Source organism: Labeo rohita, chromosome 8 (genome assembly GCF_022985175.1).
Source record: "Labeo rohita strain BAU-BD-2019 chromosome 8, IGBB_LRoh.1.0, whole genome shotgun sequence".
Taxonomy (NCBI): Eukaryota; Metazoa; Chordata; class Actinopteri; order Cypriniformes; family Cyprinidae; genus Labeo; species Labeo rohita.
Window position 1 is genome coordinate 22,922,960 of NC_066876.1, and position 72,089 is coordinate 22,995,048.

The 72,089-nt window shown below is 35.2% G+C and overlaps 3 protein-coding genes across 5 annotated transcripts in view; all 3 read right to left on the minus strand.

Annotated features, from left to right (window-relative positions):
* Positions 1 to 3,151: 3,151 nt before the first annotated feature.
* Positions 3,152 to 44,347, minus strand: csnk1g2b (casein kinase 1, gamma 2b). 2 transcript variants are annotated; one of them, XM_051117668.1, is made up of 13 exons: positions 44,197 to 44,347; positions 39,458 to 39,869; positions 39,088 to 39,352; positions 24,991 to 25,060; positions 16,761 to 16,909; positions 16,343 to 16,577; positions 15,956 to 16,041; positions 13,454 to 13,538; positions 13,220 to 13,368; positions 12,994 to 13,074; positions 8,550 to 8,651; positions 7,295 to 7,401; positions 3,152 to 4,242 (listed from the first exon to the last, which is right to left on the minus strand). In XM_051117668.1, the coding sequence occupies exons 3-13, from the start codon at positions 39,313 to 39,315 to the stop codon at positions 4,188 to 4,190; spliced, it is 1,347 nt and encodes a 448-aa protein (XP_050973625.1). In that variant the 5' UTR covers positions 39,316 to 39,352; positions 39,458 to 39,869; positions 44,197 to 44,347; the 3' UTR covers positions 3,152 to 4,187. The 2 variants fall into 2 exon arrangements, with proteins under 2 accessions (XP_050973625.1, XP_050973626.1); XM_051117669.1 differs by lacking the exon at positions 8,550 to 8,651 and having other exon boundaries at positions 39,088 to 39,869.
* Positions 44,348 to 47,590: 3,243 nt separating this feature from the next.
* On the minus strand, positions 47,591 to 50,565 carry zgc:101100 (uncharacterized protein LOC445169 homolog). Of its 2 annotated transcripts, none has more exons than XM_051117971.1 (4): positions 50,372 to 50,565; positions 50,089 to 50,268; positions 48,452 to 48,627; positions 47,591 to 48,333 (listed from the first exon to the last, which is right to left on the minus strand). In XM_051117971.1, the coding sequence occupies exons 2-4, from the start codon at positions 50,258 to 50,260 to the stop codon at positions 47,893 to 47,895; spliced, it is 789 nt and encodes a 262-aa protein (XP_050973928.1). In that variant the 5' UTR covers positions 50,261 to 50,268; positions 50,372 to 50,565; the 3' UTR covers positions 47,591 to 47,892. The 2 variants fall into 2 exon arrangements, with proteins under 2 accessions (XP_050973928.1, XP_050973927.1); XM_051117970.1 differs by having other exon boundaries at positions 50,368 to 50,565.
* Positions 50,566 to 61,369: 10,804 nt separating this feature from the next.
* The window catches only part of rexo1 (REX1, RNA exonuclease 1 homolog), a 12,912-nt gene continuing 2,192 nt past the window's right edge, over positions 61,370 to 72,089 (minus strand). The window contains exons 2-16 of the mRNA XM_051117841.1: positions 71,782 to 72,089; positions 71,506 to 71,613; positions 69,878 to 70,112; positions 69,641 to 69,789; positions 69,423 to 69,560; positions 69,038 to 69,158; positions 67,150 to 67,275; positions 66,739 to 66,876; positions 66,386 to 66,499; positions 66,197 to 66,270; positions 65,455 to 65,565; positions 65,163 to 65,278; positions 64,930 to 65,068; positions 64,611 to 64,731; positions 61,370 to 62,592 (exon numbers count right to left, since the gene is read on the minus strand). The exon at positions 71,782 to 72,089 is cut by the window's right edge and continues 1,419 nt beyond it. Coding sequence (XP_050973798.1) covers positions 62,504 to 62,592; positions 64,611 to 64,731; positions 64,930 to 65,068; positions 65,163 to 65,278; positions 65,455 to 65,565; positions 66,197 to 66,270; positions 66,386 to 66,499; positions 66,739 to 66,876; positions 67,150 to 67,275; positions 69,038 to 69,158; positions 69,423 to 69,560; positions 69,641 to 69,789; positions 69,878 to 70,112; positions 71,506 to 71,613; positions 71,782 to 72,089 — 2,087 coding nt within the window. The 3' untranslated portion in view covers positions 61,370 to 62,503. The remainder of the gene's footprint in view (positions 62,593 to 64,610; positions 64,732 to 64,929; positions 65,069 to 65,162; positions 65,279 to 65,454; positions 65,566 to 66,196; positions 66,271 to 66,385; positions 66,500 to 66,738; positions 66,877 to 67,149; positions 67,276 to 69,037; positions 69,159 to 69,422; positions 69,561 to 69,640; positions 69,790 to 69,877; positions 70,113 to 71,505; positions 71,614 to 71,781) is intronic.

Here is a 72,089-nt window from a genome sequence, read left to right on the forward strand (position 1 = left end):
TCATGTTATTTGGAATCAGTCATGGATTACAATTCGTACGTATTCTACCCAGCTCTGAATACAGATGCAGAATCTATTAACCCTCATGGGTTAATAAATGACTAAATCAATCGCCCAAGAACTATTCCTTTTTTAAACCTCACAAGATCTGATGCACAACGATGACTCTGAACATCATCTTGCGGTCATATGACAAGTGACAGTTCCACTGATGCTTGGCCATAAGACATTCATCACAAACTAATAATGATGTCACACTTAGCATTTGAAAAATACACCAAGTACTAAATGGGTCTAATATGCATGACCTGCAGATAAATTAATGATTCAGCAGCTTATGAATTGCAAATACTAATTAAATCCTAATTACTTTTGTTTTATAAACACTTGGATGCACACACACTATATACACAGAAGTATCTGGGACACATCTCATAATTATAAAATTCATGTGTTTCAATCAGAGCTATCGCCACGGGTATATAAAATTAGCACCTAGCCATGCAGTCTACATTTACAAACATGGGGCTTTCTGAAGAGATCATCCCTACTAGGTATATCATGGTCAACTGTAAGAGGTATTATTGGAAAGCAGAAGCATTAAAGAACAACAACTCAGCCACAAAGCATGAGACCACATTAAGTCACAGAGCGGGATCACTGAGTGCTGAGGCACAGGGTGTGTAAAAGTCACCAACACTTGGCTGATTCCATAGCGGAAGTTACAAACAGTACAAAAACTTGTGGTGGAAGCTTCATGTAATGGGTTTTTTTACGAGTGAGCAGATGCATTATACATCAAGTATAATGATAAATGTCGGATAGAGTGGTGTAAAGCACACCGACAATGGACTCTGGAGCAGTGGAAACCTGTTCTGAGTCATGAATCACACTTCTCTGTTAGGCAGTCTGATAAACAGGTGGGGTTTGATTTTAAGAGACTTGTAGATACTAGGAGAATGTCACCTGAATGCTTTGTGCCAAGGAGGGATGGAGGAGGGATGATGGGCTAGGCCTTTTACATCCAGTGAAGAAAAATCTTAAAGCTTTAGCATACATTTGGACATTTTGATGTGCTTTCAACTTTGTGGGAACAGATTGGGGAAAGCTCCAAAGCACAATGTAAGATGCTTAAAGACATGTTTGGATGTGTTTGTGTGGAAGAACTTGATTGTCCCGCACAGAGCCCTGACCTTAACCACATCCAATGCATTTGGGATGAACTGGAACGGAGACTGCGAGCTAGGCCTTCGCATCCAACATCAGTACCGGATCTCACAAATGATCTACTGGACAAAAGGGCACAACACAGAAACACTCCAAAATCTTGTGAAAAGCAGTTATTGCCAGAAAATGGCACCTATGTACACTGCCCTCCAAAAGTTTGGAAACACCCCTGGCAAAGTGTGGTTTTGGACAATATCAGCATAAATCCTTATCATTTTTTTGGTGAAAATACATTAAAGTAACAACATTATCATTGAAGACCAGCAATAATAATTTTCATTTTGATTACATAATAATGGTAATATATACATGTCAGACATGCCCCTTTACAAGCTGTGATGCCTGGTTACTGGTTTAAACTTGGCTGAGGTTTTTAAAAGATTTTTGGGTCAGCACATCTTAATAGCTTCAACAATTGATTGCCAATTAAGTTTAGAATACAATGAATTTAGGCCCAGATTATGCAGAGCTGTAATAGCTGCTAATGCTGGATATTTTGATTAATTGAAAATATACGTTTTTTGTATGTATAAACTGTTTATGTAATAAAATGTTTTCGTGGTTTGTGTTGTCCCTTATCAATGCAAAATTATCACAAATTAAAAAGGATTCATGCCAATATTGTCCAAAACCACACTTTGCCAGGGGTGTTTCCAAACTTTTGGAGGGCAGTGTACATAGGTGCCATTTTGTAGGTGTATTTATATGATCCCAATATATATATATATTTATATATTTATATATATATATATATATATATATATATATATATATATATATATATATATATATGATCCCAGGCTCTCTGTGTGTGCGTGTATATATATATATATATATATGTATGTGTGTGTGTGTGTGTGTGTGTGTGTGTGTTTCTTATGCTCATCAAGGTTTTATTTATTTGATCAAAAATACAGAAAAACTAATATAATAAAATATTACTGCAATTAAATGATCTAATTGAATATACTATAAAAATAATTTAAATAAAAATATAATATTAATATAACATATTATATTGTTTATATATTATATTTATAAATCATTTTAATCAATATATATTGTTTATATATTATATTTATAAATCATTTTAATCAGCCATTACTTCAGTCTTCAGTGTCAAAAGATCCTTGAGAAATCATTCTAATACGCTGATTTATTACCAATATTGGAAACAGTTAATACTTTTTTGGAATCTGTGATTCTTTTTTCAGGATTCTTTGATGAAAAAAAAGAAAGAACAGCATTTATTCAAAATAGAAATCTTTTAAGTCTTTAATATTACGTTTTATCAATTTAACACATCCTTGCTGAATAAATGTATTCATTTCATTCAAAGAAAGAAAGAAAGAAAAATTACTGACCCCAAACTTTGAACAGTAGTGGTCACTGTTACATAAGATTTCTATTTTAAATAAATTATGTTCTTTTTAACGTTTAATTAAAAAAAAAAAAACCTTAAAAAAGAATCACATGTTCCCAAAAAAAAAAAAAAAAAAAAAAAAAAATAAGCAGCAGAACTGTTTCAACACTGATAATAAATTAGAATGATTTCTGAAGAATCATGTGACACTGAAGACTGGAGTGATGATACTGAAAATTCAGCTTTGCATCACAGGAATAAATTATATTTTAAAGTATATTAAAGTAAAAAAAAAAAAAAAAAACTTTTAAAAATAATAGCAATAATATTTCACAATAGTACTGTTTTTTTTTCTGTATTTTTAATAAAATAAACATACCCTTGATGAGCAGACGTCTTTAAAAACATTAAAAATCTATTCAGAACTTTTGAACGGCAGTGTATACACACACACGCGCACAGGAACTGTCCAAAACACATATCTACAACACCATTCATAACCATCATGTCACAAAAATAATGCAATCACCCCCCCAAAAAAAGTCAGTGCAGGACACTTGCTTAAATTTTAAACATTTTACTTGGAAAGGCACAAACTATGATTTCCTGGTAAATAAATTTTGATGTGAGAAATAAAACAAGTACATATTTTTCTTCTTTTCCTTAAACGGTCCTTGAACAGATATCAGCCCTGTGTGGGAGCGCTCCCACATCAGTTTATATAGTCTGTCATTTGTCTCGTCATTTCATTTCAAGCCCACTGTGTTGTCTTCTCTTTTTTTTTTTTTCTCCAAAAGTGCAATAACAACAATGACAAGAGAATAATATCCATTTGTCTCTCCATCCTCCACAGTACCTGAGGCCAGTAACTGTGCTACAGAGTCCACAATGACAAAAAAAAGGAAGAATTTATATTTAAAAAAAAAAGACAAAAGGACAAAAAGAAAACATTTTCAGGACACTACAACTGCTTTACAACCCCAAGGATTCCTCTCAATCAAAAAGAAAAAAAAAAAAAAAATCAAAAAATTAAATTACAGGGAAAAAAAAAAAAGACTCCAGAGTCTGGTTGAGATGAAATGTGTCCTGTTATTTTGTAATTTGGTGGGTGTCATTCCCAGTGCAGAGACTCCTGCCCTCACGTTTTTAATCACAAATAAGATCTATTTCTAAGAAAACTGAAATCATCCGTTCACAGATGTAACGTCCCCTGATCAATGAACAATAAACGCTCTGCATGGAAACTAGAATACACCAACTGTTTCAAACAGCATCACTGTGGTCTTATATCATCAATTAATCTCATATCTTTTTTGAGTGTTTATGCATGATTTCTTTTTTTCTTTTTTTTTTTTACACTTCTTATGTATCTTCATTATTCTCTTTTTTTTTTGAAGGAACCAGAGTCTGTTGGACAGTCAACATCATTCCTTTGCACTCCATTAAGTGGTGAAGCATCTATGAAAGAAAGTGTGATGGGGACAGAGAGAGAGATAGAGAGAAAGAAAGACAGAGAGAGAGAGAGATCTGTGTATTTGCTTGCATTTCAAACTTAACAGTGACCAGAATGTTTCAAGTTCTTTTCAAAGAGCGCGCTTCACTTGTGTCTCTGAAGAGCTTTCCTCTTTCTTCTCTTAAAAAAACAACAGCACCTGAAAAAACACAGAGAAAGAAAACTACATTGAGGAACATTAAAGCAGTAAAGGGACATATATATAGCAGCTTGCAACTTGACGAAATTAGTAATTCATAAATAATTCATTTTCAATTGAATTGATGAACGATGCAAAGTTGGCATATTCAGCATTGTAACATTTATGCAAATGAGCAGTGACAACCAATGGGAATAAAGATGGCAAAAATTATTTTACAGTGATTAATTTGTCTGTTATGACTTACTACCACCCACATACAAGGATAACATAAAACACTAAATAATGAATGAAAAAGTGTCATTAATATAAGACATTATCCTCTGTGTATACAATAGTCACGATATCAGAATTTTGACTTCGATACGATACTTGACTAAAATATCACGACACCACTACTGAACCGATACTACGAAAAATAACATAGAACAACAGGAAAAGTAATTAAATAATAGATGATCCAAATAGAAATCATAGTTATTTATCTATTGAAACAAAGCATTTCATTTCCCCTTTAAAAAAAAATAATAAGTCAGCTTAAAGTATAAAGCCAAATATAGTACATTTATTTCACAACAACAATTTATATCATGACATAGTCATTTTTTGTTATTTTATCTTTGTTATTAATAATAAGAACCTAGATGCAAGTAACAAACTAAAGGACAACTACAATAAAACAAAGACACAAATGAGACCTATGAAATCTGTTTTTAAAATTAAAATTCCATTTTCATTTTAATGGTTACATTAAAAAAAAAAAAAAAGATTTAAACAAAAAAAACATGTCAAATTAATTGAAATCATGAAACTTGCAGAATTTAAAGGAGAAGTTCACTTCCAGAACACAATTTACAAATACTTTACTCACCCCCTTGTCATCCAAGATGTTCATGTCTTTTTGTCTTCAGTCATAAAGAAATTATGGTTTTTGAGGAAAACATTTCAGGATTTTTCTCCATATAATGGACTTCATTGGTGCCCCGATTTTGAACTTCCAAAATGTAGTTTAAATGCAGCTTTAAAAAGCTCTAAACAATCCCAGCCGAGGAAGAAGGGTCTTATCTAGTGAAACGATCTGTCATTTTTTTTTTAAAAATAAAAATTTGTATACTTTTATAAGCACAAAAGGTCGTGTACCACAGGCTCTGAGATGCGTGTTCTATTGAATCACGTCGAAAGGTCACGCAGAACTACAGACCCAGTGTTTACAAAGCAAGCGTGCAAAGACTAAGAAAGTGCAAGTAAGTCAAACACTGTTTACAAACAAAAAGCTACAACGATGTCTGACAATTCTGAAGTTGTAGGAGAAAATAAGATGGAGTTTTTCGCCATTCTCTACCTTTTTGAGTCGGAGTACACAGACGATGAACTTAGACGTGATTTGTAGTAGTGATGGGAAGTTCGGATCATTTTACCGACTTGGACCTTTGAGTCTCGTTCAACAAAATGAACAAATCTTTCTTCCAGTCATTTCGTTCATTTTAGCAAAATATAATTAAAATGTTACGTGTTACTTCCCTAACACATCTACTGCTTACACAAACGTTGATTACACTACAAACAAGACAATACTGTAATTCTATAAGAAACAAAAGATTAATTCATTGTTTACCTGGGTCTTTAGTCTATGATTAGCTCACCTCACTTCTTATCTGACTTTTTCGGGTTTGAGTCATTCATTCATCACGTGACAGCACCATAAGATGAACGAATGACTCGAAAAACCCGATGACTCGAAACAGGTGAACTAATTCCAGTACAGAACCTAACAGGATGTTGTGCATGCACCACTGAACGAATCACTCCCCGAGACGACTCGTTCTTCCCAAGTCACATTGAAGATCCATTCAAAATGAACAAATTATATAACAACACGCATCCAAGAGCCTGTGCTACACAAGCTTTTGTGCTTAAAAAGTACACAAATTTTTATTTTTTGAAAAAAATGACCCATCGTTTCGCTAGATAAGACCCTTCTTCCTCGGCTGGGATCGTTCAGAGCCCGCTGAAACCACATTTAAACTACATTGTGGAAGTTCAAAATCAGGGGCAGAATTGAAGTCCATTAAATGAAGAAAAATCCTGAAATGTTCTCTTCAAAAACATGTCTTTACGACTGAAGACAGAAAGACATGAACATCTTGGATGACAAGGGGGTGAGTAAATTATTTGTGAATTGTTGTTCTGGAAGTGGACTTTTTTTCCTTTAACAGCAATTTATTAAAGGTTTAACAAAAATTAAGTTTGTAAGGCCCTGTGAAATACGTTTTTTTTTTTTTTTCCTCAAATTCAGTTTTGTTTGTGAATCTGTTTTCCATTACATTTCTGGATTCTATTTTAATTGTTTCATTACATTTGAATAATCAAAAGCATGTCTAATGAATTTATAAAGGATAATTAGATTTGATGAATTAATTTAATATAGGCTATTTATTTCTTTTTTTCAGAAATACTGTGTTGTGTATTTACAATTTTCTGGTAAATAAATTCTGGTAAATAATTTTTCTGGTAAATATTCCTTAAACATTGTTTTAATAATATTTTTATTAGCAGTAGTACTACTACTACTTTCTTTACATTAAGTAATATATTAATATATTTCTGACTGTCAAGTTAAACCGAACTTCTATTTTGACGGGTTGCTGCGAAAACCTTTAGGGTCTTCATTATATGATGGTTTTCCACAAAAGAAACGGTAAACTGCTCATTAAGTGAGTGTCAGAGCAGTTCTAGAGATTATGGGCATGTGTTCATGTACTCGTATATTGAGGCGGCAGAGGCTGAAAACACCGCTAGCGCCATGCGTATGTAAACAAAACAGAAATACGGCTTTTATTTAAATGCATTCTTAAAGTACCGGTAGTAGTAAAATGCGGAATCGTACTGTTTTTAAAAGCAGAGTATCGTGATACTTTTTAAGTACCGGTATATCGTGCAACACTAGTATACAAATGCTTTTACATGCAAAATTTAATTTTTTTTGCAAAATAAAAAGTGATTTGTTATTTTCAAGACACCATTGGGAGATTTTCAGTGATGTAAAACTTACTTTGTGTCGTCTGCCACCTCTACCTCAGCGGGCGCAGTGATGGGAGCGTTGGAGTGTCCTGCGGTTGGGTCGTCTGTGTTCAGCTCTCCATTCGTGGAGCTCATGACCTGAAGATCACACAGACAGAAACAATAAAAACATGTCACGCAATCACAAGAATTATTTTCTTCCAGTGTGCCATTAGAAAGACACATTTCACACTATAGAGAAACATACACATCCTATAATAGGTAATTAAAAACTGTGGATTGTAAATATTAAAGATTTGTGAACAAAAGAGCACACTTTTTCAGAGTGTGTTAAATAATCTAATAAACACATGGACTGACTTGCTATTTAACCAAAATAACACTGTATACGGATGAATCACAACATGACTTCCTAAAAAACTTTGCAACCACAACAATCACACTTAACGATTATACACATATATGGAAAAGGAGAGGAAGAACAGAATACAATGAATATTTGATCATCCAAATTAGTCATTATGACTTATATTTTTAGGTAGTAAACATGTGACTACACTGCAAGATTCCTGTTTCAAAAAGAGATTGTTTGGGCCTTTCTCATATTCAACTGCTGTTTATAGTTTCACAAAAGATTTCAGTTAATCAAATGCAGTTCTTTTGAATTTTCTAATCAAAGAATCCTGGAGAAAAATCAGCTTCCACAAAAATATCTAGCAGTAAAATGTTTCTTGAGCACCAAAACTCAGCATATTAGAATCATTTCTGGAAAAAAATTTGGAGAACTGGAGTAATGGCTGATTCAGATGTGCATAAATTAATAAAACTACATTTGACTTTAGTTCCAGAACTGAAATAAAATCAAATCTAAAAAAATGTATTTTAATTTGAATAAACTTGGCATTAAAACAAAAACAGACTAAACACAAAAAAAAAAAAAAAAAAAAAAAATAGACCACGGACCATGGTATATCATTCCAAAACCCAACACTAGGTGGCACATGTGTCTCATCAAGTGCCTTTCAAAACACCCCACATAAGATTTTCTCTTTTGAAACCTATTAGCATCCATTAGATCCTATCACACCGTGAGCTGCTCTCCAACTAAAATGCTTGATGGCTGCTATTTAAAACACATGGTATCTCCAAGGAATGGCACCGCCGCCATCTGTAGTGCATTCAGAGCCTAAAGGAGCCAAGCTGAGCATCACAGATGAATGAGTGTGCGAAAGACAGACAGAAGCAGCCACGCTCACTCAAAAAGCAACACCACGAGCAAGCAGTACCTGCACTGAGCCCCCCAGCCTCTCGGCCGTGAGATGCGACCCCAGAGTCTCCTTATTGGTCACTGGAGTGGGCTGACACTCACTTCCTTTGGGCTCGGGCGACTGATCGACAGTGGAAGAGCATTTTGGGTGGGGAAGCATGGAGGGTGGGACAGGGTGAGACGGATGGAGATTTTGAGGTTTTGATGGGAAAGGGCCGGTGGGTAAGTAAAAACAAACAAACGAAAAATAAAGCATTAAAAGAAGACATCTCACATGCAGAAGCTTGCTTAGTTACCAAGATTGTAAACGAATGACACAAACTAATGGAAAAACAGAGCGAGAAAAAATAAACAAATGAACAACGTAGCAAACATGCAGAATTAAGACTGCTATTGGAAATCAATGCGAGTTTTCACAAATAATGACATGAACACTAACATTACATCTCAAGCACAGGCAGAGGGCCACATACACATACAAAAATCTTCCACCAGATCCAAGCTTATTTCATGCTCATGTAACATAAAATGAATGCAGAGATACTCATCGTCAGGGGTTAAACTGGGATTTTAGAGTTAAGGCTACCTTAGGTTTGTTAGTGGTTGTACATCAAAACACATTTGATAGATTATGTTTAAAGATGTCACAGAAATGGAGAGATGAGCCATAATGAAATCATTATTTCCAGGGTGGCATTATGTGCCGCACGGAAGAACACTGTCTGTTTGTTAGTGGATGTATATTGGGAACAAAAGCACATTTTGGCTACATTTATTTTGTAATTTCACTGGAACACGGATAAACAACATAAATGGTGTGTGCGCCAGAGTTGCATAATGACAGCAAGTACACAAAGTCCAGACAAAGGCTAATTTAAAATGTACACTCCTGCTCCAAAGTTTTTGGAGTAGTAAAAGAAAAATGAAAAGGGTCATGAACTGCCTTTTTTTTTTTTATTTTGTTCTGTGTAGGTCCAGCTATAATGTTATCAAGATTTTTACATCATAATTTAGATAGACATAATTTAACAGGCTATCTTCTGTCTAGTTTTTTGCGCCTTCTAATCAGAACACTCTGTTTGAATAGGCATGGTGGATTGTAGACTCATAAGTAAACGTCCAGTGCTACGATTGGCTAACAGTTGTGTATGTTTGACAGCCTACATCCTTCGCAGCTGCTGTGATTTAGGCTAAAAACCCATAAAAACTCAGTACATAATAAACTAATCTGTAATAACAGACAAAGCAATAGTGACCACGTAATAAAAACAGTTACTCACACTTGTGTGCTGCGACATCACTGTCGGATTCAATATAGTCGGCACAGCATCGTTTTTTAGTTTCAATCTTTCTGAAATTCCTGTGCCGAACTGGCGCCTTGTTTATCAACAAATCCGTGGTAAAGTAAAGTGAACAAAGGACCAAGTTCTTACTGGCCACATACACACAAGTTTCAGGAGTGACAACCACATTTAAATGCTGGAGTGAGTCCTGTAAATTATTGTTCCGTGTGTACAGAACAGCAGGCAATCCCACGTTTGTAATCACACCAACATTTTGTTGTTTTGCAAGACTGAATAAGAATTTAGCAGTTTGGTATCTGCCATTTTTTGGCTAAAGACTCTTTTTGTCCGTCGATTTTTAACTAAACCAACACTGATAGACGTGCTGTGTTTTGTTTATGCTCGGGGGGGGCTGCTAGAGAACGCTGTCTTGCAGTGTTGCCATGTCCTCATATTTACAAGCGCTTTTAGGCATGTTGTTTGGTCTTAGCTCATAAAGCTAGGCACTTTATGGAGTTATCCATAAAGTGATCTGTTCCGGATATGATATAAATGATTTTTTTTTGGTATTATAGAACATAAGCATTTGTGTTTTTTGTGCTAGCCCTTATTTGTTGTTGTTTTTTATGAAGATCTGGCAACACTGACACTTTACCACAGGGTTCGTGGATGCAACTAGCCTCATGTCAAAATGTGCTAAGGTTAAGACTTCTTTAACTGTTATTTTATTGCATCTCACATACAGACGAAAACACATTTCTGATGTGCGTTTAAATACGTCATTAACAACTAGTTGTTCAGTTCAGATGAGTACACACTGCGTAGAATTTCTGTAAATGCTGTAGTCACTACCTGTATTTTTTTGGCGGTTGTCAAATGCAGTTGTCTCTCCCGTATTTTAGTGAATTATGTGTGTACAGAATGCAATTAAGGAGTAAAAGGTGAACTGACAACTGAATTTAGCTGCAACGTGTACGTGGCCACTGATGCGTTCTGGAATTTCATTAAAAATAAAGTTCATCCACTCTTTCCTAATGTTGGGACTAAAAGGAAGGCAATGTTTTTCCACAACTTGGCACTGCATAGCCTCTTGTTGTCTTCAGACTTAAACTAGAAACACTGTGTGTATTGACCTCTTTCTGCAGTTCATTGAACTATTAAAGGAGAAGTCCACTTCCACAACAAAAATTTACAGATAATGTAGTCACCCCATTGTCATCCAAAATGTTGATGTCTTTCTTTCTTCAGTCCTAAAGAAATTATGTTTTTTGAAGAAAACATTTCAGGATTTCTCTCCATGTAGTGGACTTCAATGGTGCCCCGAGTTTGAGCTTCCAAAGTGCAGTTTAAATGTGGCTTCAAACGATCCCAGCCAAGGAAGAAGGGTCTTATCTAGCGAAACGATCAGTAATTTTCATAAAAATAATACAATTTATATACTTTTTAACATCTGACCTTTTTTCCGGCTCATGACAGTTAAGGTATGTCAAAAAACTCCTATCTCATGTTCTCCCTCAACTTCAAAATCATCCTATATGGCTGTTTTACCTTTGTTAAGGGTGTCTGATCTTCTTTGCATGTTCACTTTGCAAAGACTGGGTCGGTACTTCTGCAGTGATGTAGGATGATTTTGAAATTATTTTTGAAGTTGAGGGAGAAAATACGATTGGAGTTTTTCAACATACCCTAACTGTCTTGAGCCAGAATACACAGAGTTCAGACAGAGTAAGACAAGATGAGCATTTGAGAATAAAAAGTATTTAAATTATACTTTTTAATGAAAATAACCAATAGTTTCGCTACATAAGACCCTTCTTCCTTGGTTGGGATCATTTACAACCACATTTGGGATTGTTTGAAGCCACATTTAAACTGCATTTTGGAAGTTCAAAATTGGGGCACTATTGCAGTCCATTATGTGGAGAAAAATCCTGAAATGTTTTCCTCAAAAAAAAAAAAATTTATTTACGACTGAAGAAAGAAAGACATGAACATCTTCGATGACAAAGGGGCGAGTACATTATTTGTAAATTTTTGTTCTGGAAGTGGACTTCTTTAAGCCAACACACTGATCTGTCACGACACATTAAAGAGCCACAAAACAGTATTTATTGTCTGAATTTCTGAAACGACAGCATTTTAAAGCTGAGACGTTGTTTTATACCAGAAGTAACCTGCTCTGTCTTATCTGCCGATGTGTTGTCAGTTTCCTCTTTGTGCCGCGATGTATTTTTCACTGCATTAGAACATGACGTGTAGTGCGAGAAAGGCATTGTTTTGTCAGACACAGCAACAGTAACAAAGAAGAGCGGGTTTTTGCGAAGGGTCAACTGTTTTCAGTGCTGATGACAATAAAATTTTCTTGAGCACCACATCAAAATAATAGAACGATTTATTAAGGATCATTTGACTGAAGACTGAAGTAAAAGCTGCTGAAAATTCAGCTATGACATTACAGTATTTCACAATGACTTTTGTTTTACTGTATTTTTGATCAAATAAATGCAGCCTTGGCCAGCATATTTCTTTCGAAATATTTAAAAATCGTACACACAAACTTTTTAAAGATACAGTATCTAGATTAAAAAAAAATGTATAGAGGAATTTTTGTCCTGTCCATGTTGTCATAATTATCAAGATAACAGAACAACAGGAACATGATGTTCATGGACTTTCACCATATGGCCCTCATCTCCATTCAGAACATTTTTGAGACACAGAAAGTGAAGACAATGCTGATACCGCCACTGAACCGAAAGCATTTTGATTCAGCAGCAGGGAACTTTGTCTCCAAGCAACTGGCCACTAAAACAGATTTGTTTACACCCAGCAATGCACAACTAACCAGCCTTCCATCCCACTAATTAATCACACGAATGATGATGAGAAACTGCATTGCACAACTGTAACATCACGCAAAACTTGAACAACTCCTCTAACAACTTTTGCTCTGACATCAAAGTGTATGGCTAAAAGCATCAAGGCTTTTTCTAATTGGTTACATACTTAAAGAGGAAAAAGTGGGCGGAACCCTCATCTAGAGTGGATATACTATAACTGGTTTGAGTGTGTGAGACACGTCCTACACCGCACTGAAACGAATGAGATGTACACTACGACCACCTATGGTGATTAAAATGTATAGTGTACACTCGAAGATAAATTGCGCACCCAACTCACCTGGTTTTTGGTCTGTGGTTGTGCTTTGTCTCTGCTGCTTGGCTGGGGTGTGTCTGTGGGGATGGGGCCTATAGGTGTTGGCTGTAAAAACAAAAAAAAACAAAAAAAAACAATGATCTTACCGTTGAGATAAAAATAAAGCCAGTGCAGCATGACAAAGGCATTTGACAGTTGAAGTAGCAAGAAAAGCATTGAGGAAGTGTCTGAGGAGGAAACAAACACTCACGAGAGGCTTGCCGACCCAGTCATACTCGTAATCAAAGACGTAGCCATTTCTGTCGAAGAGGTCTGTAAAGAGCTTCCTCAGGTAGTCATAATCTGGTTTCTCGAAGAAGTCCAGTCTTCTCACGTATCTCAGATAGGTGGCCATTTCCTCTGCAGTGTGTAAACACAGGAATGGAATTAGTTCAGAGAAACGCTTTACGCGCTTGGTTGACATAATCGAATCTATAGCACTAACCTGGGAAACTTTCACATAGTACTTCGATCGGCGTGGCTCGCTTGGTGTCGCCGATTTTCTGGTAACGTTCTTTCAGTGTGTCCGCCTGTATGGGAAACACAAATGATTTCCTACAAACTGCTTATGAAAGACATAAACCTGTCTGAAATGTAATAAAACATATGCAACACACAAATCCAGGGCAAGATTTTGCCTCTGGCTAGTTTTTATTGAATACACAATGACTCGCACAACAAAAGAAGATTGTTTTACTAGTTTTTTCATTTACTTTTTCATTCTCACCCTACTGTTATGTGCCTTCCGTGTAATCCCTTTAAGTGATGAATTAACAATGGTGTGAGAAAGAGCACTTCAGCAGGCGAGCGCTGAGGTGATTCTAACACCTGTGTGCGTTCAGAAGCAACCGCAACTGCTACGGCCATGTGACTCCTCTTTGACACATGGCTGAGCAACTGAAGCACAACACGAACAACTGATATCTGCATTTGTTGCCATGTCGTCACACTTCTCAGTTACACTACTGTTCAAAAATTTGGGGTCAGCAAGATTAAAAAAAAAAAAGAAAAAAAAAAAAAGAATAATAATAACAATAGTTTTAATCAGCAAGGATGCATTAAATTGATAAAAAGTGACAGTAAAGACATTTGGAATGTTAAAAAATAAATACTCTTTTTTATTTAAGAGTATCATGTTTCCACAAAGTCTGCAAATCCATTTTCTACACTGATAATAATAAGAAATGTTTCTTAAGCAGCAAATTTGCAAATTATGACATCTGAAGGATTATATGACACTAAAGACTGGAGTGTTACAATAATAAAAAAAATTACTGTAATAATTTCATATTTATATTGCTTTTACTGTAGGGCTGGGTTCTGACACAAATTTCATGATTCAATCTGATTCTGATTCACAAGTTTGCGATTTGATTCGATTTCACAATCAAGCGCTGTATAAATAAATAAATAAACATATTCTATTTAATATTAATTATTTTGAATATATAGCAGGTACATGTCAATAATACTAAAATTACAATAATACTAAAAATAATAATAAAATTACAATTACATAATTATTTCTACTCCAATTAGTATTTTTATATAAACATTTAAATGATGGCCATCATAAAATCTTGAAAAAACAAATTTAAAACAAATTAAACATCAAAGAACAGTAAAAAGCTCACCACCACCCGGTGGCTTTAAGAAAACAGCGAACTGTGGGCAATATGCATTTAAAGTGGTAAAAATAGAAGAAGTACGTCAAAGTTACTTATATGTGCCAAACTTCCTGCTACCTGGTGGTGCTATGACTAAACTGGATATTGGCATGTAGATGTCTTCAGGCCAGCACTTTTATAAAACATACGAAGTTTGGCGCAGATAGTAGATAGTATGTTTGAAATAGTGCAAAGTAAGACGTAACCTGTTGCCAAGAGTTGGCACTATGATTATAGCTGAACATTGGCCTTTAGATGTGTTCAGGCCACAATTCTTATCGAATGTGTGAAGTTTGAAAGAAGTTTGGCTGAGCTACAACACTTATTCCCATAGTGAAACTCAAGATCTTCGCAATTTAACATAGAATAGACTGACCAAATATAATATTGATGGCATTAAATCTCTGAGGAGTTTGTTACAGTGTAAAACATGGCACTTCCTGTTGCCAGCAGGTGGCGCTATGACTATAACTGAATATGGTCATGGGCATGTGTTCAGGACAGGACCCTTATCAAACTTGTGAATTTTGATGCAGATCAGACATTGTATGCCTGAATAACTTCCTTTTTCATGGTGAAACATCAAAGTTTGTCAGGCTGCCACGGACACGCCCTTCAACGAAAACTCAAGATCTTCACAATATATAACGTCACAAAGGGCTTTAGATAAGAGTACATTTGGTGTTGATCTGTTTAAAAACTCCAGGAGGAGTTTGTTTTAAATAAAATGCCCGAAAATTCAAAATAACATACTTCCTGTTGGGTTTCGGACTTCATAGGTTTTTTTGGAAGGTATTGGTGTGTTATTTCGTACATGTATGTGAAACACAGCTCAAGGGGCACTTTGTTGAAATTTATAGGTGGTGCTATCGAGCCATTTTCCCAAACCCACTTCTGAAACCCATATCAGATGTAAATGTTCACCACTTTTGGCATGTGTGCAAAGCTTCATGAGTTTGAGCATGTTTAGATCATCAAAAATGCGATTCACTTTGGAAAAGAAGAAAAAAAAAAAAAAACAATATTTTTAACCCAACCCTATTTTACTGTATTTTTGATCAAATAAATGCATCCTTGGGAAACATAAATGACTTACCAACCCTAAAATTTTCAGCAGTATTATGTGCATTGCAAACCCCCCCACCAAAAAAAAAACAAAACATGAAACCTGCAGATCATTTTAATAATACTACACAAATATCAAAAAAACACTCCTACATGAGGTGAAGAAATGAAAACAAAAAAATCATTTTAAGAATGGGAGGTAGAAAAGTTCAAACCTTCAAGCCCTGCCAGGGCAAACTGCCTCTCAGAAAGTACATAAACATATGGCCCAGTGCTTCTAGATCGTCCCTTCTGCTTTGTTCTGAGGGGGGAAAAAACAACAACTGTTACATATCATATTGACGGACGCAACAGGTACATTTTCGCTGTAAAATGAGACGGATTTATTTAAAACTACATGATTAAATGGGTTACATAAATATGAGTCACTCAGGAAAATGAAAGTATGTAATTTAAGGTGGGTTGCTGATTTGATTATTTTTCCCCTTTCACCCAAGAAATCTTTCTTGTTTAAAAAAATAAATTCAGAAAACTAACATTTTGGAAACACAAGGCTGGTTTTCATAGGAAAATGAATGGAGATGCGTGTTCGCAGTACACACCTTTTCCCAAATGTGTGTTGATACTCATATACCGGGCTGTGCCAGTCAGGCTCTTATGCTCTCGGTACGGGATGTGTTTTTTGGTCTCGGGGTCTATGTATTCTTTGGCAAGCCCGAAGTCAATGATATGAATGGTGTGCTGCCTCTTAGACCCCGGCCGCCCCACCAAAAAATTCTCTGGCTTGACGTCTCGATATATCAAGCTCCGTGTATGAACGTACTCCATCCGTGTTATCTGAGAAAACAAGGAAGATGCTGTTAAGGACACTGCGGACCAAAAATGTCCCACAAAAACATGCCAGAGCTGAACGATTCCTAGAAATCATTTAGAAAACAGCCAAAAGAAATCTTAAATGTGTAATGAGACAAACCAAAATTGCTGAAAAAAAGCTAACAGGCTCTCTGACCGGAGGCTTACCAGTTGAATAGCTATCATTAGGACGGTCTTGAGGGAGAAAGTGCGGTCGCAGAGGTCAAACAGGTCCTCCAGACTGGGCCCGAGCAGTTCCAATACCATAGCATTGTACTTCCCACAAGGCCCGAAGTAGAAGACCTGAGGAACTCCCTCTGCAAAGACAAAACAGCCATTTAACAACAGTGAAATACAACCATAGAATCTTGAATCTCAAACTATGTTTTTGTCCTTCAGAGAAACGCCACCAAATGTTTAGCATCCTGTTCACAGCCAGTACAGGCCACTGTCTCCGACAGGACCCATAATGACAACACCTTGAACAAAACATTACTAACAAGCCCTTGGAGAGAGAGCACAGCATGCAATTTATTAAAACAGCGACTATCCTCACGCTCACAGAGTTTACAGAGGGCTGTAAAACAGCTGATCTATCCCACGCACCACACGTTCTCTCCCACAATAAGTACTCAGTCCACAGTCTCTGGGCATGATTCTAAAAGGTTAATGAAGGCGGGCTGATGACATTAACATCATTCAACAGACTTGCCACTGAAACTATATAGCATAGCAGGGGTGGGTGATATACAAAATGAAACTACATAGACCGGTATAAATTTTCTACTGCAATTATGTAAAACAGTGCTTTATGGTGGGGAATGGACGTTCGATTAAAGAGCAAAAAGAGCTTGTACGTTTAAAAAAAAAAAACCTTTGTCCCCTTAGATATTGCTGCTAAAACGACATTTATCAAACAAAAACAGAGAAGCTTATTTAAAAAAAAAAAGCAATGACCAGCAGATAATTTTTAATAAATATAAAAATTAAAATTAAAATGAATAGGCCTATTCATTAACTGTAGAAATAGGGGGGGGGAAAATTGTTCAAATGTGTCAATGTACATAAAATAATTTATATGAATAAAACAGTAGTAATAGTGCTGTCAAACGATTAATCGTGATTAATCGCATCCAAAATAAAAGTTTTTGTTTACATTAAATATATATGTGTGTGTGCTGTGTATATTTATTATGTATGTATAAGTACATACAGACACACAGTATATATTTCAAAAATATTTACATGTGTATATTTTTATTCATATAATTAATATTATATATATAAATATATTTAATATGTAAACAATATGTTTTTCTTAAATATATCCATGCATGTGTGTGTATTTATATATGCATAATTATATATACATAATAAATATACACAGCACACACACATACATTATGTAAACAAAAACTTTTATTTTGGATGCGATTAATCGCGATTGACAGCACTAAATAAAATATGTATAAAAATGTTTTAATATTTTTATTTTTAAGAATATTGTGCTATAAATTTTAGCTTATATCACCCACCTATAGAAGTCAGTTTTCTGCCACTTTTTTTTTCGTGATTGCAAGTCAAAGTAAGAACTGCAAGATATAAACTTGCAATTTTGACTTTATACTCAGAATTGCGGGAAATAAACCTAATTGTTAGAAAGTAAGAATTGCAAAATATAAACTTGTAATTTTGACTTTTCTCAGAATTGCATGACATAAACTCTCAATTGTGAGTTATAAAGTAAGAATTGCAAGATATAAACTTGCAATTTTGATTTTTTTTCTCAAAACTGTGGGACATAAACTCGCAATTAAGGAAAAAAATGTGAGAATTCCAAGTTTATCTCTCACAGTTCTGACTTTTTCATACCCACCCCTAGCACCATAGTACAGCTTAGTCTAGTGCAAATCGCAGGTGTTGAGCAGAATTACTTTTTTTTTGCCGTCTAAAAAAAAACAAAAAACAAGAGCACGCTTTGCTGTGACTCCACAAAACAAGACCTCTAGGACACACAGTTCTTAACTGCTGCCCACTGCCAGTGTTTCCAATTCAATTTCAGGTCGCCTGGGCCAAATCCCGCTTGTGTGTGTGTTCTTCGCTTCAATGGTCAGATGCAGAGGCACATGAGACACACTGAGACAGCCAGCCTAGGAAAACCCAGCTCCAGGGAGGATTACACAAGGATTTACCTGATCTGGCAAACGTCATTCCCACGGGTGGGGGTGCCGAACACGCGCACACACCTGCCTGCACTTTAGCCAGCCGGATCCATTTGGAAACCTCAACGATGATGGATGTGCCCACGGCAAGAGTGCAGCCAGGAAGCTGACTCATCAAAGCACCAGATCCGAGGTTTAAACCCAACGCCAACTCGGCAATCAGAAGTAGGAAAATTACAACCATGCGCAGCTGGATCACTCCGGTGAATTGTAAACAAGGCCATCGCAGGTTTTAAAGCGTTTCAAATCATACCAAAATATTTTAATTATTACATAGACAGAAAAGAGGACTATGAGAGGAAGCACAGTCCAACTTATTCATGCAGTATGCAAAAAAACCTGGACAACAGAGAGGCATGTGATGAGCAGTAATTGCAGAGACCACAAAAAGTACGACAGCTTGAACCAATAATAACATTTTGACTGATACAGAACATTTTATATTTTTTATTTTATGTTCTGGCAGATATCAATGGAAGCCCTTTTCTACCACTGAATAAAAAATAAATAAAGGTAATTGTGAGTTTACATCTCACAATTCTGACTTTTGTTCTCAGAATTGTTAAATATAAGCTTTTTTTTTATAGTTGTGAAGTAAGAATTTCGAGATTTAAAAAAAAGGTCAAATTTGCAAGATATAAGCACACAATTCTGAGAAATAATGTCGCAATTAGAAGAAACAAAGTCACAGTTGTGAAATATAAACTCACAATTCTGACTTTTTCTCGTAATTGTGAGATATTAACTCGCTCAGAATTGCGAAATTTAAACTCAGAATTCGGAGAAAAAAAGTCACAATTGCGAGATATAAACAATTCTGGGAAATAAAGTCGTAATTAGGAGAAATAGTCACACTTGCGAAATATAAACTCACAATTCTAACTTTTTCTCAGAATTGAGAGATATAAACTCGCAACTGCATGAAAAAACTCAATTGCGAGATATAAACTCAATTCTGTCTTTTTTTCCTCAATTATGAGATATAAACTCGCAATTCTGAGAAAACGTAGAAATTCTGAGAAATAAAGTAACAACTGCGAAATATAAACTCACAATTCTGACTTTCTGTCTCTGACTTGCGAATTTATATAGCAAGTTATTTGGTCAGAATTGTGAGATATAAACTCAAACATATCAGTGTCTTTTTTTCTTCTCAGAACTGGATTTTATAACTCACAGCTGCAAGTTTATATCTCAGAATTCTGAGAAAAAAGTCAGAATTGCGAGATATAAAGTTGCCATTGTAAGAAAAAAGATAACTCACAATTTTGACTTTATTTCTCGCAATTGAGTTTATATCCTACTATTTTGACTTTGTAACTTGCAACTCAGTTTATATCATATAATTCTAAGGAAAAAAAAGTCAGAATTACGCGTTCATATCTCGCATTTTTGACTTTATTTCTCAGAATTGCAAGTTTATATCTACCAACTCTGACTATAATTCACAATTGTTTATCTCACAATTCTGAGAAAAAAAGTCCAAATTGTGAGTTTGTATTATGCAATTCTGGGGAAAAAAAAGAGATCGTAAGATAAAAAGTCGCAATTACCTTTTTCAATTTTTTTTATTTAGTGGCAGAAATTGCTCTCCATATCTGATAAAGTGTTAAAGATAATAATAATATAAAAATTAATTAATTAATTGAAATACATTAAAAACACAAAAAACTCAAATCAATAATTTTTACAATAAGTAATCTAAAAAAAAAGGCAGACACATCCAACCACGATTAAATATCCATTATTAACCGATAAATATCAATGTCACCTGATACTGATAAATAAAAATAAAATATAAAAAAAAATGCATAAATAACAACAAAAAATACAAACTAATAAATAAATCAATACACTAATGACGTTATCATCAGCATATCAGCATATCATTTTTATGAAATCAGTTCAGCTCATACATTTTTAAAAGTGGCTTAAGTGTCCAATCACCCATTTAGGCAGTCTCTGGCTTTATGGATTTTTTCTGCATCACACCGTTGCAATTTTACCAGCCTCTGTGCAGCGACACTAAAGTTCAAGAGGGAGATTTTCTGCCATATCAAAACCCCACTCACTCACATCACTAACAGAGCTTGAGAGAAAACAACACAACTCATTGTTCATCAAACACATGTCCTCTCAGAGCAGACGCACTGGAATGTCAAAGTTTAGCACACATGCCCGAGAGAAGGCTTGCATATTAAAGATTCAGCATGCAGCCGGAGAACAACAAGGCCCTGATTCCATTAGCGGGACAGTGGAGAAGAATCAGGGGCTGAAACGTGATCGCTCTGGCCAGCACAGGTCCCAGTGTGACTCAGGAGATGAGAGGGCTTGCGTTATCCGCCCTGCTGCATAAAACATCCACAGCCTCCACTGCAGAGAGTTCCATGACCCTTTTTTCCCCAAATGTCAAAGATTGAACGCAACGATTGAAAGCCACTAACCAAGTCACAGTCACACCATGCAACTCAGCTAAAAATAACCCAAGAGCTTTAATCAGCAGCACAACAGCAATTAAACATTTAAACACAAGCTATTTAAAACAAGCCACACACGCAAGCCACACAGCAGCAGCAAATTCCCCTTCATCACACTTTAAATAATTGACAGAGGCATAAAACCATATGACATTTAAGGTACAAAACTGCCAATGGCAAAGATCCTATTTATGATAAATGCAGCACGGTGACATCAAAAATAGGAAGCGCAGTTAGAAAAAAGGTGAGGCAATACGCCCCAAGAGGTATCCCAACATGACCTGGACTCTTTTTCTGAGCTCTAGCTTCAGGTTTAAGTGAGCAGAGGTTCTCTGGTGGCTTAAGACGAGTCTCACAATGGCAGATCCTCTCAAAGGATTCTCGGCTGGGAAAGCTGGAGGGTCTGGTTTGGTTGTCTCCTCTCAGGCTTCATAAAACCTTTAGATCTAGATTTTACAACTGTGAGTCACTGGATCCCGCTGGCATCGCTTTGGAAAGCGATAATCACTTTGAAGTGATGATTATGCATTACCAGAGGGTCAGGTTGTGTAAGATGTCTATCACGTTGAAAATCATAGGTCGAGAAACCTAAAGTCCATGAATGTGCATTTACCTATTTACCTATTAGGGCTAAACATCTCTTCACATCCTGAGCCAGGTGGTCTTCTGTCCATCCCAGTATACTGTTCCCATATATGTCCCATGTCTATATCCTGAGATTTAGGCCTTGGATTCAGGGTCAGGATAAACAACATGCACCAGCAAAAAGGCATCAGAGAGAGAAAAATCAAATACTTCCTGAACCGCAAGACATGCAAGTCCGTAGCAAACAAGCAAAAAATAAATAAATTAATTAATTAAAAAAAAAGAGCAAAATTTAAGGGTCAAGGTTTGACATTCTTGTAAATGTAAAATACACCAAAACTCTACAAGGGCCAATTAACCCAAAACTGAAAATAATTTTGTGAATTATTATTCCTTTTAATATACTTCTAAATCTATTTTATGTAACTTTTGTGAAAGGATAAAAGAAACAAACAAATAAATACAGGGTTACTGCAGGTTTTATGAAGGTAAGGCGTTTTTTAAAACCATTTTAAGACCAATTAAAGAAAGCTTAAGAAATAAATTGAAGGGAACATAGTACAACAATATGTTCTCTAAAATATATCTAAGGAGAACACAATGAGTTGTATTAGCAACTGTTTGAAAATACAATTTTCAACAAACATCCATTACAAAAATCCATTTTACAAAAAAAAAAAAAAGCTGAAAGATTTGGGAGACTTGGGAAACAAAATTACACAAAACTAGATTATATAACTCAGGTCAAAAGTTTGCACCCCCTTTCAGAATCATTAAAAATGTTAATTATTTTACCAAAATAAAAGGGTTCATACAAAACGCATGTTATTGTTTTTTTTTTTAGCACTGACCTGAATAGATATCTTCTATAGCCTGTGAAGGACAGTACTAAATAAAAAAAATATGATATTTAGGCAAAATAAGACAAATGTACACATCTCCATTCTGTTCAAAAGTTTACACCCCTGGCTCTTTATACATCGTTTTTCCTTCTGGAGCATCAGTGAGTGTTTGAACCTTCTGTAATAGTTGCATATGAGTCTCTCAGTTGTCCTCAGTGTGAAAAGATGAATCTCAGAATTATACAGTCATTGTTAGAAAGGGTTTAAATACACAAAAATGCTGAAAAACCAAAGAATTTGTGGGGCCTTTAGGATTTTTCTGAAGAACAGCAGGCAGTTTAACTGTTCAGGACAAACAAGGGACTCATTAACAACCATCACTAAACAAAAAAAGCACAGCTGTGGATCATTCAGGTGACAACACAATAACATGCATTTTGTATGATCCCTCTTATTTTGGTAAAATAATTAACATTTTTAAAGATTCTGAAAGGGGCATGCAAACTTTTGACCTCAACTGTACGATAAGTCTTGTTTTGTGAAACGAGTTTATGATTAAAACAAGAACAAACATCTGTCAATGTGGTAACTTAATTCAAAAGGAAAACAAGTGTTCACAGTCAACTCATCTTCATTTTCCAACCCATGTGTCTTGATTTAAGGATGTTTAGAACATTCGTATTGGAAAAAATACTGACAAAAAGTATTACTCTTACCCTAAGAATTTAAGATTTTCTGCTCCGATTTAAACAGTTCACCCAAAAATGAAAATTCTCTCATTAGTGACTCACCCTCATGTTGTTCCAAACCCATAAGACCTTCATCTTCGGAACACAAATTAAGATATTTTTGATGAAACCCGAGAGCTTTCTGACCCTGCATAGACAGCAACGCAACTGACACATTCAAGGCCCAGAAAAGTAGTAAAGACATTGTTAAAAATAGTCCATGTGACATCAGTGGTTCAACCATAATGTTATGAAGTTACGAGAATACTTTTTTTTGTGCAAAGAAAACAAAAATAACGACTTTATTTAATTTCTTCTCTTTCATGTTTTTGTTGCATACAACAAGCATTTTAGTAGCTTTATAAAATTATGGTTGAACCACATGGACTATTTTAACAATGTCCTTACTACATACCTAGCTTGAATGCGTCAGTTGAGTTGCTGTCTATGCAGGGTCAGAAAATTCTTGGATTTCATCAAAAATATCTTAATTTGTGTTTCGAAGATGAACGAAGGTCTTACAGGTTTGGAACGACATGAGGGTGAGTAAATAATGACAGAATTTTCATTTTTGGTTGAACTATACCTTTAAAAGTGTCTCGGGAGCAGCCTGCAGAAACCCTGCACATAGTCAAACAATTAAAAAAGATAAATGACCATACTTTAGCTTTGTGAAAGAACAGGCTCAAAACAGCAGCAGCAGCAACCTAAACGCAATAGCAATCCATGTTTATTTTCTCTCCGTGCACTACTGGACATATGGCTTTCTTCTAAAGAGGAATCAGTCACGTGCTGGACATTCGATAATGGCAACCCAGCCGCGAGGAGTCGTGTAGTTATAAATATAGCGGGCCTGCCCTGCACGCCTGCACTTTCACTGGCTATTAATGTTGCAGGGGCGGCAGCAGTGGCTCCGGTGAGCTGGCAGAGGATCAGATCCTGGCTCTGGAGACAGCCGTTCAGTGAATGAGATCATTGCATTGCAGGGTGGCTACGAGTCGATGTGAATAAGAGCCGCGCTTCATGCCAGTCAACCTTCCGGTTCAGTGATCAAATGGATGGAAGCACCAAGGATTTGTACAAGCTGTTCGTCCTTTTCATTGTAGGGCTTAAAAGGATCAAAGTTCAGCCTTCTGGCTCCGCAACATATATGGTAATTACAATCAAAATGGCCGAGTGTTGCTCTCCAACGACGCAGCTCTGAGATTTAATAACCTCATTCATAAAGCAAGTGGTCGTTCGAATCTGGGCGGAAGACACACTAAGGCATTACGTAATAAATAAGAACTTGAACACGACAGCGGACTTCCCCTGAGCAACCTATCACCTTATATTCCCTTAATCTGAATCCCATCTTAGACCCTCCTCCTTTTTACTGTCACTTGCTGCTGATGAGTGAAGCAGCCACATCAAAAGGTTGGAAATCACCACCCACACAATTCTCAGCACACAACTGAAGGATGATCAGTCTCACACAGGATGAGTAGGTGGCGGCTTTTCATAAACCATATAACATACGATTCTAGAACGGCCGTGAGGCTTACCTGAATTACCCAGCTGTTTATAAAATCTATACTCCAAATGGAGTTGAGGCGCTCTGGATTTGATTGGCTCCTGAAAGAGAAGAAACACAAAAAAGCTAGGCGTTAAAAGATTACAGGAAATAATCAGAATCTCTCAAATATAACACAAACATAAATGTGACAATAATCTCCAGCTTTAGGCTAGCACAAACTGAAGGTAATTTCAGTCTTATATATTTCTAATAACTATACTTAGCCACCCTTATTTTGCACATTTTCCAACAAGACACACTTTTACCTTATGTACACGACTTAGGGCTGATAAGAAGTCATTTACACCCACCAAGGCTGCATGTTTTGGATCAGCAATATAAAACAGAAACATTGTGGATTTTTCACAATTTAAAATAACTGTTTTCTATTTTAATATAGGTGTATTTATTCCAATGATGAAAAAAAGGTACATTTTCAGCAGCCATTACTCCAGTATTCAGTCAGATGATCTTTCAGAAGTCATTCTCATATTCTAATTTGGTGCTCATGAAACGTTTCTTTTTCAGGTTGTTTTAGGATTTATTTTATTTATTTTTTTAACAATTTTCAGATGAACAAAGCTTTTTTTTTAAAAAAATCTTTAAAATCAAATGTTAAATTTATGGTCTGATCTGGTTCTTGATTTCAAACACTGAATCAGATGCAGCTGTTAACAGCTTACTAGATGGAGAGATTATCAATAAATAACATTTCGGTCTGTAAAGATTGACTGTAGCAACTAATATTTAGTTGCACTTTGTATGTGGCCATAAGTTTTATTTTTAAGAACAAATAGGTAAATAAATACTAGTGCTGGGTAACAATTAATCACATCCAAAATAAAAGTTTTTGTGTACATATGTGTGTGTACTGTGTATAATTATTATGTATAAATGCACACACATGCATGTACATATTTAAGAAAAATGTTTATATATTAGTGGTGTCAATCGATTAAAAATGAACTATTTTTTTCTGAAATTAATCGTGATTAATCCCACCTGACATCAGTTTTTAATTATACTTTTATATTGCAATAATTCAACATTCAATCTTTAAATAAATGTAGAAACAACATAAAGAAAGTGTATTTTTAATATTTGTTCAATGCCATCTTTTTTATGACTGAAGGCAAGTATCACTGATTCCAACTGATGTCTCTACGATTTTTTTTCCTAATATTTAACCATTGACTATAGCCATTCTACATTACAGTATAATTGAGAACTATCACTTTAACATTTATTAGACTTAAAAAAAAATAACTTAAGTGAACTTAAAAATATCTTCACATAAACCCATTATAATAAATGTCACATAGCTGTGCCCTTCAGCAAGAAAATATAGCCTAATTTAAAAAAGTTATCAAACACTAAATTCAAAATTAAACAGAGAAAGGTTAAAACTACAGAAGTTTTCCCTCTTTTTAATTGTATTCTTTGATAACAGACATCACAGCAGCTGGTTATTAGGATATTTTGTCTGCTGTTACTTTTCAAAAGCTGCCGCTGCTGAACTGCTTTAATGTGACTCATAAATAAATACTTACACGCACAGGCAGATTTTATATTTTTGGGCTTTTTGCTACTTTATTATTCAGATAGGACAATGGAGAGATGACAGGAAAGTATTAGGTACAGAGGGGAATGGGATCGGCAAAGAACCTTGAGACGGGAATCGAACTTGGGTCGCCGTGAGTGCAGTTGCACTGTATATGTTAACTTAAGTAGTGCTAACGCGCTAATTTTAACACCACTATTATATATTATGTATGTTCTAAATATATACTGTATGTGTGTGTTTTTATATACACATAATAACTATAAATGTACACACTCATACATTATACAAACAAAAACGTTCATTTTGGATGCGATTAATTGCAATTAATCGTTGCCCAGCACTAATAAATACACATATTTAAAATGAGACAATATATAAAAGTAAACCTAAGCAACAAAGTTAGAGTTAGCCATTTACATCATTAAACATATATCATCAAAATCTGTAAGAATACAGATGGCCCAAGTGCTCTTTTAAAAACTGAAGTGGGATGGCAAAAGAGAAGTAAATGCCAACAACACGACTGTATCAGTTCTCATGGCCAGACTAGAAGCGTGTTCTGACACCCTCCCACATTTTCTTTGTTATAAAGAATCCATCCCTGCACCCTTTATGTAAGTCAAGAGAGATTGCCTGGAAAAAACTTTCCAGTGGTTAATGGCCTGTAACAGAGAACACACTGAGCGAGTCCTCAATCAGGTGTCACGTTACAGAGCCGTCAGAGTTCAGCAGCCAGACCTCTCGATCTCCCAGAGCCTGCTAAACAGCCAGCGCTCAAGGTTTAGCAGCATCCATCCACCTAACCACAGACGTGCACAAACATGACCTTGATGGTGTAACCGTGGCCCTGTGATTAAAGCCTTTGGGCTGGTAAAGAAAAAAAATCATAAGCTCAATCTTACCTATGTTATTGTGCGACCCATGAATCCAATAACACAAATATCATTGATTAAATCACTTAAGCACAGGAAGCTCTAGGTGACTTCCCATGCAATGAGTATACTGCAAGTTAAACTGGACGAAAGACCTTGATGTTTGATATTATATATAGAATGTTTTATAAATTTACATATCATTAATAACATTAAATTATATAAAAACTTAACTATTTCTAAAATAACCGGAACAAAAATATTCTTTATTGGCCAGTAAAAGATTTCAGGCAACATTTATCATTTTCATTTTGTTAACTTGACGTACTATAATAACTAAAACTGAAACAAAATTAATAAAATATAGACATACTACAAAAATAAAATTCATAGACATATTTAAAACAAAATTTAATTTAAAAAAATTTAAAATATTAACAAAAGCTATATTAGTTTCTCACTGAAAATACTAATGGTCCTTCAGAAATCGTTTTAATATACTGATTTTGTGCTCAAGAATAATTTCTTAATCATTAGTTTTGAAAAGATTTTGAAGAGTGTTTTTTTTAGGATTTTTTTATGAATAGAAAGCATTTATAAGAAACTACAATTTTTGTAGCATTTTAAATGTCTTCATTGTCACTTTGATCAATTCAATGCATCTTGCTTAATAAAAGATTTCATTTTAAAAAGGTTTAAAGCTTTGGCATTGAAAGGTAAACTCAGCAGATAATAATGGCTGGGTTAGGTAAAACACTACAGACTAAGAGGGCTCTATGTTCTGGACTCTAATGGTTCAATCCAGCTCATGTTACTTGCTCAGAAAACGAGCAAACACAGCGGTGCAGAGCTGCATCTGTTGAGCTGTGATGTAACAGCGGTCAGGCACACATACGGCTCTTTCCAGGAAGAACAGTGAAGGGATCGGACAGATTAAGCACACCAGAATGTCCATCCAATCTCTCAGTTTTAAGGGGAAGTGAGGAGAAAATGTTTTGATGTAAGATGTAAGCCTGTGGTAAACACCTAAACAAGTTTGAAATGAAACATTAAGCATCTTAAATAAATAAACAGCATTGAGAGATACGGTTACCCTCTTTTAAAAATCAACAGTGCATCACGCATTCAAATCTCTGGGAGTCACCTCACAGTTTCAGTAACTTTGCATTTATTTCAGTTTTCCATTTAATGAGATGGAAATTATCTGATACAGTTAGTGGATTTCATGCAAACTTTTGAAACACAGTTTCTTTTCATGCAAATAAGCATCATCATGAATCACTGTTATAAACAGGATCCCCAAGGCACTGGCACAGCACTGTGCACTGTGCAAATATGAGAAATCAGTGCCCTGTCTTAACACCCAAAGACAGCTCCACCCAAAACCACGGATATGCCCAAAGACATGCATTATTAGACCATTTTCCAAGGCTGGCTTGATGTATTGAACCTATTTAAAAAGAAAAATAAAGCATAATACCATTGTGAATTCAAAAACGCTATGATTCAATTAAATAAATATATGCGCTTTGATTATTTACATGCGTGAAGGTAATGTATGTGCATGTCAGAGCAGCTCCGTTCACAGTAAACGCTGCTCCACACAAACAGTTAACTTTTATTATTGTGGAGCATCTCTAACTCTCTGTATTTTGAGTTTGGGTTTATTATAATGTTTATCTGGAAATGCCACATGCACCATATCTTCAGATTTGTAAGGTAAATCATTTATAAACCTAAGCAAACAGAAGAATACATCAGTATCTTTCTCAATATGCTAACTGTTCATTGTGATTTCAAACTAAAAGTTTAAACCCTTGCTGAGTTTACACATTCTGTGTCCACATATTCAAGAAATTAAAGTGGCTGCAGCATTTCTATCGTAAAGAAATGGCCAACTATTAAAGACTAAGTGGATATTTGAATTAAATATTTTTAGTCAATATTAAATAAGGATTAGATCACACAGTAACGTGTAAAAACAATTGTCAGGCTGTTGGCGACCTCTGCAGGCATTTGTTATAATGTGTAATGTACATTAACTCTACTGTTTTTAAAATATTGTGTATTTTAACAGTTTTGTTCATAAAACTGTTACTTGCTTTTGATACTTTATTTGAACTAATTATTATTGCCGCATTGTGTTGGATGTCACACTGGGATGTTTTCAGGAAATTTGAAAAATAGGTTGAATGTATTTTTTTTTTTTTTCATTATTATTCTATAACATCTTGTCTGTCATCTCTGAAAATATCTTGGCAAAATGTACTTGTTTAGTGCAGAGAACACCACAAAAACAGTTAACCTATCAAAATAAACTACGTAACATATTTAATAAAGGTGTATCAATGCACATTCCCAACCAGTCCTGTGTAATCTCTGTGTAGAGATTTTTTCTTTTTTTTTTTTATTCCATGAGATGGCGGAGCGCAAGAGATCAGCGCAGTCTGAAGTACTGTAGCTGCTCACTCAAACAATCGTACTCGTCTCAAACTGCTCAATCTTGGTGATGTCAGTGCCCTAAACGATGATATAATGGACTATTTCACATCCAGAGATGAAGGACCAGATGATGAAGTTACTAAAGAGAAGGAGTCCGATGACAGTCTGTTTTACGCATGGTGGGCGAACAGTTGCGCTGCACTCGCTTTTCTAAATGTAAACTACAAGGTACACTATTCGTGCTATCTAAACATACAAGGGGTGATCAAAAGTTCAGAGACTATGCCCATGTCCTCTTCAGGGTAACGTTAGTCTGTTTGTGTAATAATGCAGTATACCACTGCTGACAGACACCTGTTAAGTGAAAGTAAAACCAGTCTCATTTTTAACTCGTTTATCTCAAAATTTTATTCCTGTAAATCATAGCTATCAGCCAAATTAAGATTAAGCTTTGGACAAAATAAAAACCGTTTTGGAAAGGGCTTGAACCCAGCTTTCATATGGTATCAAAACCTAAAAAAAGGTCACATTTTTGTTTGGGTTTTCCTAGATCGCATCACGTTTGCATCGCATCACGTAAAAAGTCATTTTACAGGCTATTGTTAACTTAGGTCTATTTTTATTACTACAATTTTTTTTTAATTTAATAACTAATTATCCGATTACTCAAATAATCACCAGAATAGGGCTAACAAACAATTAATCATGATTAATCGCATACAAAATAAAAGTTTGAGTTTGCCTAATGTATGTGTGTGTACTGTGTAATCATTAATAAATAATAATTACACACAATACACACATACACTAGGCAAACTCAAACTTTTATTTTGTATGCGATTAATTGCGATTAATCGTTTGACAGCCCTACACCACAATAATCAGCTGATTACTTGATTAATCATCAGGATAATTTACTTATTACTCAATTAATCGCCATAATAGTCGACTGATTACTCGATTATTTGTCAGAATAATCAACCGATTACTCGATTAGCAAAATAATCATTTGTGACAGCCCTCATGTATATTATTATATACTATACTGCCTATCTTTGTACTGCAACCGAGGACGTCAATTAGTCCAAAATCAGTTCCTCTTTGACTTTCCAACTGACTGAGCTTTGAGTATAAATGTACATTCTCCCCAAATGACACAACGGTAGGCAGGCGAGAGGGAACAACCACGAAAAGCATTTCCACAAACTGAAGCTTTAATGTCATTAAAAAGCTTGAGAGATGATACTGAGCAAATCCACTCCGCAGAAATAATTCAAGAGTCTATGATCTCATTTTAATGTGAGGCTCTGTGCCTTTACACCCATGCCATTATGAAACATATAATCCAAAAAAACGACTGAGAGAGGCTGAATAGAGTTAATCCTTGTCAGTCAGTTGTAATCGATGATATCATCTACTGCATTAGAGGACTTTAGTACATCTTAACATGAAGGATAAAGTATCACTGGCTGCAGGCTTTACCTTATTACAAACACACATTTGAGCTAAGAAACGCACATTATTTTTTCACCTATAGACAATAACAATGGATAACAAAACTTCTGAAAGTTGCTTATTGAAAGCATATTTACAGGATGTCAAAATATTTTCAAATTTTAAAGATTAAAGAGGTTAACATCGGACAGAGGATTGATTTCACAGCAGTTAGTTATCTATTGCTCTGAAAAGCCCTACAATTTGTGAGATTGTCCACATAATGACCTCCAAGACCGAAATTACATGTAATCTGTGCTCTGGAAACCAGCCTCAGTGTTTACATGTGTTGACATTCTTTGGGAGCTAATCATCTGGAATAAACTGGTAAGTCTGAAATGACATAGAACTAACTAGATACATAAGTGGACTCAAAATGAAAAAAAAAAATCTTGGTGCATAAACAACATTCACTAAAATGTGCCAGCGAACTAAATTAACCAGCACGTTTGAGCCCCAAGGACCATCTGCAATGCCAATTGTGTATGTATGTTTTGATGAGGTGTTAAAAAAAACAGGTGGGGATCTGTCATTATTGCTGACATGGGCTGAAGAGGGCAGGTTGCACAGCCAGCAGCCCAAAAAATGAGAATGCTATGGATATATATAAAAAAAAAAATCTATTTTCGTCTGCACTTTATTTCCAGGAATACTGCGTGACCCTAATACCCATTCTTATTAGAGATGTGCAAAATGACTTGTTCTCAGTGAGTTACTGAGTCTAAATAACTAGTTGACTAACCCCCCCTAAATCCAGTGCAAATTAGGCTAACTTTAGGTTTGCCTGACCCAGAAGGGATGCAAGTTCATTTTAAAGTGTATACATTTAAAGACATAGTGTAGGTTGTACCATGCAAACTATAATAAAATATTGACTGACTTTCAAAACTTGTTGTGCTGCTTAATATTTTTAAGCACCTGTGATTCTTTTTTCAGGATTCTTTGATGAATAAAAAGTTCAAAAGAACAGCATTTATTCAAAATAGAAATATTTTCTAACAATATAAGTCTTTGCTATCACTTTTTATCAATTTAACACATCCTTGCTAAATAAAAGTATTAATTTTTTTCAAAAAAATTGACTGACCACAAACTTTCAAATGGTAGTTTATATTGTTACAAAAGATCTCTATTTCAAATAAATGCTGTTCTTTTTAACTTTTTATTTATTAAACAAACCAGAAAAAGTATCACATGTTCCAAAAACTATTAAGCAGCACAACTGTTTTAAATATTAATAATAAAGCAGCATAATGATGCTGAAAATTCAGCTTTGCATCACAGGAATAAATGACATATTTACATAGAAAACAGTTATTTTACACAGAAAAATAATATTTCAAAATATTCCTGTTTTTTCTGGATTTTTGATTAAAAATAAATAAATAAATAAATAAATGCAGCCTTGATAAGCACAAGAAACTCCTTTAAAAACATTAAAAGTCAAACAGCAATGTATATATAGTTTTTATTTTCAATTACTGTGACCTTACTTTTTTTTATTTTAATGTTTTTAAAGAAATTAAAGCAACTGGCAATTAAAGACAACATTAAATATTTTAATTCCACAATTAATTTTTTTTAGCAAAACAGTTAAAAACATCATGATGGATCATGTATCATGATGATACTTTTTTGTTAACAGTAACCTCAGTTACATCAGCAGAAAAAAAACATTTTAAAAGATATTAACATTTTTCTTCTAGACTAACATGCACCGATCACCCTCACACAATAATTAAGCAATTAAATGGGTAAAACTCCTGTCAAACTTAAAGACAATTTGGTACCTAATTACCAAATTAATACCTAATTAAAATGTTTCTATCACCAATACATGAAGCTAAAATAAGTGCATGATACCACAGACACAACCACAGCCTTCAGTCTGAAGTAATTATGGCTAAAGGTGTCGAGGAGTCCGGATAAGACAGAAACAGCTGGTCTGTGTCCCGCTCCTTCAACCCCTCGATTTCAGATCAGATTTCAGAGTCCCAGATGGAGGGAGAACAGCTGCAGAGGTCTAACAGCAGAGCTTCATACACAGACTGGTACCACTGTCACTAGCGTGAGCAGCCCGAGGGAGATGAGAGAGGATTCCAGAGCAGGCCGTCATTCTGCAGTTTAGGACCAGATGTGACAGGCCTAATCTACTCTGATTAAATTAATCTTCTGCTTACTGACAGGACAGTATACACAACTCATTGCATACATCTTATTCTGTTCTCCAAAGACACATATACTTTAAACGCATTTGTTCCCATATTCATCATAAGCAACAAAAGGGATCCAGAGAGGTAACAGACTCAGAGGTAGAATGGGTGCCAACCCATTAAAATTTTGTCCTGGGCCCTGTGAACTTAAGCAGCAGCCCTGTCATGATATAAAATTACTCACACTGTGATATTACACTTTGGTTATATCCCCAGAGGGATGAATATCTCATTCAGCTGTGAATTTCACTCTCTCGGAGCAGCCTAGCTGCTGTCAATCATGTGACGGAAGATGTCAATCACTGCAGGAGAGATCCAGTGCTTATTATTAAGCAAGTGCTAATGGACACCATGACAATCCAATCTTCTTGCCTAGAGATTGTGCCAATTTATCAGTCCCCCCAGCTAACATGTCCGTTTCTCACATTCCCAAGCTTTCAGTCTCGAACGATAAATGGATGAATGAGAGGGCAGAATGAAAGAGACTGTAAATGGGTGGGGCTCCAATTGCAGAAGAATAAGAGAAATCAAATTCACAAGGCCGAGGCCAAGCATCACAGAATCTCTCACACAGCGAGATCTGTGGACACATGTACGATCAAACAAGCCAGAGCTCTTGTATTACTACAAAGTAGCTGTTTGGAAGCTGTCATACATGTATTACACAACTGGGATCCCCAGCACAAGTGTGTGAGAAAGAGAGAGAGAAACTACGTCGTGTTTCCACTCCTCCACTCTGTTCTGGGTCCCTGGTGAGCCTCTCAGTATGGACTGACTGGAGCACTGTGTCGACAAGAACCAGGCAAACAAAGAGAACCTTTCATCAGCTTTATTCTCTCTCCAACTACTGTTGTTTCTCCAACTCTCCTCCTTTCTTTTTTTTCCTTTCTCCCACTATTGCTGTTCTAGTGATTTCGTCAGAGGGCAGAGCCTGACTGTGGCTCTTTTCTTTTTCATATGTTAGAAAACCGTGACAGAGTATTTCACCTTTGCTCTAGGTGCAGCTGTCACAAAAAATGTACAAATTAAAAAGAGACAAGGAACTTCTCAGCGCTTATCGATTTTCAAATCACATGATCAGTGTTGGTTATGGTAAACAGGCGGTGGGTTGGGTCACCAGGCCTCTTGTTTGGTGAGGTACATGCGAGTGCAAATTGATACAAACATGAACATGTCCAAGACTAGAAGCTCAGCAATAGGGCTTTAAGCTAATCCTGAACCTGCAGCTGCAAAAATCAACATTAAGACGTTAATTTTCAACTAATATGAAATGTGTGCCACGATCAAACACAGCGAATGTTTAACTGATGGTACAAACTTGCGGTAGACTCATTAAAAAAGCAGAATGCAGCTGGTGAGGACTGTGGGTGTCTTGAGGTTTTAGCGTTCTGTGAAAACAGACATGCAACACTCTGCCTGAGTTTGCTTTTGTACACACAATCCCTGAACATCAAAACTAGGGCTTATTTTTTGTTTTTGCATAAATAAATTCATAAATACATAACATTCATTAGTCTTTGCATCACACAAATAACTACTTTTACATGGCTACATAAAATCTATTTTATATAAAAAACTTTTTTTTTACCAAAGAAATCCTGAAAAAATGTATCACAGTTTCCAAAAAAATATTAAGCAGCACAACTGTTTATAATGTTAATAATAATAATAAGATGTAGCATATTAGAACGATTTCTGAAGTATAATATGAAACTGAAGACTTTGTCATCACAGGATTAAATTACATTTTGAAGTATATTACAACAGAAAATAGTTATTATACATGATTATAATATTTCATATTTTTACTGCTTTTACTGTAGATTTGATACAGAGTTGATGAGCATAAGACACTTTTCAAAGCATTAAAAAATGCAATATTTTGATCTGTGGTAAATTTTTTGTAAAAACATACACCAAGTAAATATTCCTGTTTTTATTGCCATCTATTAGTATACTGATACATTTAAATCAGTAAAAATCTAGTTAAAAATAATGTAATATAGTCATTATTTTATTAAACTAAAATGTACTGACTCTTTTGAAAGAGCATTTAAATATTTCCATTTAGTTTATTGTGTTCATTTAGTTAACTAGAATTTTACTGTTTTAATTTATTTAATTCATTTCAACAATTTACACAAACATGCATGCATTTTGGAGTAACGACATAAAGGTAACACTTTAATCAATTATTAACATTAGTTAACGTATTAACTAACATGAACCAACAATGAGCAATACATTTATTACACTACTAATCTTTGTTAAAGTGCTCCTATTATGCCATTTTAAAGGTTGCTAATATTGTTTTATGAGTCTCCTAAAACATGTTTACATGTATGCAAGGTCAAAAAACACTTTAGTGTTCTCCAAAAATAGATTTAATTTTACCTAATTTCTAAATTATTCGTAAGCTTGAAGAATCAGTCTCTCTAAACCCCTTCTTTCCGTGAGCCCTCACTGCTGTGATTGGTCAGATGGCGCAGTCCTTTATGATTGGTCTACCGCGTACAGTGCGTGTCGGAAAACAAAACGCCCACTGCCATAACCGAATGACAGCCGTGGAGACTTGTCAATACATAGAAAAGATGGCATCGATTTTACCTTACCAATTCGAGCCGGAGTTTGACGATGAAACGGTTGAAGTGGCTGATCGACAAGTTAGCACAGGCTACCGTGGAAAATGCTCACAATTTGCTTATGTAAGCGAACCGGGCGCACCTTTATGTTGTAAACTTCAACATTGTATAATTCATTAAGCGGCTTTCACAACGAACGCTGAAAGAGGCGTGCGCACCTTGTGCGCCAGTGGTGTGCTCCGCTGCGCGTGCGCTTTATTCGATGCAGGAACAAGCCGTCCACACGTGGCTTTCCGCATTCGGTGTGAAAGCTGCTTCGTGCGCCATTCTTTATCATTACCCCAACTACTGAGACAGACAGTCAAGCTGCATCAATTACAAATTTTTAGACTACAGTGGGCCCACAGCCTAACAACCGAAATACAGAAGCGTGAGTTATCCGGTTAGCAAGACATGTGCAGGGTTGTTACACAACATAACTATGTATTTTGAACAATCGCTAGAAAATACAATCTTTGTAGATTCATCTTTTGGAAGTGAATATAAAATGAATTTACTCTCGCAGCATAGGATACAGCGTCTTCTCGACATGAGGTAAACCACATGGAAATTTTACTGTGTTTGTGGGCGGGCAAATTGTTTGCGACATAGAATGTGGGCGGACACTATGCAAATGTGTTACTTTGTGACGTACAACCGTAACAGAATAAGATTCAAATTCCTGACGACTCATTCAGGCGATTGTGAGTTGACTCTTTTTTTCTGATGGACAATAACTTTATTGTGCTCTGTCAGCTTCACAACTTTGCAGATAGTTTATGTTCACATACAGCTACATGACACACTGCATGAAAGGTCATATTTGAAAAGGCATAATAGAAGCACTTTAAGGTAATAAAAATACAGTTGTTCATTGTTCATGTTAATTCACAATGCATTAACTAATGTTAACAAATACAACTTGTGAATTTAATAATGCATTAGTAAATGCTGAAATTAACATTAAGATTATTAAATGCTGTAGAAGTAATGCAGTTAACTAATGTTAACTAATGAACCTTACTGTAAAGTGTTAACAGCATAAACTGAGCATTGTTGAAAGACTAACAAATATTACGCTTTTCTTATTAGCTACATTGCACAGCTTTATTCCAGTCACGTTAGAGATGGAAAAAGTGGGCAGAAATACAGTGGCATTTGGTGCATCATCATACTAAATAATTTTAGCACTAAAATTACAGTGCTTGACTTCATATTGAGTGGTTAAAAAGCGCTTTGATAGGCAACAATGCAAAGATAAGGAAGCCTTTGACGTTACTAATGCAAAGATAATCATATCCTTCACCGGAGGATCCGGGGAGGAGGGCGACTAAGTGTGCACACGCTATCTATGACAATCCCTTTCTCATGGTGCCAAGTTACTCGACGGTCATTTCCCAGAACACAGGACCTCCCATCAATAGCTTAAAATGATCCCTATAAAACTCTCATCAAATAATAAAACACAACATGGACTTTAAATAGCCCTGGACTTTGAGCTTCTGTTCGGGTGTAGCACAAATTAAACATGTTTCAGACGTCCCCTGTGCGGTTTATGAGCCAAGCACAGATATGTGAATGAAAATTGGAAGAAATCCAGTTCTTTATGACAGTCCCCGAGGCAGCAAAATCTCTTCACACATCTGACAGAAGTGTCCTGGAATAAAAATGGATTTTGGGTGCCTATTTCCTCAAAGGCTCTTATCATGTTTACTCATGTTTTAGAGGCCAAATTAAGCCCATAGAGAGTGTGAGGAGTTACGTCATAATGACCACTCACCGCAAGGTCAGTCAATACTTCACTATGCTGTATGGATAAATGGTTTGCCTGTTTCACCCAAAAATAAAATTCTGTCATTAATTACTTACTCTCATGTCATTCCAAACCCAGAAAACATTTGTTCATCTTTGCAACACAAATTAAAATATTTTGGATGAAATCCGAGAGCTTTTTGACCCTGCAATAAACAGCAATACTACTACCACATTCAAGGCCCAGAAAGGTAGTAAGGACATTGTTAAAATAGTCCATGTGACATCAGTGGTTTAACCTCAGTGTTAAGAAGCTACGAGAATACTTTTTGTCCACAAAGAATTCAAAACTAACAGATTTCAACAAAAAATATCTTGATGAATGAAGGTCTTACAGGTTTGGAATGACATGAGGGTACGTAATTAATGTCTGAATTTTTATTTTTGGGTGAACTATCCCTTTAAACTCACTTGTATTTATTATAGTGACCCAGAAATAGTGAAAAATGTAGTTCAGATTAACTTACATTTCATTTCTTCACAGAGAAAAGATTTTCTACCCTACACTGACAGCCAGCCAAAGTTCACAAAACGTAAAAAATAATTGGTATCATCTTTCTTGCAAATGAAAACTCCATAATGTCACCCATCAATAAACGTCTTATTTGCTCATTAAGAGAAAATAAAAATGTAGTAAACGTCAACAAACAGTCATAATGATTTACAGCGTTTTCTAAAAAGGGACCGTCTGTGTACTTTCCTCATTAGCAATCACCCAGATCTGTTTCTGAAGTTATGCTAGCTACACTGAACTAACTTGTTGCTGTGGACAGCAATATTGCACACAATTTTAATACAGAGTCTACCCGTTGTAATAACGGAGTTATATGACCTGTAAAAATGAATATCTAGAGGCAGAAGTCATAAAGAAAGCCTAGTAAAATATTCCTGCCTAGAATAATATTAAAACAGCTATTATTAAAATACTGCATCGAAAGCCAAAAAAGCATTTTTAAAATTAAGTCTTGCTTTACATGAAATCTATAAATTGAATAAAAATGACAACATTCCCATAAACAAGGGAAGATGTGACATTTTCAGTACGTGTTTTTGCACAAGAGCACTCACCAGTTTGATGGCCACATATTCATTTGTGTAGAGGTTCTTGCCTAGCCGCAGCTCACCGAAGTTTCCACAGCCGATCTTCTTCCCAACCCTGAAGTTGGGACCAACCATAAGGACCCCAGTGTTGCTCCCCGTTCCCCGTCCCCCATGTCCAGTCCTATTACTTGCTGTTTTCGACATCCTTTTTCCTTCCTCTGTCTCTCCCTTCCCACCTCTCTTCTCAAAATCCATAAGCTTGTGATACCCTGGCCTCTCCACGGTTACTCCCCTGCCATGCAAAACAGAGAAGTTTCAAAACAACCCCCAGGAAACGTGTGGGGATGGTGGCGAAAAGACAAAACGGGTGAAGGGGTTTTTAAAAGTATCTATATACTGGCGATTTTTGAAGAGCAGAAACCGTTGTCTTCCGCAGACGTGGTGGGTATCACCGAAAGCGTCGTCCTTGCATTAATCCTTCGGTGGACGGGACTCCTGTACTGTACGGTTGCCCTCAGAGTAGCATGTCACTGCCTGAAGCAGGCAGGTTATGCTAGCATACGCACACATACAGACGCACACGCACGCACTCACACATCCACCCACAAACGTTCCTCGACACTGACATACACAATTCCTGCTAGTGGAACCAAACAAGTGAACGTCCCCTTGTGCTCCTCATGGTTTTGTTGAAGTCAGTCTTGGGTATTACTGTGAACATTCTTTATGTTCTAACACTGCTGTAAGCAGACTCAGACAGAACCAGCATTAACAGGTATGAGAAATATAGTCCGTCTTTCTCTGGATACCTGAAAGACAATGAAAAGAGAGGTAGAACACTAGTTAGTATCAATAAACTGACCATGCACCTTCTTTATATTTCAGTGATTAAACTTTAAATAGAGCCAGAACAGTGAAAGATTTCACATTCATGTACATCTCTTACTAAAACATTTGAATGACAAAAAAAAAGATAGAAATTTTATTTTTTTTTCTATACACCATATCAGCATTAAAAGCTTTATTTATAGTGCCCTATGATTCCACAATGCGGAAAACGTGGACGGAATCAAGTCATAAAAATGTAATTTACTGTATAACGCAGAATGTGACTGAATTTGCCAAAATTTCGGATGAGTAAATCAAAAGTAGATAAGTACAGTTAAATCAAAATGCGATATGGACTAGTGTTTGTGAATATTAAGCTGCAAAAACTCTGAAAAAATATGAATCCTACATGTTCTGAGTGTCTGTGTGAATTAGAGATGCAAAATGATTAGTTGCAATTAATCGATTCAAAAGGCTTGTTTACGTACTATGTGTTTGTACTGTGTGTTTTATATAAAAACACACAAATACATGTATATATTAAAAAAAATGTTAAATATTAATGTAAAATATTTATATTTAGTGTTTACATAAAAACATACAACACAAATATTTTTTAATACATATACATGTGTGTATTTATACATAATAAATATACACAGTACACAAGCAGTATGTAAACAAACTTATTTTGAATCAATTAATCGCGACTAATCGTTTTGCAGCTGTAGTGTGAATGAAAGGCACAGACATGGTTTTGTTTACTATGCATGACACACTGTGTTTTCAGACTCTGCCACCTCAATATGAGTACATGAACACATAAACAATCTCTAGAACTGCTCTGAGAATCACCTCATGAGCATTTTACTGTTTCTTTTGAGAAAAACTATCATCATATCATATACAAACAGAAACTTAAAGGACTTCACAGCAACCCATCAAAATAAAAGTTTGTTTTAACTTAAAGAAACTGTGACAGAAATACAGCCTATTACTTTGTGTAGGCCTAATGATAGTCATTTAATTATTTTTAAAACATAATTTTAAAATGAATAAACACAGAATTTAGTAAAAAATAAAACTGAATTAAAAAAAAAAATAAAACATTTCATAGGGCCTTAAAAGTATTTTTAGCTAAACTGTTAATAAAGTGTACATTTCAAGATTGTACAGTTTAATATCTGTTAGAAATTCAACTAATTTTCCATACATTTTTAAAGGGAGTCCTCTACTGCCAATGAATAAACACACAACATTGGCATTTTTTAGTCCAGTCATTATTTTTAGTTATTTCTATTGCTATGTCAGCATCAAAGGCCATATTCATAGCAAAAATTATATATGAAGAGTTCAGATGCAAAACCAGCTAAATGCCATCTTGATCAAAAATGCGATAATGATACTGAGTGAATGCTCCAGACACATAGTATACATCCATCAAATACTTTCACTTCAAACTCGCTAAATTCCAGCCTTAGCCCAATCAGAAGTATCAGTACTTACATAGAAACCTATACAAAGTAACCAGAACAAAATGCTAATTTTAAAGAAAAATGTGAGATGGATTTAGAGGCTTTGAGTCCTCCACTACAAAAAAATAAATATACATGCAGCATATGCAGCAAATATACATGTTAGACAGAGGCATAATGGGATATTCTAAAGTACAGACACTAATCCTGGCCCTCAATGCTCATTGAATCCATTTTCAGATTACCTCAAGGTCTAATAAACCTAATCAATAATAGCAAGAGACAAAGCACTGCATGCTAGACATGATGGGAATGCATCCTCAATAGATGAAGAAACACAAATGGATGTTACTTTAGAAAAAAACAAAAGAAAAAACAATCATACAGTCACAGTTTTGGCAATCTAAGCAAAAGGAGCTCATTTATGACACTACACCAACAGATTTCGCTGGTCTGCCTCCAAGTCATGAGATTTTTTCAAAGTGTGGAGAACAGACCGGTTGAGAATTACAAGCCTAACAGTGCCCGTATCAGTTTCCAATTCCAACAGGAACTTTGACGACACCTGTGCGGTTGATAATGGAGAGGGGAAGCGGCGTAGAAGGTCAGAGATCTCTGTTGCACACCACCCCCCTCTCCCATCCAGGGTCAGCACTGTTGTTAATGTAAATGGAAAGAAAGTCAGAGCAGGTAATGCAAGAACTATTGGAAAGACGGCCACGCTTTCCTTCAGAAAATGCACTTAAAACGATCAATGGCAGCCTGACTGGCTGTAAAAGGATACCGGACCAGAGCTGATGAGCAATATACAATCAGCTCGGCAGAAAAACATCTTTGACACTTTATTGGGGGGGATTTTCACTACTTAATTTCAACATCCAAGGCTCTGTTTGTTCAGCAAGTGACAAATGCGTCAGAGCTCCAATGCATTAGATTATTAACGCATGGCTCATTTTTCTAGTCCGAGGAAATTATAATGCCTGTGCAGAAAGAATTATGAAAAATTATGCCCTGTCATTCAGCAAAATAAAAGCATCCCCAAACAGTTGCAGGGGGTGCTGGACATTTGCATACATCAATTAATACAATACCTCAACATAAAAATCAATCATTAAAGCAAACACTTAATCTTAATCGCACTCTCTAGAGCTACACAAAGGTGAATAATAAACATACGATTACATAAGGAAGTTAACAAGCACCATAATGATCTTAATCTACAGCCTGAATATGTGAATAACCTCAAGCGACAGTTTCATCAGGATTGGCAGTCTGTCGAGTCTTCCGATAGTCTATCGGTCGCAACCCGTACCATAAAAATGCTGATTACAAGGATGAAATGGAAAACCATGCCACAAAGCAATAGTCAAAAAGAGATCAGATGTAATTACAACATCTGTGGACAAGAACTACTGTACAAGTACTGATTATGGGGCATGTTTCCATCTACTACTTAGATTAAAAACATTTTATCGATGAGTGACGTTTGAATGCTTGAATGACGTTTACACATTGCTGATACTGACTGATGACTCTTGCTTCAGCTACATATTTAGAGAAAGACATATAACAGATTAAGAGATGAATCGAACAGATAACACAAGAACATCGTCAAAAAAACACCTGATGCAAAAGTGCATCAGATAAAGCCAAAACGATGACCATAATACCATATAATCTGGAATTAAAACTGCCTGACTAATAGTAGATGCCAAGTTAGTGCTCACAGCTGTTTTGAGTCACTCTGCCTAAAAGAAGAGCAGATAAGCCAGCTAACAACCCATTTAGGACTTATTTCAAAGCAAAAAGAAACTGTTCAGCACAGTTCAACTTAGTGTTTTCAAACAGGAAATATGCAAGTGCTAGAGGCCGTGTAAAAACCAAGACATACTTCTACTTCTCAGACGGGCAAAAGAGAGAAGCTGGTGCCATAAAACTGCTTCTGCGTTGATCTACAAAGCCTTGTGTGGTGTTGATTTGGGCACTGGAGACAAAGTGCGAGAAAGAGAGCTGCCCAGTCATTTATTTCCTTAAGCACAGTGTGATTTTCCATACTAATTTGTTTAGCCTCTATGTAAAACTATGAGATACAGTTTAACAGTCATGTTTGCTGTCTGACACCTGCCTAGAATTGAACACAACTCTATTTTGAAATGCAAATCATAGTTTATAACATCTGTCAAAAATTAATCCACATTAAACTTCACTTACTCGTAACACCTTAATGTTTTTCAATCACATAGATGGTTTAATTGCAGATGACGCCCTTGACATAAGAGATTTCTAAATAAACGTCTAAAATGTCCAAATATATTCATACCAGTTCTGGCAGTGAAACTGCATCTCATCCGTCCATAAATGTTTTATTTCATAATGAAGTGTCAATCCTAGAAAGCTTCCTATGTTGGCCTAGCAAAAAAGAACTACATACTTAAACACGTCTTGAAGATTAAACACGTCTTTAAAGGCATTTAGACTATTTTCTTTGAGACGTCTTCTTGGTTAGTCGCTTAAAAACGTCTTTAAAATGAGTGGCTGTCTAGCTGAGCCGTCAAATATGAAGTAAATACACGTCGAAACGTATTGTTGTTTTACATCTAAAGCTAAATATATTCCGTCTCATTTCCGAAAAGGGAAGGAAATACCGACAAACCAGCTAAACAACTCCGAGCCTTGTTAGACAAACATGACAATAATCCTCCACAAATTAACTAGCTTAGCAACCCACCGGCTAGGCTAACATCACATTAGCCGTTTAGCAGCGAACCTTTCAGTCTTTCGACTGAAATTAGAAAGAGAATGTTTTTCGTTAGGAAACATAAAGATGGTTTACCTGCGTGCGAGTTCCCTATGTAGTACGCCGCGACATGGTCCTTTATTTATGCCCTGAAAAGTGATTTAATTTCCCTCTAAAGACTAGCCCGGCTTCGCTGTTGTCTCTTTAAGCCTACCGTTTCGGTGAGCGAAGCTCCGGCGTCACCCGACACTCCCATTGCTGTGGATACGTTCTCAAAATCGCGTAGATAGATTGGTGAATATGCGGCTGTGCTATCGGGCGCAACAGAAGCTCCCTACCGTCCCCACCTGGAGAAAAAACTCAAATGTTGTGCTTGGATCAACAGTTGAGGGGCTCTTTACTGGAAATACTGGAGTCATATTTAGGTAAAAGAATTTAACACGACTCGTTTGATTTGAACGAGGATGTGTAAATGTGTCTAGGGTGTTTCCTTGAACATTTTATGAGAAAGCTGAAGATGACAAGACTGTGAAATAAAACATTCCGTTGTCAAAAATCTAAATTACTGAGACATGAGACATTATTTTAAGACATTTTATTTCTCATTCTGTTCTGAACCGGATATAAACTGATTTTTTATATTTTATAAAAAGGTAAATTTTGAAAACTGAAAAATGTTAAGATGTTAAATATGTCTGATATTTTACATAATTAAAAAATATTTATATAATATAGATGTTTTAGTTTCACAAGACGTATACTAAAACATATGTGACCCTAGACCACAAAACCAGTCATAAGGGTCCATTTTTTAAAATAGAGATTTATGCATCATCTTTGATGTATGGTTTGTAATTTGTCCTATTTGAAAATATGGAATCTGAGGGTGCCAAAAAATCTAAATATTCAGAAAATTAAAAAATTGTCCAAATGAAGTTCTTAGCAATGCATATTATTAATAAAGAAATTGATCAAAGTTTTGATATATTTACGGTAGGAAATGTACAAAATATTTTCATGAAACATCTTTACTATATCCTAATGATTTTTGGCATAAAAGAAAAAGCTGTAATTTTAACCCATACAATTGTTGGCTACTGCTACAAATATACCAGTGCTACTTTCTACTGGTTTTGTGGTTTAGGGTTACATATTCTGTATAAACTATAGAAATTTTTTACCTTTTTTTTCTTTACTAAAAGTATAGAAATGCACAATTTATTTAAATTATTCAGCTTAGTCATTTTCATTTATGTCCTTACTATAGCACACTTGCTGTGGAAAATTGTATAATGTAGACAGAGCTGGGTAGTAACTTTAAGATTGCATGTAATCTGGGTTATGTAATCAGATTCCAAAAATTAAGTACTTGTAATTAGATTAAATTACATTTTAAAATACTCATAATCAGACTACAGTTACTTTTTATGGATTACATGATTAAATAATATTATAATCAATAACAATACATTATTCTCCATAATTTATAAAAAGGCTTTTGTCTTTCAAACTCATTAAAATGGACAAATTCACAAACTTTTTTGTCATTTGATCTTCTTTCACCTAATATATTTACTTGAATTACTCCAGAGATTTTAAAATAAATATTTTAATAATTAAGTATCACATTTGCATGTTCACAGTTCTCTGACTTTGGTTATGATCACATGGCATGCAGGTCAATACATAAAATATTTCTGTTTTTTAGTAAGTTTTTTTTTTTTTTACATTTTGATTTATTTTAAAATGATTTATTTTATTTTAACTTTTTTATGATTTAATTATTAGCTTTTCATTAAATTCATAAACCTCCTGCAGTTTATTCACAAACACCAGTTTGGGAAACCTTGCCGTAATATAATGTTTAATGCACTTCACGTTGTTAATTACAACAAATGGAATATATTTTCTTACTTTTTGTATTTTTATGTCAGTATGGTACAATATTATCCTATTTAAATCAATGTGATAAACGAATTAGGTCAAAAGTAATCAAAAAGTAGTCTGAATATATTACCTAAAATGTGTAATGTAATGGACTACGTTGTAAACTACAATTTTTGTCACATAATTTAGAATCAGTAACGGATTACAATTTGTAAGTGATCTACCAGCTCTGAATGTAGACAAATATACAAATATAGACAATAAAGTTGCTTAATGTTTGTAGATGTTTTGTAATTTGTATTGTATTTGTATTTGTAAATAATGTTTTTAGTAAATCATAATTTCCTCATGCTTCAACACTGCCTGTATTTAATATCATATAAATTAGTATTTAGTTATGGTGATTATTTTGAGGTGTTTACATGAGCCAAAATACTGTTTTATACAAGCATGCCAGCAGTTTTATTCTGACTTACAGAAATTGTAGAATTCTTATAGAATTCTGACTTATCGGACAGTTGGCTCAAGGTAGTTATGACAAACTGTTTTACATGATGCTTTCATAATCAAAATATGACCATATAAGCATGTAAACACATTCAGTGATAGGTAACTCTGGCTTTCATTCATATAAAAAATAATGAATCATACCTTTACTAGCTATAAATAAGGATATACAAGTGCATACAAGAAATAAAAGTAAGCTTTTGCTGCTTAAATGTCGAGAACGAGAACATTGCACATTTGGCACAATTATTTATTGCAGTGACATACAGTTGAAGTCAAAAGTTTGCATACACCTTGCAGAATCTGCAAAATGTTAATTATTTCACCAAAATAAAAGGGATCTTACAAAATGTATGTTATTTTTATTTAGTTGTTATTTACCTGAATAAGATATTTCACATAAAAGACGTTTATATATAGTCCACAAGAGAAAATAATAGTATGACCCCGTTCAAAAGTTTACATAAACTTGATTCTTAATACTGTGTTGTTACCTGAATGATCCACAGCTGTTTTTTTGTTTAGTGACAGTTGTTCATGAGCCCCTTGTTTGTCCCGAACAGTTAAACTGCCTGCTGTTCTTCAGGAAAATCCTTCAGGTCCCACAAATTATTTGGTTTTTCACCATTTTTGTGTATTTGAACCCTTTCCAACAGTGACTGTATGATTCTGAGATCCATCTTTTCACACTGAGGACAACTGAGGGACTCATATGCAACTATTACAGAAGGTTCAAATGCTCACTGATGCTTCAGAAGAAAAAACAAAGCATTAGGAGCCAGGAGTGTAAGCTTTTGAACAGAACGAGGATGTGTCCTTTTTTTATTGCCTAAATATTATACTTTTTTTTATTTAGTACTGCCCTTCAGAAGCTACAGAAGATACTTACATGTTTCCCAGAAGACAAAATAAGTGAAATTTACCCTGATCTTCAAATTCCAAAAGTTTTCACCCCCCGGCTCTTTATGCAATGCTTTTTCTTCTGAAGCATCAGTGAGTGCTTGAAGAAGACCAAATGTGCAATCACAGACGTAAGTTCACACAGTTACTGATTTAGATGTTTTTCATGTTTATTTGTATTCAAAATGATCATTTGTTCAATAAAAATCTACAAAGTGCTGAAATATGTATGTGCAACACAACAGTTTTCTCAACAATGCTCTAAGCTATGCAAAACGGAGCATGAAAATTTACAAAATAAGCAAGTTTGTACAAATACAATCAAAACCACTTGATGAAAGTTACAGAAAAAGATTTAAAACTCATCGCTTCTCCATGTTATTCTGAGAGTAAAAGTTACAATGTTGTGGTGGGGGGAGGAGCACAGGAACACCTGTTCCCTCTTCAAATCCTAATGAGGGCAACTGGCTCAGTGGGGTTTATTGGCTGCTGGTACGGCTACATGTCCAAGTGGTGGCGAACCATAGATTTAGACTGAAGCATGAGACTGTTGCATTTCCCCAGTGGCACGAGGTTGACGGCTGTGCTGTGCTGCTGTTGTATTATAGGCAAATATGTAGGAGAGAAAGGCAGACCAGCAGACAGCAGCCCGAGTGCATGAGGCACTGGTTGTTGGTAGTGCTCTCCAGGAATGAATGGAAGAACAGCAGAGGAGTGTAGTCTGGGGTGGGAATGAAGGTGAACAGAGTCTGATGAGGAAGGAATGGTGTTGTTTTCCCTAAAAGGGGATTGGGATTTAGAATTAGAGCTTTTCTCCTGGTCCATCACCAATTCTTTCCGTTGTTTAGTGGCGGGACGATGCACTTGGCTTTCTTCTTTGGAAAGGGGAGCGAAGCGTTGACCTTTTCTAAATTTGGCACGCCTGTTTTTGAACCAAACCTGAGGAAAACATGTTTTGTTAATTAAGAGCACAGTTAAGCTGCTACATTCTAAATGTAGTTTCATATTTAAAAGTATTTTGCTTGTTGGACACTGCAGGTGTTACTGTGGCCCTCACCTGGATACGGGCTTCTGGGAGGTTGATGCAGACCGCTAGTCTTTCTCTCATGCCAACATCTGGATACTGGGTTTGTTGAAAAGCCTTTTCAAGTGCTTGTAACTGGGACACACTGAAGGCGGTGCGACTGCGACGCTGCTTTTGCTGGTTTCCGTAGCGTGCCTCAAGAATGAGCTCTAAATGAAGGAGATATTTATTACTTGCTCAGAGTTATTATAGTTAAGTAAAACTAGAACTTAAACTAAAATTAAATCAATTAAAAAACTACAAATAAAATACTTTTATTTTAGCTACACTACCAATCAAAAGTTTTTGAACAGTAAGATTTTTTTTTTTTTTTTTTTTAAAGAAGTCTCTTCTGCTCACCAAGCATGCATTTATTTGATCCAAAATTTAAAATTAGGAAATATTTGTACTATTTAAACTATATTAACTGTTTTATATGATTTCAAAGCTGTATTTTTAGCATCATTACTCCAGTCACATGATCCTTCAGAAATCATTCTAATGTTCTAATTTGCTGGTCAAAAAACATTTATTAACATACTATTATTATGTTGAAAACAGCTGAGTAGAATTTGTTTTTAGGTTTCTTTGATGAATAGAAAGTGCAGAAGAACAGCATTTATCTGAAACAGAAATATTTTGTAACATTATAAATGTCTTTATCATCACTTTTGGTCAATTTGAAGCATCCTTGCTGAATAAAAATATTAATTTCTATCATTTCTTTAAAAAATAAATTTGAGAAATTATACTGACTCCAAGCTTCTGAATGGTATAGTGTATAATGTTACAAAAGCTGTTTATTTCAGATAAATGCTGATCTTTCTGTTCATCAAAGAATCCTGAAAAAATTTTACTCAACAGTTTTAAATATTGATAATAATAATTAATGTTTCTTGAACAGAAAATCAGCATATTAGAATGATTTCTGAAGGATCATGTGACACTGAAGACTGGAGTAATGATGCTGAAAATTTAGATTTGATCACTGGCGTAAATTACATTTTAAAATATATTCAAATAAAAACCAGTTTTTTTAAATAGTAAAAATATTTCACAATTTTTACTGTTTTTGCTACTTTGGATATATATAAAAATGAATAAAAACTATAATAACATCTAAGCAATACTAAATAAACACTGCATGATTTAAAATATGGAAATAAACGAAGTTTTACCGTTTTTAAAAATGTAAAACAAATAAACATTATTTTTAGGTCAACTATTTTGTTATTAAGCAAATAAATGCATGATATTGATGTAAAATTACATTTTAAACTGTACTTTGCTGTAATTAAACTGCGGATTCAAAGCTCTTTCAAAGGTGGGCCCAGTTTAGACCTCACTGCAATTTTTTTTTTTTAAGTAAAATGATTCACAATAGTCACAAATAATAAAGTATTATGTTTTTTTAATGGTGAAACCCAATGCTAAATCTTTCGTGAACGTATGTTTCTAAACTTATTAGACATAGATTGCCTACACGGTTTCCAAGTATTCGAAACCTACGCGTAGCATATAATATGAACCTTAACGTAACATTCAAATTTAGAATTTAGAATTTTATAAATGCTGCATTTACTTTGTACTTGATTCATATTTTGAGCCTCAAAAGTCGAGCGGCATCTCACCTGCCAATCGCTCCGCCACGGTCAAAGTCTGCATAGACGCCGGACTGGACGCTGAATGAAGCTGATACTGCTGCGCCATCTGCTGGTGAGCTTCGTGAAATAACGAGTTAACGCGTTGCAATGGAAAAGGCCCCTGGCCGTTTCTTGGCCCACAGAAATATACAGAATTCATTCTGCTGGCTGAGAGAATAAAACATATAAGTATCACTTCAAATAAAATAATTAATTGAATGTTTAATTAAACATTTTCTATAAATAAAAACACAGGTAAAAACTTACTTACAACCTCCGGTGAAGTGTGGAACGATGATCAGTTGCAAAAAACGGACATTTATGCAGAAAAATGAGGTAAAGTATTTGTAACTGCTGTTTTTTTACTCATATGATTCTAAAATCCCCAAAAACGTTTCAGAGAAGCTGCTAAAATCCTCACACGTATTACAATAAAGTTTCTTTAGGTAAGGCAGACCAGTAATGCTCCACGTTGACTGTGCTTTAGGTGCTCTCCAGCTCAGTTTCCACTATTTAAGAGGCATTAACTTCAGCTTCCTTCAACCATTAGCCAATAGAAAGAAAGGTATTAGCCTGGATTAAGTGGGATGAGGGAGAGAAAGGGGGGTTTGGGGGCTCAAGTTTTTGAAACTATTGAACTTGGGAGATTTAGGCAAAGCATCTCCCTTCAATGAGCGGGCATTGCGCTCCCCCCCTTTAAAACAATTAAAACAATGTGGCCGGCTAATCTCTGGGGTTGGGCAGATTAAAATAACAGCCTTTGATTGTCCGTTGTTCTCTTCCTTCTTTCTCCACCGTTCCCCAGCTTTTGTTAGTATTAACTCCAAGGGGGGGTGTTTGCTTGGCTGGTTTGTTTTGCTAACTGGACCCATATTTTGCCCAGAAAATGTCAACTTGAGAAAGCTCTCTGGAAGTGGCCTATTAGGGTAATTTCTTAGGGCTAAATGTAGCAGAAATCTCTCCTTCTGATCAAATCCTCTTTTGGAAAAAGAAGGATTTAAGCTATTAGCATCTGAAGATAAATACAATACTCAATAAAATGAAAGACGCATTGGATAAACAAAGCAAACTGTAGATGGTGGTGTCAAAACCGGTTGTAAATATGCAATGGGACAGTTATGAAGCAAAGCGAATGTCGCTCCTTGTCATTATCCCATCATCCGTCTCTCAACACCCTCTCTCAATGAGCTCAAGCAGCAGTTTAGCTCCAGCTGAAACCTCAGTCACCTCAGATCAGATCATCCTCAGTAAAACTGCAGCCGAGCGGCTGGGAGCGGCTCAGGAGGTTCAGAGATGTAAATTCCGCTAAATCCTGACACTGTGCAGCTCAGGGCCAGGAAGGCGAGGCATGTGGAGAGCTAGATTATGTTTCCCACGAGTATCAGGGCAGTTGCACACTCCTCGGTGTGTGTGCGTGTTTGTGTGTCCCAGAGGGCAACACAGGAACCAAGACAGCAGGCAGGCAGGCAGGCACAGGAGCTGGGCTATACTGGCATGAGACTGGCACACAAACACAGCCTTCACCTCACATTTGGCTCAATTTTTCTGCTGGAAAGGTTTGTTTGTTTGTATTCAGACAGTCATGGAATTCTGGTCTTTATTAGAAAAACAGACCAGCACAATAAGATCTCTTTGTATCTTTACACAAGTCTTTCACTATGTAGATAATTATGGGAATGTTAATGAAATGCAAGTGCAGCTTGATGAACACTTTGATTATTCCTTTAATTCTAGTTTTGTCTGTTTAACAGGTTTCATAGTAACTAAAAAATGCATAAAATGTTATTTAAAGAAATTAATACTTTTACTCAGCAAGGACACTTTAAATTGATAAATACAGATGTGCTTTTACACTTCGATTTCAAAGAAAAGATTCCAAAGACTATTTTTTTTTTTTTTTTTACAAAATTATGAATATTAATATAAGGAAAATGATTAACACATATTGTACTGATATTTTACAGTACTGATTTTACTGTTTTCTGTTCAAATAAAGCCTTTGTGAGCTTAAGGGACATTAAAAATCTTAAACCCATCAAAAATTTGGTATAACTTGAAGAAACTGTGACAGAAATATTCCTTTTTTTAAGGAATATTTTCCAGAAAAATGGAATTTGGTAAAAAATAAATAAATAAATAAATAACCAGATTTTACAGAGCCCTATAAAACAGGGAGGAAAATGGAATTTGGAAAAAAAAAAAAAAAAGTAAAATGGAATTTGGTTAAAAAAAATGGAATTTGGTAAAAAAAAAAATAATAATAATAATAATAATAATAATAATAATAATAATAATAAATAAATAAATAAAATAGAATTTGGCAAAAAAAAAAAAAAAAAAAAAAAAAAAAAAACTGATTTCATAGTGCCCCATAAAAAGACAGGGGGGAAAACAGATTCTGGTAAAAAATAAAATAAAATAGAATTAGGTAAAAATAAATAAATAAATACATAGATTTCATATGGCCCTATAAAACAGGAGGGAAAAAACAGAATTAGGTAAAAATAAATAAATAAACAGATTTCATAGGGCCCTATAAAACGGAGGGAAAAAATGGAATCTAGTAAAAAATAAAAAAATAAAAAAAATAAAGGAATTAGATAAAATAAATAAATAAACAGGTTTCATAGGGCCCTATAAAATGGGGTAAAAAAATTTAATTCTGTCAAAAATTAAAATGGAATTTGGTAAATAAATAAATAAATAAATAAACTAATTTCATAGGGCCCTATTGATGTTTAGCATTTTACTTTTATTACAGTTAAATGTGGGAACTTTTGTATTTTTGTACTTCAACATGTTTTGAGCCAGACAAAGTTTTGATACTGTTCCAATACTTGAACTTAAATATATCTTTAACTTGAATATATACAACTATAAATACATATCTCAGTACTTTTAACACCTCCATCAGTCTCCAAATGATTCCAATTTGTGCAGAAAAAAAGTGAAAGCGTTTTCTGATGGAAGCCAAAAAGTGTTTAAAAATAACTATTTGTTAGTGGAAGAGAGCCAGCTGTAAAAAGCTTATAAAGCTTGGAGATTTTATGTTTACATCAGTGTAAGTCTTTTTGGTTTCTGTCAAATGGCAACAGCTCATCTAGAGCAACACTTTCCACATTTCTGACATTTTCACACCTGACTGACCTTTCAAACCATCATGGAATTGTGCTGAACTTTTTCTCCCTGTGTTCAAGGCTCTGCTTTTTTCTCTCTTTGCGATGTTCTTGCCTGTCAAGCTATATTAGTGTCCGCTCAAAATAAGTCATTTAGAAGAACCTTAGCTGAGCAGCCTCTGAACCCCATTAAAAGCTTGGAGCTCAGAGCCCAGAAGCCTTTGTCTCTTCAGCCTGCGGGATTAGTGGAGATTTGCTGCTAAGAAAAAAAAGTAGTTATTTCATGGCACTTTCATGATGAAACCTGGCCAAAGCTGTGTTGGCTGGGAGGATTAGAGCCACACAAAGACGCTGGTTGTGTGTGACCCCCTCCCCGAAAACCACCGCCCCGGTGCAGTGCCCCCTCCAAACCCCAAACACACACCATCCCCACCTCATAACTCCGGCTCAGGCCGTAATGAGAGCTGCGTTTTCATCTCCAGCCCACTAAAATTGCGTTTCGGCTTTACCCCGACCCACTCGACGGCTTTAAAGAAACCACAAAGTGGTGGATGCATCTGGAATTTTCTCGTTCAGATGTTTATTTACATGGGTGTAATTGGATGCAAACCCATTAATTTGTCTTAGTGCCCAGCTATAGTCCAGCTTTGGAGGTTTAGACCCTGTCTGCAGAGTTTAAGGGGTTTAGAGGATGTGTGCTGGTGGATCCACTTACAAAGACATAGATTAGCAGCATTAAAAACACAGGCCAAACTAGAGTAAACTCATTACAGAGTTTCAAACCTATAAAATAGCCTCAGATTTTGCCTTGTATCAAAAAGAAAGAACTGGTATAGCATCTAGTACACAAATTATCTAGAACAGAAATGGGCCTTTCATCTTGAACTCTTTTTACCCACGTTTAACCCACTTAGATCAAAGTTTCACACTTTTGAAAAGAGTTAACAGCTTATTTAAAGAGTTAAAGGAGAAGTCCACTTTCAAAACAAAGATTCACATGTAATGTACTCACCCCCTTGTCATCCAAGATGTTCATGTCTTTCTTGCATCAGTCGTAAAGAATTATTTTTTTTGAGGAAAACATTTCTGCATTTTTCTCCATATAATGGACTGATATGGTGCCCCAATTTTGAACTTCCAAAATGCAGTTTAAATGCAGCTTCAAACGATCACAAATGCGCTTGTAAACGATCCCAGCCGAGAAAGAAGGGTCTTATCTAGCGTAACGATTTTAATTTTCATTAAAAAAATACAATTTAACCCTTTAACTGTCACCGCCTAAGTTTACTTCACCATATTACAGATAAATCCTAATCTAATCATGACAAACTATACATAAGGTCAAATACTCCTAAATAGATATTTACCATATGTTTGTGTTACAATTTATGTAGGAAAAGTAATAGACTAATATATGTCAAGAGTGCAACTTAAAAAAATCTGTCACCTTTGTCGCAAAAGACTTTCTTCGTTGCCTTTTTCCCTATCACGTTTTTAGAAATCATAAGAAATTATATATCAGTTCAAAACTTAAAATCTCAAAATTCATCCTTTGAAAGGCATTTTAAAATCAGACATTGTATTACCATGGAAAATGTACATTTAAATCATATTACAAAATGTTTTCATTCATGAATTATAAATATTTTAGTCTTGATAGTGCATTTTTATATCTGTGTTCAAAAATGGAAGTGACAGTTAAAGGGTTGAATACTTTTTAATCTCAAATGCTCGTCTTGCCTTTCTCTCCCTGAACTCTGTGTATTCTGACTCAAGACAGTTAGGGTATGTCGAAAAACTCTGTATTTTCTCCCTCAACCTCAAAAATAATTTCGAAATCATCCTACATCACTGCAGAAGTACCGACCCAGTCTTTGCAAAGTGAACATGCAAAAAAGATCAAACACCTTTAACAAAAAAGGTAGAACAGCGATATAGGACGATTTCGAAGTTGAGGGAGAACATGAGATGGGAGTTTTTCGACATACCCTAACTATCATGAACCAGAAAAAAAAAAAACAGTCCAGGTAGAGTAAGACAAGACGAGCATTTGGCATTTAAAAGTATTTAAATTGTATTTTTTTTATTAAAATAACCAATCGTTTCGCTAGATAAGACTTTTCTTTCTCAGCTGGGATCGTTTACAACCGCATTTGGGATCGTTTGAAGCCGCATTTAAACTGCATTTTGGAAGTTCAAACTCAGGGCAGCATATCAGTCCATTATATGGAGAAAAATGCTGAAATGTTTTCCTCAAAAAACATAATTTCTTTACAACTGAAGAAAGAGACATGAACATCTTGGATGACAAGGGGGTGAGTAAATTATTTGTCATTTTTTGTTCGGGAAGTGAACTTCTCATTTAAAGCAACATTGCAATGCTACAGGTTAATCTGTGCAGTATAAGAGGATGTTCACACAGAGTGCGTTTTTACATTCCACTGCACTGATTTTACATTGTTTTTCTATATAAACATGCACTAGATGGATGTGTTCGACCATCTTATGAATGACGTGGGATTCTAAAACACACTGTAAAAATTTAATTAAGTTCAACTTTTAAAAAGCCCTTTTTCCCCCATTAACCTGCGTCTCATGTTTTTTTTCAAAAAAGGTCATACCATTCTAAAACCTTCGCATTAACGGGATAGCTCACCCCAAAATGAAAATTCTATCATTAATTACTTACTCATGTCCTCATGTCGTTTCAAACCCATAAGACCTTCATTGATTGACATGGAAGAGAAGAAATTGTTGAATAAAATCATTATTTTTGTTTTATTTGAGCACAAAAAGTATTCTCGTATCTTCATAAAATTAAGGTTGCACCACTGATGTCACTATTTTGGACTATTTTAACGTCCTTACTACCTTTCTGGGCCTTGAACGTGGTAGTTATGTTGTTGTCTATGCAGGGTCAGAAAGCTCTCAGATTTCATCAAAAATATCTTAATTTGTGTTCTGAAAATGAATAAAGGTCTTACGGGTTTGGAACGACATGAGGGTGAGTAATTAATGACAGAATTTTCATTTTTGGGTGAACTATCCCTTTAAGTTAAAATAAGCTCAAGTTTGGAGTGATAGAACTCAATTTTGAGTTTGAGGAAACTTTTGCTCTTTTGTGCTGCAGAACGGCTTTTACGAGGAGAACTGGACCTTTTATCTCGATGGACTTTCTAAAGCTGCAGCTAACTGAAAGCGTTTTAATATGATTTGGATTGATTTAAAACTACAGGGGGGCTCTAGAGAAGGACAGAGGGGGTTCATTTAGCCTTTTGAGAGGTTTTGTTTACAGGTCCTGTTTAACAGATGTTGGAGTGAGGAGCAGAATGCTCTGCCTTTCTTTAATTACTTATCAATAGTGGAAATTTGTATTGACAAGCGCCTGTCAAGAGGAGAGCTTTGTAGTTGTCAGTTATCTGAGAGAGAGCCGCTTAACCAAGAGGCCCCTCGGACACTCGCCGGATCGATCCCAGCGCGGCACAATTGGCTCTCCGGGCAGCTCTGTGTGGACAGGAGTGTGTGTGAGGGGGGCCTTAGGAGAAGTGCTGTGGGACTAAAGACTTCTTCATAGGGGGAAATCGATGTGGCTAGCTTGGCCTCTGACCCGGCACAGTGAGGGTCCACAAGCGTGAGGTCAGCAGCACAGTTTAAGCTCCAGTAAGAGGCACCCAGAGATATTCTCAAAAGAGCCTCTGAACACGCAAACACAAAAGCTATCGAACTCCACAGAAAAAAAAATAATGCACTGCAGGAGTAAAACGTGCACCAGATGTTTACCCAGAGAATAAACTGATCCTTACTTATCAACTGTTTATCTACCAGTTAACTCATGAACACTCGTCGAAAATCTATAAAAACATGTATCAAGGGGTTTTAAATAAGGTCCAGAATGTGTTGAAAACAACACACCTCTGTGTCTAGTTAAGGACAACACATTTTGTGTTACTAATGTGTTATAGTTACATAATTAGGTTCAATTATATACACAAAATAAAAAAGTAAAATTCAAAAATTAACTCATCCTTTATGAGAGTGAGGATTATTCGTAAAAATGAAGGGTTTCGTTAAATAAAAGTTTTTGCAATTCTTAAAATGTCAGTACTGTTGGTGACGTAAAAAACAAAATTAGTTTGAAAAAATGTATTCCTATTTTATTTATTTATTTTTTTTTTTTTGATGAAGACCAAATTATTAGGGAAACAGCAGGAAAATGGGTGTTCCCAAATATGATTTCAGAAGAATATTTGGTAACGCTTCATTATAAAAATACTTTAAATGCATGATTATGTATTGAAATGCACCTTATAATACATTGTGTGTTGTCATTATTAACTGTAACACAGAGAAAATATTATAATTATTATTTTAATATATGTTTCTAGTAGTTTGGGATCAGTAAGATTTTTAATGGTTTATAATGCATGTCTTTTAATGTCTCTTATGCTCATCAAGGCTGTATTTATTTGATCAAAAATACAGAAAAAACAGTAATGTTGTGAAATATTATTGCAATTTCACATATTGGTTTCCGACATTAATATAATTTAAAATATAATTTATTTCTGTGACGCAGCACTGAATTTTCATCAGCCATTACTTTACAGTCTTCAGTGTCACATAATGCTTCAGAAATCATTCTAATATGCTGATGGTAAAACTTGTGCTGCTTAATATTTTTTGGAACCTGTGACTTTTCTAACAAAATAAGTCTTTACTACCACTTTTAATCCATTTAACATATCGTTGCTACATAAAAGTATATATTTCTTAAAAATAATAATAATAATAATAATAATAATAATTTACTGACCCCAAAATTTTAAATAGTATTGTAGCTTATATTGTAACACAAAATGTCTATTTTGAATAAACAGTGTTCTTTAATTTTTATTTATCAAAGAATCCTGAAAAGCAGCAGAGGTCCCAAAAATATTAAGCAGCACAACTATTTCCAACACTGATTATAAATCAGCATATTAGAATGATTTTTGAAGGATTATTAGACGCTGAAGTCTGGAGTAATGGCTGATGAAAATTCAGCTTTGCTTCACAGGAATAAATCATATTTTAAAATATATTTAAAAAGAAAATTTTACAATAAAAGTAATCTAAAAGTGAAATCTCAAATGCAAACCAGAGCTGTAGATGTTACACACTGACATTAATTTGCATTTGCATTAATTTGATGAATAAAAAGTTAAAAAGAACAGCATTTATTCAAAATATAAATCTAACTTTTTTCTAACAAAAAAGATTTTACTCTCACTTTTTATCAATTTATCCATGCTGAATAAAAGTATTAATTTTCTTAAAGAAAGAAAAAAAATTGACTGACCCTAAACTTTTGAATAGTATATTGTAACATAATTTCTATTTTGAATATACACTGTTCGTTTTAACTTTTTATTTATCAAAGAATCCTTACAAAAACCATCACAGGTCCCAAAAAAAATATTAAGCATAACTAGTTCCAACACTGATAATAAATCAGCATATTAGAATGATTTCTGAAGGATCATTTGACACTAAAGACTGGATTAATAATGAAAATTCAGCTTTGCTTCACAGGAATAAATTATACTGTATTTTTTAAAATATATTAAAATAGAAAAATTTAAAATAGTACTAATTTACAACTGAAATCTCATATACAAATCAGAACTGTGAATTTAACACACTGACATTAATTTGCACTAACAAGACCATACTAACCAAACACAAGCATCAGTTGTTATTTGATTAAAAATACAGGAAAATAAACAATAATATTGTCAAATATTATTCCAATTTCTAAAAATGTATTTCCAATTTAAATATACTTTAAAATATAATTTATATCTGTGACGCAGCACTGAATTTTCATCAGCTATTACTAGTCTTCAGTGTCACATGATCCTTCAGAAATCATTTTAATATGCTGATTTATTATCAATGTTGAAACTGTTGTGCTGCTTAATTTTTAATTTTAATTTTTTTGGAAACTAATACTTTTTTCTTCGATGAATAAAAGGTTAAAAAGAACAGCATTTATTCAAAATATAAATTGTTTCTAACAAAATAAGTCTTTACTATCACGTTTTATCCATTTAACACATCCTTGCTGTATAAAAGTATTCATTTCTTTCCAAAAAAAAAAAAGAAAGAAAAAAAGAAGAAAAAAATCACTGAATAAATAAAGTAAATTGTGAATAAACAGTTGTTTTTTTTTACATTTTTTTTTTATAAAAAATCCTGAAAAAGCTATCACAGGTCCCAAAAAATATTAAGCAGCACAACTATTTCCAACATTAATTGTAATCAGCATATTAGAATGATTTCTGAAAGATTGTGTGACACTGAAGACTGAAGTCTCGTATGCAAACCAGAGCTGTGGATGTTACACACTGACATTAATTTACACTAACAAGACCCTACTAACCAAAGACAAGCATCAGAGACTCAAGCCAACACTAATTTGATCTCTGTGGACCCAAACCTAAACAAAACCTCTTAAACTAGACCATGGCACGAGTCTGGCTAATCTTAAGCCTAACGGATCAATATTGGAAATAACTGGAGGATCAATCGCCTAATTAGGTAACAAGATTGTACAACGACGTATAATATGCGATTAGCATACTTCATTCTTTGGGGATGGAGGTGTTAACCCGTTTACTTAATCTTCTTTGGCGCTCAATGTTGCTTACAAATTGCATATCATAATCTAAACTCATAATAAGTCTCATTATATAAAAATGTATGAACGTCATGGCATCAGATGACTAGATATCAAACCAAGTGTGCAAAAACACTACCATTTGGCCATGAGCGGCACTCTTCTCTCTGTGACCCCCAGCAGTCAAAGGTGATCAGAAGAGCGGCTGATCGAACTTGATAATGAACAAGACTTTAAGCTGTTTCACTGCACATGCTCAGATCTTTAAATCACTCAATAAACACAGCGAGAGCCGCCCCCCTTCCCGGCCACCCGGACATTGTGCGAGATATTGATCCTGCCGCAGTTTTTAATACCTGGGGTCCGGGACTGTGACATGAGATGGCTGGGGCCCAGGGTAAACACATGGGCCTGGGGTGAGCGGGATACAAAAGACCTCCCCTCTATGCCTCCACAGGCTCTTTGTGTCATTTTGTTGTCCGAGAAAACAGCTGCTGAAGAAAGAGCTCTTAGTCAGGCACCTGCTGGAAAAGATCTCACATATAGACATACAAAATAACTGGAGGAAGATGGTGAAGTGGAACAGACAGGTTAGGAAAAAAGAGCAGAGAATATTCTCAAACAACCACTTGACATCCGTGTGTGTTTAGAAATTTAGTTGGACATGATCACCTGTGCTTTTGCTGCTGAAATAGACATGCTTCGCATAGATTGTGCATGGGAGAAAAATACAGAAAAATCAGTAATATTGTGAAATATTATTATGATTTAAAATAATGCTTGTCTATTTTAATAGCCTTTCATGTAAAATTTATTTTTTGTGATGCAAAGCTGAATTTTCATCATTACTCCAGTCCTCAGTGTCACATGATGATTCAGAAATCATTCTAATATGCTGATTTATTATCAGTGTTTGAAACAGTTGGGCTGTTTAATTTTTTATTTATTTTTTTATTTTTCATCAGCCATTACTCCAGTCTTCAGTTATTTTTTGGGACCTCTGAAACTTTATTTCAGGCTTTCTGATGAATAAAAAGTTATAAGAACAGCATTTATTAAAAACAGAAATCTTTTTTTTAAGTCAATTTAAGTCTTTACTGTAGCTTTTTGTCAATTTAACACATCCTTGCTAAATGAAACTATTAATTTCTTTCAAAAAAGACATAAAAAAATACGGACGCCTGAACAGTAAGGAATATTGTTGGAAAAGGTTTTTATTACAACTTTCATTTTGAATAAATGCTGTTCTTTTTAATTTTTTATTCATCAAAGAATCCTGGAAAAAGCATCACATGTAAAAAAAAAAATTAAAATTAAAATTAAGCAGCACAATCATTTCCAACACTTAAATGCAAAATTTGCTAAATAAAAGAAATATTTAAAAACAAAATCTTATACTGACACCAAACTTTTACATGTAAATACTTTTTAAAAATATGTAATGTTTTATATACATATATAATAAAAATAAATATATATGAATGCTAAGATGGTATAAAAATGTGATTTTTGTGTTTTATTTATAGCTTTTAATAGAAAACAAAACTAAACAGCTACAAAAACAGCTTAGATACAACTTATTTACAGCTCACGGCATTAATATCAACTCATTTTCTAACATTACAAATCACTGTACAGCCATCTTGATCTTTAAGTCTTGATAGTTACTGAAAATTATGTTTTTAGGAGCAGTAATGTGTTTTGAGTGGCAGGCCTACATGAATGACGTGGCATTTAGTGTGTCAGTTACAATATACTGCATTTAATAGCTTAAACTGTTTTACAAATTAAAGTGAATTAAAAGTAATCAAAGTAAACAGTTTTTTCCCCATATTGTCCTGTCCGCTCATGATTTGTGTGAAGAAATCACTAATAAATTTGTAAACAAATTGTACTAATTTGAGTACAGATAATAATACTGAGTCTGGTTTACAAGACGTTGGGTCATGAAAATGTCAGAGTGATCTAGTTTAATGTATTCGCTGTGAATGAGACAGCGTTTTTGAGTGTGTGGATTGCTATACATTATTACTGGAGGAAGTGACATCACATCAGTGCTGAAAAAAACATGGTTTCAAGTATAATTGTGGATTTAATATACAACTATATAACAGAGTGCAACACATAGACCTTCCAGGAACGACACCTGGAGCCACATCACCTAAAGTGAACATTAAAACACCATCAAAATTGATGATTTGGGGGATTTGAGTCTTTGAAAACATAAAAATACTGTTGAAAAAAAAATAGAGAATACTTTAACTCAACAAAACGTCAATTGCTCTCACCCCAATCTATGTCCACTTGTGATAATACTGGCCATAACTAGTTCAGTTTTAGCATGATGGAAATTTTAGGATTGCTTTTTTTTGATAGGGAACTAGCTCTGGTTGCTAGGAGCCATGGTGGTCTAGGCTTTGCAATCTATTACATTATCCCCTTTGTGTCAGTCCATCTCTTTCTTTTCCCCGCATTCAAACTGCAGCGTTTACTCTGGCGCAGTTTATCCGACCCAAGTGACGCACGGCCCTTTATGAAGAGCTTCAGTAACTCTTCCTCTATGATGTTCTGTTCATCGAAAATCATTCCAGATCATAACATAGTGAGAGAGAACTGGCAGGGTCAGAGGTCATCTCTTCACCTTGGCATCCTCTTTGATCTTCCAGATCATGAGTTCCATGCAGGCCTGGGCATCTTCACTGGAGTCGTGCCCTCCAACTATAAAGAGACAGGAAACGAGACATGAAACACAAAGACAGTCCAGAGCATGTTATTTGGAGCCTTTATGTGTCACATGTTATTATGTGGGTTGGATAATACACTATTATCATAAAACATTGCTCATACAGATAGGAAAAGGCTGGCTGTCCACATAAGACAGGATAATGCAGATACTCTCAAAGGGGAGTCGGTTCAACACTGCAGCTGGAATTGCTAGCCAGTTCAGTGCTGAACAGGGTATGGATCTGTCTAAATGAATCTGTTTAAAAGGGCACTCTGCAGTGACCAAACCTCTCATCAGCAGAAAAATCAAAAAGCTAAGCTCACCTTTGCTGAAGGAGCACTGGTCAAAGTTCATGTTAGTGATGAAAGCAAGTTTAATTTATTTGAATCTGATGGGAGCATTTTGTTTGGCGTCAAACTAAGGAAAGACTGAAGGCCAAGTGTGTAAAGAAGTCAGTGAAAAGTGGAGGAGGAAGTGTTATGGTTTGGGGGATGTTTTCTCCAGCAGGAGTTGAGGCCTCCTATACAGCAACATGGCAGGTGAATGCAAATGTTTATCAGAGCCTCATTCAGTTCCTTCCCTGCAAGCATCTCCCAATCGTCCTGCAATTGTCACGCAAGACAATGGCCCTGTCACACTGCAAAACGCATAAGGCATAAAGTTCCTTGAAGCTAAAAACACTGAAATAATGAAACGGGAGGCCACATTCCTGATCTAAACCCAAAAAGTTATGGCTAGGAAATGCCCTACAGTTAATGAACTATGGAAGAGAGAGTGGAAGAAGAGTGGATCAAGATCACACCAGATCAGACATAATGCGTTTTTGCGGTGAGAGGCGCCTTTTTTGAATTGTTTTCTATTGGCAGTGAGCATTATGCGCGCTGTTTATGCACCCCGGGCGCCTCACGTTTTAACCGCCGTTGCTTAAAAAACGCAAAGCACTGCTCTTTTAACAGTCACCAAAAAAAGGCAGTGCGGTGCACCTTGTGTTTTCAGCCCTAAAAACACGTTCGGAGTGATCAGGGCCTAAGAAACAAGTGTGCTGAAGTCATTTAAAGCAAGGGCCTCTATACTTCCTACTAATTTCTGACAGCCGTGACCCTCTAAAATTGTTGTGGTGAACTGCTTTCGTGCCACAGTGGTTACAGTTCTCTAATTTTAATCACTGTGTTTTCCACAAAATAAAGATTTTTGTTGAAATGTCTTGGATATTTTGTCAAACGTGTTAGTAGAACAGCGGTATACCTACAGCTAATATTCCTTCAAATCATAAGCGATGATTGTTATAGATTGTTCTCTAATTTTTAACCCCACTGTATGTGTGTGAGTATGTACATATATACACATACAGTATATACATATATGAAAGTATATCAAGTATAGAAACTCAATTTTACACAAAGTTCTCAGTGACATTTAGTGATTTTTATATGTAATAATTTCAATAATATATAATACTACACTTTTAAGCTTTTATTTTGATAGAAACAGCAGGAGAGCTTTTATTTTAAAGGAAAACTCCAGCTTCAGTGAAAACAGGCTTACAAAAATTAATCTCACTGCAAATCTAGTGAAATGCTATAATCATCTGCCGTAAAAATAACTGGTGGCTGCTGCGTTCCCAAATGTGCTGAACTCACAGCACATGCAAAAAAACAAGTTCACTCCATTCATTCACTGTGAACGGAGACATTCTGAGGTGCAAAAACACTGGATCACGCTTCGTTTTGAAAGCCATATTTTGCACTTTCATTTTTAGCTTATTTGACAGATACTGTGTCAAAGCATAGTGGCCCAAAACACAACTTCAAAGACCTTTTATGTTAGAATAAGAAGTTTAAATGTATTTTAAACAATACACTTTTTACCCAGGAGACCTATCGTTTCATATCGTCATGTGACCATGATAATATCGAGACTGTTTTGCTTCATAACTCCTTCTCAAAATCTATACATTGTGGTGGGATTCATGAAGATGATGCAAATTAGTACAGATTAACAATATTCTCACCGTTGTCTTGTATAATGCGTTTGAGGTAGTCGGCCATAAGGTTGCGAAGGGCACGTTTGTAGGGCAGCCCCAGGCGGTGAGGAAAAACAATAGCGGTGTCCACAACCATGCTGTGAATAAGCTAGTAAACACAGAATACATAGAGCCATTATGTTAATAAATATGGATTAAAAGACAAAAAAGGCACTGTTACAAACTCTAGTATGTTACCTTATTGCCGCTTAGATACTGTATCACAAGCACACATAAAATTCTTAAAAATCCTATCTAGGCAGGCAACACAATAGGTTTTTGATTATTATAATGTGTTTGTATGAACCTTAAGCGCAAACAGGTCACTCTCAAGACTGTGTCCAATTAGAATAGACTCGGCACTGAACATGCTCAGCAGGACCGCCTGCACGTCTCTCAGGGTGATGGTGGTGTTCTCCAGATCATCCTGTGTCACACCTGAAAACCTGGATGTAGCACAAACGGTTGTAACTCAATCTAGAAAAACTGGATGAATGCGAAAGGCGAATGAATGGCAAATCTCTTCAACATAATTCCTACCGTGTGTTGTAATCCACCACTTTGCTGGCTGGCTTGACAAACGTGTCATAAATAACCCTGAGGTCAGAGTTAATTACAGTCACTCTTGTCAGCTCCAAACCTTGCTTTGTGTAGCACTATAAAACAAATGTTGAGATGAAGAAGGTTATCGCATTTAATTGGATTTAATAAAGAATTTTTATGAATCACCTTCACATAAAAAAGACTTTAGTCCACATTCTGTTTTCCTCATGAGGCTTTCTATATCCACCTAAAATAAGTGTGGGAGCAATTAAATAAATGTTATTCTTACCATCTCACAGTCCAAGGCGTAGACACCTCCATTTCCATCTACTGGCAACGGTTTGCTAAAAGTCTTCACAAAACCGTCCAAGGACTCCTTACGGCCATCTTGTACATGTTGCTGAAGGGAAAAAAAAAAAACAGCAAAACCAGATTTATAATCCTTCAGAGACCTCAGGGACACATTACTAACCATGATTTTTAGTATAATACTTACTCTAAACACCTTATTAAAAGCTTTGCCTCCTTCAACCAGCAGATTCAACTAGCAAAAGACATCTGAACCTAAAAGATACCTTAAGGCAGTGTGTACAAACTGTTTTATCTTTTCTACCCTCACAGAAATGTGTCTGTCGTCAGCAAAAATATAATCACACATGTAAAATTAAGTCTGTTTATTTAGGGATCTATTTATTGCCAAATAAAAGGATATATTTATGGCAAAAAAACAAACAAACAAATCACAATTTATAAAAAAAACACAATTACACAATAAGTTTGTTGAAAAATAAAACCATTGCCTAGTAGAACATAAGAAGAGTGTGGGGAGTTATTTCATTATTGCAGATTTGCGATGAGTTTTTATGCAATCTGAAAAAAACAAAATCTGCGTTCTTTATGTAACTACATTTGATATTATCTATGATACATAATCCATTACAGGTTTATAGGTTAAACAATGCTAATTTTAAATGTTATTTTAAATTCAGATTTGGTAGGAGATTTTGTAGGAGATCCATGATGATACCTACTTTACACACTTCACATCCAGGAGAACCAACCGCACCAGAGCAGCAGCTGTAAAGTGTCTCCCAACCTCCTGGAACTATGTAAGACACAAAAACATGTCAGTTTTAATAGTGTCATATACACCGAAATACATGAAGCATTTGTACTGTCATTGCAGAATATCATCCCGTCTTACATGTACACATACCCACCTCTGTTTCTGCGTAATCTTCCCCAGTGGTGACTGCACTCCTCCTTACGCACACAGCTGCCATTAGCATTTATCTTGTACTCGGCGCCACATCGACAACAGATTTTAGAAAAGGCTGAGATACAGGACAATAAATCAAAGTCAAAAAAGTGCAAATGTTACACAAAGGAAAGATATTTTTTACATGTACTACAATGTCATCTATCACAAATGTTTAATGTAATGCAACCTATGTTCAATGAGTATATAAAAAAAAGTTTGAACATAGTGCCACCTAGTGGTTAGGCTTTTTGTTACAGGGTGTGAACAAGCAACCTCAAGAAATTGGTCTAAAACCATCAAAATAAAACCTACGGTCAGTGTTTTTCTTTTCTGGGAGGTTATGGACGACAGCGTGACCTGACATCTCAGGATGAGGTCTGGGGTAGCCATGCTCCTGCAGCTGTTCTTCAGTCATTGCATACTTTTTCAGTTTTTTGTAAAGAATGGCACCTGAAAACAGCAGGATGCAGACATGGGTGAGTGAGATCAGAACAGAAAGTGGTGTTGCTGTTAGCCAAAACTATTAAAAATAGTTTTTAATAACTGAAAATAAATATTTGCTTTAATTTTTAAAAAACTTTTTAAAAAGTAAACGGAAATGTTAAATGCTTTTGGAAACTGCTTCGGGAACTAACCAAAATTAAGTAAGAAAGAACATTGTTAAAAATGAATATGAAAATATACAAATAACACTAGAATGACACTGAAGTGGTACTGAAGTACCTTTAAGGTCCACATCCTGCTGTTTGCCGGAGCGGTTGATTGTGTAGCTGGTTGTGGCAGCAAGCCGTCCACCAAGTACTCCTTCATGGGACTGAGACTTCCTACTCACAGACACAGCCGGGCTCTCTGAGAAATATACAGTAGAAAACATATTGATAACATAAATCCATATATAATACTAGATATTTTAATGACAGTTAATTTACAGAAATTAACTACCAAAAAAAAGAAATGTAATTTAGAAGAAAAAAGTATTTCAAATTTAATTATAAAAAAAATGCTTTTTGTGTCAGCATAACAACTTGAGAAAAAAAAATTATGAAGTGGAATTTATATTATTTTCAGAATTTTTTCATATTTTTGTAAATCTGACAACAGTACTTGAGCATTATGAACTATACAAATCTGCTTATTTTGCATTATTATTAGGCCAATAATCAAATCTTAAATATTTTTATTATTCTATTCACATCAAAACATTTGTCAGTTTTAGATTTTTCAAAATCCTAAAGCTTTGCTTATTCCCTGTTATGAATTAGATTTTGAATTTTCAATATGGATTTAGACTTTTGGATCCCACTGTATGGGGGTCTTTCATTATCAAAAATCAGTGTAAAACACAGAATATAAGAGTTGGTGACAAACTAATGACAAAACAGACAAACTACTCTTATTAAAGGTTCTTAATCCCAGGTTTAGTGTACCCAGGGCTCTACGAATTTGCGACTGAAAACTACTGTGCGAGACTATGAAAAAATATTTAGGAGCACCAGTGCGACTGATCCAATCAGCATATGTGTTTGCGCTGTGGGGAGCTTCAAAGGTTTCTACGGTTTTTGCAACGCTGAGTAATGTATCACAGACATATCTCACCAATCCTTCATAAACAGTGTAGAGAGAGTGTAAATAAGAGAGATTATGCAGTGTAGAGAGCTTCGTTGATTAGAATGGAACTAAGATGAGTGACAGCTTCTAATAATTTTTAAGGGAGTTTGTAAATAAGATATTGATTTAATACAACAGTTAAATAAACAAGAAGTTAATATTAAGTGACTTACATTGTCTGACTATAACATTATTGTCTGATTTGCTCTATTTTGTCATCCAAAATTGTCTAAAACAAGTCACAACCGAGCCGCTGCACATCTCCATTCAAACACAGCAGTGTTTCGTTTATGAATGAAAGTGCGTTTTTAAACAAATCTAGTGAGTCAATGATTTAATTTCCCATTCATAAAGACAGTCACTTGCTTTACTCCTGAATGAATCATCCGTTCGAACAAATGAATGATTTGATTCAGTAATTAAATCAGTGACTTACCGCCACAAACTGGCAGTTTGTTTCATTTTTACAGTATCTTTCAATTATTTAAATCATTTAACATTTCTGTATTCAAAATATTTAAAACATTAATCTCAGCATGAATTTATGAAATTAATTGCACTCATGCCACCTCTGAGCCTCAATAAACATATGAAAATACACCTACAAGCCACTTTTATGCTCTTCTGTGCACCACTGTAGTACAAATTAATTTTGTTAATACTGATTTCATTTGATTGGTAACTTATTCTTATTCTACTTGTTCTTTTAGTTCTACTTGTTCTGACGTTTTAATTAGAAATTTTAAAAAGCTTATAAAATATATTTTTTTTAAATCACTTTAAGGAGTCAAATATCACTTTGTAATGGGAAGGCTAATTTTTGATTATTGATTAGAAGGTGTTCCTGAAATTTTGACCGTGCTCCTAAATTTTTTAAGTTTGGAGCACAAGTGCTCCTAAGAAGAAAAGTAAGCACAGAGCCCTGGTACCCTCAGTCACTTTAGATGCACATATGCTAATTAACACAAATAAATAAAAAGAAAAGTGTTTGCGTTAGACGCACTGATGACAGGAGACGTAGGTGTGCTCTTGCTACGAAGTTTCTTCAGTGTGTTCACCGCTACATTCAGGTAAATATTCTTACTGCTGCTCCTGTCATACACCACCTTCTCTTCCTCCAGAGCCTGAGAGTGGAAAAGACATTCAGAATATTCACATCAGCAATATATATAAGGGAGTTGACATTAAAGGGATAGTTCACCCAAACATGAAAAAAGAATTTTGCTAACCAAGCAGTTGCTGGTAGCCACTGACCTCCATAGTATGACACAAAAAAAAATACGTCAAAATATCTTTTCTTGTGTTCAACAAAAGAAAGAAACTCAAAAGTTCATTTTCGGGTAAACTATTCCTTTAACTAAAATGAAATAATGGACTTAATGACATACTATCTGAAAAGCCTCCTGATCAGAGGAACAAAACTTTAGGCACTCATCGATGAAGATGTTTAAATAACGCTGGCGGACATTAGTGGGCACCTTGGCCCCAAATTCTGTTGGAATGACAGGACGCTTCATGGCAGAGCTCTGTGATGGATAGAAAAGAGAAAGTGTTTATTGAAGACATGCAAGTACACCGTTATAGGTCTGTTAGAGGGCAAAGTTACCTTCATGGTGGGGGTGTGAGCCACTCTCTTCTGCAATGAAGTGGATGTGGTCTTTGACAGGATGCCTGCCGATGTATGAGCTTTAACTGAAAGCTGATCTGCCGCCACCCTGGTGGGTGACAACACCCGACTGCTGGCATCAGCTAGTCCTATAACAAAAAAAATAAATAATTTTAAAATGTGTTTGTAACTCTTAATCCTTAATTCTGCTGTAAATAAATGTAGAACCCCTCATACTAGGCTTTGAGAAGGGCAAGGAGGGCAAGGAGGGCAAAGAGGCATTTGGCTGATGCGCCACCCGCCGTTTCTCTCCAGAGAGTCCTAGTTTTGGGTTGGTCGATGCAGACGCTGCTTTTACTGCGGCAGCCAGCTGTGCCGCCTGCTGCTGGGCCTTCTGCATGCGCTGGTAACAGATCTCCTGCGCTGTCATCCTCCGCTGAGGCATTGGCATAGCGTTCAGCGATGACTCTGACTAAATTATTAAAGCAATTATTAAACAATTTTTGAACACAAGTATGGATTCATCATTTAATAGTATGAACCTTATTTAGCTGAACTTGCATTGTTCCCACTGACTTCTTATTCTACTTGGAATCTTGGTTATATTAGGCACGTTAAAAAGCAGTGTTGGGAGTGACTATTTAACTATCTAACTATCTAAAACTAGCAACACTTCCTTGTCTGCAATTTTCAGTACAACAGCTCAGGTGATTTCAAAACAGAGAAGCTCAATCTAGTAATGACCTACTTTTTCCAACAAGTAACAGCAATTTTTTTCCCCACATCATATTAATACTGCTAATTCACATTATGGCTTTTTAAGGTTTGTTGGTAGTGTTTTGTGAAAAATTAACTGTCAAAATTCTCATTCTCTTTAATTAAGTTTTTGTTCCACATATAATAACAGTAACATATACAGTTGAAATCCAAAGTTTACATACACCTTGCAGAACCTGCAAAATGTTAATTATTTTACCCAAATAAGAGGGATCATACAAAATTCATGTTATTTTTTTGTTTAGTACTGACCTGAATAAGATACTTCACATAAAAGATGTTTACATATAGTCTACAAGATAAAATATTAGTTGAAACTCACTGTTCAAAAGTTTACACTTGATTCCTAATACTGTGTTGTTACCTGAATCATCCACAACTGTTTTTTTTTTTTTTTTTTCTCTCAATAATAGTTGTTAGTGAGTCTCTTGTTTCTCCTGAACGGTTAAACTATCCGCTGTTTTTCAGAAAAATCCTTCAGGTCCCACAAATTCTTTGTTTTTTCAGCATTTTGTGTATTTGAACCCTTTTTGAATTTGAAGACCAGAGTAAATTAAACTTATTTTGTCTTCTGGGAAACATGTATCTTCTGTAGCTTTTGAAGGGCAGTACTAAATGAAAAAAATTATAATATTTAGGTAAAATAAGAAAAATGTACACATTTTCATTCTGTTCAAAAGTTTACACCCCCGGCTCTTAATACATAATTTTTCCTTCTGAAGCATCAGTGAGCGTTTGAACCTTCTGTAATAGTTGCATATGAGTCCCTCAGTTGTTCTCAGCATGAAAAGATGAATCTCAAAATCATACAGTCATTGTCAGAAAGGGTTTAAATACACAAAAATGCTGAAAACCCAAAGAATTTGTGGGACCTGAAAGACTTTTCTGAAGAACAGCAGGCAGTTTAACTGTTCAGGACAAACAAACCTCAACTGTATATCACTGGATAAATTGCTACAGATTCTGTCTTAACTTGTTTATGGTCTAACTGTTGCACACCAATTAACTAATATGCAAATATGAAGTGCAGGGAGGGAATCAATAAGAGAATATGTCAGACATGTCAGAACATGCATTCCAACACCAACCTTTCCTTGAGCTTTAAAGTGTGACACCCTCTTCTTCTGACCAGGAAACAGAGTAGTTAAAGCACTTTCTGTTTCTTCCTCCTCCCCCTCGTCCTGTTCCCTTGAGGGCTAAAAACACACACACGAAAGTGAAACTGAAAATTCAGTTGCAACGGAAAACCCAGAAAATTCCACCAACAGAAAAATTTGCATAACATTTTCAAACCTCAAAAGCATTTCAGAGTAACTGAAATGATTATCAAAACTAGAGAAATAAATAAAAATTCTGTGTGGTACCTGCTTAGCTTGTCTCCCTTTGTCTTCCGTCTTCACCTCTTTGGATTCGTTAAATATCCGTAGACACTCCTCCATCGGGTCGGAGTCATACTCCATCTCATCCTGCAGACAGGAGTAGTCCACTGCATCATCACCACCACCATCATCATCATCATCATCCACATCAGAATCATTCTCCGATGATGATGTATCCTCAGAAGTTTTCCTCTTATTATTATTTATGAGGTTCGCCCGTTTAAAAGCAGAAGCTGACTTCCTCACTATCCTCTCGTCTTCCTCATCATCCTCTTCAGCGCTCTCAGCACCGA

Bases quoted from the DNA above. Each gene is read 5' to 3' on its own strand.
- csnk1g2b (XM_051117668.1), bottom strand. From the start codon at position 39,315: ATGGATTTTGAGAAGAGAGGTGGGAAGGGAGAGACAGAGGAAGGAAAA. The intron at 16,042-16,342 runs GTGTGTACTGCG...TTCCCCCCTCAG, and splicing joins CAACACACATTTGGGAAAAG to AACAAAGCAGAAGGGACGAT. The intron at 7,402-8,549 runs GTACTGCTTGCT...TGTGATCTTCAG, and splicing joins GGCTGGGGGGCTCAGTGCAG to GTCATGAGCTCCACGAATGG.
- zgc:101100 (XM_051117971.1), bottom strand. From the start codon at position 50,260: ATGAATTCTGTATATTTCTGTGGGCCAAGAAACGGCCAGGGGCCTTTT. The intron at 48,628-50,088 runs GTGAGATGCCGC...TCCTTCATTTAG, and splicing joins CGTGGCGGAGCGATTGGCAG to AGCTCATTCTTGAGGCACGC. The intron at 48,334-48,451 runs GTGAGGGCCACA...TGTTTTCCTCAG, and splicing joins TCCCAGAAGCCCGTATCCAG to GTTTGGTTCAAAAACAGGCG.